Source organism: Hemibagrus wyckioides, linkage group LG18 (genome assembly GCF_019097595.1).
Source record: "Hemibagrus wyckioides isolate EC202008001 linkage group LG18, SWU_Hwy_1.0, whole genome shotgun sequence".
Classification (NCBI taxonomy): Eukaryota; Metazoa; Chordata; class Actinopteri; order Siluriformes; family Bagridae; genus Hemibagrus; species Hemibagrus wyckioides.
In genome coordinates, this window is record NC_080727.1 from 3,998,166 (window position 1) to 4,070,254 (window position 72,089).

The 72,089-nt window shown below is 39.4% G+C and overlaps 2 protein-coding genes across 2 annotated transcripts; both read right to left on the reverse strand.

Moving 5' to 3' along the window:
* Window positions 1–18,509: 18,509 nt before the first annotated feature.
* On the reverse strand, window positions 18,510–27,629 carry gtf3c4 (general transcription factor IIIC, polypeptide 4). Its single transcript, XM_058416052.1, has 5 exons — window positions 27,301–27,629; window positions 24,805–26,556; window positions 23,831–23,961; window positions 22,223–22,311; window positions 18,510–21,159 (listed from the first exon to the last, which is right to left on the reverse strand). The coding sequence occupies exons 1-5, from the start codon at window positions 27,604–27,606 to the stop codon at window positions 21,095–21,097; spliced, it is 2,343 nt and encodes a 780-aa protein (XP_058272035.1). The 5' UTR covers window positions 27,607–27,629; the 3' UTR covers window positions 18,510–21,094.
* Window positions 27,630–58,729: 31,100 nt separating this feature from the next.
* Window positions 58,730–66,051, reverse strand: barhl1b (BarH-like homeobox 1b). The gene is made up of 3 exons (XM_058415883.1): window positions 64,765–66,051; window positions 62,485–62,707; window positions 58,730–60,588 (listed from the first exon to the last, which is right to left on the reverse strand). Exons 1-3 carry the CDS (start codon window positions 65,258–65,260, stop codon window positions 60,270–60,272), a joined length of 1,038 nt encoding a protein of 345 aa, XP_058271866.1. The 5' UTR covers window positions 65,261–66,051; the 3' UTR covers window positions 58,730–60,269.
* Window positions 66,052–72,089: the final 6,038 nt, after the last annotated feature.

The following is a 72,089-nucleotide window of genomic DNA, read 5'->3' on the forward strand; positions in this document are numbered from 1 at the left end:
ACAGCTCTGCAAACTCTACTTGATTTCTTAAGAAATTTAAACAAGCTAGGACACTGCTCTGGGATTTCATTCAAATTCAATATTTATGTGACATCAACTTACTAGCATTAGCCCCACCCCTAACACTTAAACGTCATGTTCAGAATTTTACAATAGTTGCAAATTTGTTCTCACAAAGTATAAGAACAGAATGAGGTTATGATGCTGCTCTTTGGTCTAAGAACTTTGTGAAGTGGAGCAGTGTGGAGTTTTCCTGAGAGCTTTGCCCTTTTGCAGACAGAGATTAGTCGCCACTAAACAGTCAGCAAATTTTAGTCAAAGCTGCAAGCTAAGAGCTGGTTTGTGCTGTTTTTTTGTTTTTTTTCTAACTTTGCAAATACTTTCTGTACTCCACGGAGACCCAACAGCATGCTATAAAGATTTATACCACAGTTCCTCCTCTTTCTAAACACAATGAAATTTATTTATGGGGCATTTGAACCATGGAATGTTATTCGAGGTCGATAATAAATGTATAAAAATGACATCAGAGGAGAAGAGCATCCTATTCTCTGACATTTCTTATCTCAAGGAGCGTGCTAGTGTTAGTGTAGCATCGTAAATGTTGATCAAAATAAGCTGACTTATGCTTTAATGCATCCGAGATGTCATTATATCTGATATGGAACAATAGATGCAGATCTAATGCTCCTAAGTTGACGCTGTGGACCTCTAATGCTGAAACCCAAACCTTCCTCTCCCAGAGCAGACGTTTGTAGAAGTGACACAAAGAAGAACAATAACTGCTTTCCGTACCTGAGCAATTATTGTGATATTATGGGATTCTGTGTGTCAGACTGGATTTGAGAGCCCTTCCTTGGCTTGTAAGGAAATGTTTTCTTCTGCTATGTTACCTAAGCAAATGAGATAAAGTGCTCAGAGGTGCAGAGTCGTCTCTCCCACCTGAGCTTTCTGTCATGTCACTGTTTGTGTTTTGGGCCTCCGTATACCGGATCGTTACTTGGCATGCCAGATGGGAAAATTGCAGATGGCAGTTTACATAAACTTCTCCGGATGAAGGCTCTCGGTGCGAACGTGACAAATCAATTTGAAAGCTGCTTACACTCGTAACTCATGCACCTCATATTCACAGCTGGTGAATAAGCTTGTGTTAGGGTTGAATATTTTCATGCATGTATTCGCTTTTATCAGCGCCTCTTTTTTTCTAACTGGGCCACCAGTTTCTCTGCTAATGAGGGTGTTTTGCTCTGCACGTTTACTGGAGCTTTGGATGGTTGGGTTGTATGGCTTTGTTGGGGATTTTCGAGGGCTAAAATAGGTCTCGTCCTTCTTAAATAAGTGGGTAGATAATAAGTGTCGTCAAGCAGGACTGTCCTATCTTAAGAGCATAGCATAGTATTATAGTCCCAAGAGCTCCAGACTGGCTAATTGGTCATAATGTCTGATCTGAATCTGAGCGCCACCAAGCTTCTTCTCTGCCAGCTAAAGCAATTTGCATGGCAAACACGGCTAGCTAGCAGTAAAGTTCTCTTTATGTTATTGCACCCCATTATCAGAATAAGTATGACTCTTAATTGTAACCCCTTTGCTGGGCTGAAAAGATGGTTGACTTGAAAGACTCTACCCACTTTCTTGTAACAAAAATTTGCCTTTTCAGTTGCATTTTAATGAAAAGGGGCAGAGCTGAAAAGCTGTTCTGGACGATAAACTAGCTTGATCTTGGATAGTGGACTTAACTATGATTATATGTCATGAACCTACATAAAATAGCCCATAATATTAAACACCAGAGAGAAATAAAATCAATATAGTTTGCATTTATATTTACAAATAACCAAATATTGAAGTATTTACCTCTATTATTTCTGGTGCATGATCAGTTGAATGGTTGAAATTAGAGTGTCATGTGATCTTAGAATAAATAAACCTGTTCCCACAAGGCCTTAATATACATATCTATGCAAACAGCATCATGAATAAACAAATTCTGGAAAATCAATATGGTTTCAATGGTAATCAATAAAATTAGCCCAACTGTGAGCATCTCTCAGAGTACCATTACATCATTTATTACAAAAATGACTGGCCTAGAAGAACCTGTCCATCATTGGCCAGGGATTAGTCAGAAAAGTAACCAAGAGGCTGATAATAATAATAATAATAATTATAATAATAATAATAATAATAATAATACGTTCGCCTCACACCTCCAGCATCCTGGTTTCGAGATCCCTCCCACAGTCCAAAGACATGCTTCTAGTCTGATTGGAATCTTTAAATTGCCCATAGTGTGTGATTGCGTGAGTGAATGAGTGTGTGTGTGCCCTGCGATGGGTTGGCACTCCGTCCAGGGTGTATCCTGCCTTGATGCCCGATGACGTACCAGGCACAGGCTCCCGGTGACCCAAGGATAGATCGGATAAGTGGTACAGACAATGAAATGAAATGAAATAATAATGCTCAAGCCAGTGCTATCACCACCATGCTTCACTGTAGGATGGTGCTGAGCATTGCTCAGTTTCCATTTAAACCATTATGTGACTTCTGAGGGGAAGGTTTACCAACAGCACCTTTAATGTATTGTCTGTTATTAGGTATAATATGGACAAAACATGTGACTCACCATTACTCGGATGCTTCGTGTGCTTTGTGATGCACCAGGACATTACGTTTAGTTGCTGCTCTCTGCCTCATTCGCTAATGGTCAGTTGATCGACACTTACTCCTTCTGCAGCCCTTGCAGTCCCGCTGTCAAATCTTCAAACAGCTCAACGCATGGCTAGTATACCCCATTACTTCTGAGTTGCTTTGAAAAAAAAGAAAAAGGGGAATTGAATAAATATAAATGTAATGTACATGATGGAAGTGGAGGAGGAGGAAGGGGCTCAGAGTTGTCCACAGAGACCTGGGAATGTGGGATTGTGGGACATACAGACTGACAGCGGGTGCTGATGAAATAATAATGTGCACTGTACGTGCAGATGGAATTTGCACATGAAAATTGTCTCTCGCTCAGGCTCTCACTGCGTCATGTGCACCACCGATGACAATCCCTGCTGCAGTGTTTATATGCAAATAGCCCGCTCATTTCCACACCCTCCTCTGAGAGCCAGAAGCCTGACAAGCATGGAAGCTTTTTTTTTTGAGTCATTTCCAAATCTATGTAAGCAGTTTAATATTTGTTATTTTCTAACAAGAAGCTGCTGAATACTTTATTCTGCCTGGACAGAAGGTGTGTGATGGTATGATTCCAGAAAAGTTTCCGGAAGTGTGCAGAGGAATTGTATGTGTATGATGTGTGTATAATGTCAGCGATAAGAGCGACTAATTTTATTTCTCTACAACTTAAGTAGGAAGATCCTTGAACAGGATGGATGTGTGTGTTACAGGAAAATAATCACAACAATACCTCTGTTTTTTCTGTTTTTGTAGGAACAGATACTTCTGATGATCTCGCCAGTGGGAGGAAATAAATTTTAAAGACTGCTTCTAAGGTGGGCTTTTTTTTAATGTTCACCTTTTTAGTAAAATAAAATTGAAATATATTTTATGTAAAGAAATCATGTCCTGAAACAGAATTTTTACAGTATTTACAGTGTAATAGTGGTAGTATGATATATAATATAAGCACAATATAAGATATATGATATATAAGCACAACATTTCCCTTCTGTAATAAATCCATAATTTCAAAAAGAGTAAAAAGTAAAGTATTAAACACTTTTATTATGATTTTAGGAAGATTTCACTATGTAATGGCTTTATCTCAGGTTGTCCAGTGCATCTTCATTCAGCACTGTCATGGCTTTTCTATAACAGTATTATAATGACATGAGTGAAGTGTGTAATTTTCTGAATATATAAAGGACCAGAAATGACCCGTGATTGTATGATCACAAGGCTGAGAAGTCTTTTCTAAGCCCGAGAGCTGCAACAATGCTGTGCTGCATAACACTACATATACAGCAGCATGACATATTACATATTAAATCTTAGTTTTACACCAGAATGCACCAGGGACACAACACCTACTAATCAGACACTACATACTCCCTGAAATCTATCCACCTTATTCATTAAGATTGTGTCAAAGATGCTGTTTGGGGGCCAACAGAGCTTTCTAAGCACCTTAAAAAATAATAATGACCTTACTTTAAAGATATTCTTAGAGGCCTGACATCCTGGTGGCGACGGGAGTCATTAAGATTGCTCTGCACAGTATTTACGAGCAGCCCACGCCTGTAAAAGCTCCTCTTAACTACCGACACGATGCCAGCACAGCGAGTTGGACGTGTCTCAAACGTAAGTTGTAAATTCCAGACTGTAATAGGAATTTCACTTTTCTTCTATCCCCTCATCTCTCTCTCTCTCTCTTTCTCTCTCTCTCTCTCTCTCTCTCTCTCTCTCTCTCTTCTTCACCTTTTTTTTTACTCCTCACTGTATTGCTACATATATTCATGAATTAATGTTTGTCATAAAAAAACAAGTAAACATGGTGTGTTTTGACTGAGGTCTGTCTCGTCTCTGCAGCTTTTCAGTCCTCTGGGACCCGCAGACCCTCGTCCCCCATACTTCTTTTCTCTCCCTCTATCATTTGGTCGTCTCACACCCTTTCCCCGCCCGTCATGTCTTTACCTTCCTTCTCTGGTTCTCCCCCTCTCTCCGTGTCAAAGCCAGTTACAGGCAGAAGATCTCTCCTTCGTAAATAATTCACAAGTTGATTAATAGACTCACAAGGGTATAATTAGACAGGGGAGAGACACTGGATAGTGTAACCAGTACAGTGCTTAAGGGAATTAGAGAGTGGGATTATTAAGGAAATAGAGGATAGTGTGAGAGTAAAAAAAAAAAAATGGTGTTGGAGTGAGGATGAGGATGAGTATGGAGGGGGGCATCTTTGTTGGATTTTGTGGTGCGCAGTGTGCAATGCGCTCTCTCCAGGAGGAAAGAGCCAAGGTTTGTTTGATGTGGAAATTGGACAGTTTGAATCCGTCTCTTTTAATTTTTCACAAGTTACAGGGACCCCCTGGGTCTGCCACACTTTCCTTATAGGAAATAAATGAATTTTTCTTTTTCTCCCTTTTTTTTTACTGTGCACTGCCAACCCCTCCCGCCACCCCCCCAACACACACACACCTTCTTTATTTTTCTGATCTGTCCTCCTCAATCCATTTTCCTTTTGCTCTTTTTATGCTCGTGAACCTATAGCCGCATTTTCCGTGCCTTTTTTGCAACGTTTTCATCAGAATCCATTCACGCTGCTTCTAAAAGCTGAATTTGGCTACTTTAGCATTCTGAAAACGACGGGTCTCATCGCGCGAGGCAGCCGTTCAAGCGAAATCTAACAAACGCAGAATACGGCTTCAAATCTAAACAGCTTTCTGTCTTCCTCTGCACACGGCGTGTCTGAAATGAATAAAAAAGAATCAAGAGAGAATCAATAGAGCTGAAATATTCAGCGATGCGTCTGTTGTCTGTTCACCTTCAGCAGAGTGAGAGACTTAACGGAGTTCATGATGTTGCACGTTGTTTCATTTTCAAACCTCCCCATCCTATTTGTCATTGTTTTGTTTTTTTTTCCTTCATTTGAAACCTAAAATGCAGTCTCCAGTATTTTATTCTGTGTGTGTGTGTGTGTGTGTAAAGCAGAAGAAAGGAAATCAGTCTGAACAGGCCGGCGCTGGTCCGTCTGCTGTGTCATCCTGTCAGATCTCATTTATCTTCTTCTTTGCTTTCTATTTCCTCCTGTCTGCCTCCACATGCTCACCTGAAAGAAAAAAAACCTCCAGCATCAGCAGCTCCATTTTATCCACGTTAAGGTTCTATAAATATATTTTTGCACCTAATGTGCAATCTGATCATGATTAATGAATGTTTGTTAATTCCATGTCTGGTTAGGACTTCAACGTCTAGCCCTAAACGATAATAAATTTGATCGCTTGCGATGATGCAGGAGCCTCGAGAGCTTTTCCTATAACATCCTTCCCAGGTAGGTGGCGGTATTGGAGCTCAGCAGTGAATGTTGATTTATTTATCTCTGTTGGCATTAAAGCGCTGCGCACCTGATGAAGGGGGTGTCAGGTGGGCCCTGACAGCCTCAGAGGCAGCCGAGCTTGTGCGATTTGGCTGCTGCACCTGCGGAAACAAGAAACGCCTGCGCCGGCTTTGAAGTTCTGACAGACGAGAGACTCTGAACGTGCCTTAATCTTCCTGTTCCTCTGTCAGAACCGTACGCCGGCGTCTCAGAACGCCTTGCGCTGTTTGCTTTTGCTGCTTAATGACACAAACCATTCACCTCGCCACGTATGACAGCATTTCATCTAGGCCTAATGGGTGCCGGCTGATGTCTCAAACACACACACACACGCCCCACTCCTCTCTGTCTTTCTGAGGAAGAGGAAGACAATGAGACGCTTCAGCACGTGTTGATCGCTTCTTCTGCGTGCTTTTTGATCGCGTTTTTGTGTTAGCGATGCACGCAATCACACAGGGAAAGTGGCGCGTGTGATGCGCTGAAGATCAGATCAGTAGATTGCTACTGTACAAGGCCGTCTCCGTCTGAACTGATTGGCCTGTAGCAGGAAACGAAAAGACATATGTTTGGAGGCTGTGTGTTTTAAGTGCCATAGTCAATCTGGCTCATGCACCCCGAGCAAAACACGTCAGGATTACTGTTTTTTAAACTTTTATTCTGAAGGGAAGAAAGCGGGGAAAAAAACTCTTAGTCTTAGTCAATTGCTGCAGGCTTTCTTAAGCTGAAATATATCAGTCTTTTGTTAAAGTCTGGTTAGTTCCAAAATTGAAATGGGTGAAAGGTCGAGATTACGTACAAATTCCTGTCTAAATGTGCCTGCTTTCCTGTGTATAAGGAATAAAACACAATGTGGTGTGCAGTTATGGGAAAGTAATCAACAACAGAGTGGTTTCTGAAAATTATTTTCCTTTAACAGCACATAGGGGCAGTGGCAGCTCAAGTGGTTAAGGCTCTGGGTTGTTGATTAGAATTTTGGGGTTTAATCCCTAGTATTGCCCATCACTTGGGGATGTGGTAGCTAATCCTTGCTTAGGTTAAGGCGTTGGGCTACTGAGCCGAAGGCTGTAGGTTGATTCCCAGGTCCACCAAGCTGCCACAGCTGGACCCCTGAGCAAGGCCCTTAACCCTCAATTGCTCAGTGGTATAAAATGAGATAAATTGTAAGTCGCTCTGGTTAAGGGGTGCCAAATGCCAGAAATGTAAATGTAAATGCCAAGCTGCTGCTATTGAGCCCCTGAGCAAGGCCCTCAACCCTTCCTGCTCCAGGGGCACTGCATCATGACTGACCCTGCACTCTGACCCCCAGCCTTCAATGATAGAGAAGATGTGACAAAAGAATTTCCTTGTGCTGTAATGTATAGTTGACAATAATATTGTCTTTCTTATTATTTATTATTATTCCCCAAGTGCATTACTCCCTCTTTACCAACACTATTATATTTTAATCTAATAGTTTTCATAGTTTTGACCATTTATAGTTGCACTGAATATTGAGGAAATTCTGCAAAACTGTTGGTCCCTGTTAACACTTACTTTACAGCAGCTACAAGCAGCCACTTGTAGTGTTGTTGAGAAACTGAAAAACACAAAGTTCTCTGTCTGGAAATCATTATTTCTATAAATATTAAATAAAACATCTTACAGAAACCTTCACCTTATCAACCTTATCATTATATGATTTTATTTTTGTTTTGTTTTTTATCTGTTTAATTTCAGCTATAGAACAAATGCATTAAATCTAAACTATTGTCAGATCTGTAGTCAAAAATGAAAAATAGAATCACGACTTGAACATTTAATCTGAGATTTCAGGAATACTCTGATATATATATCAGAATATAAAATAATAGAATTTGGAATGTTTTTAAATGTTTAAGTCATGTTACTTACGTCTCTTACTTTCTGTCATTCCACATCATTAGATGTATCTAGAAATGGATAAAAATGATGACTTTCCAAAATAAAGTAAGATATTTGAAAATATAACATCAGGATGGTAACAGTAACTCCATCTCTCCAGCCTATTGTTGATTATTTTCCTATAACAGCATGCTCCGCCATGTTTCATTCCATAAGACTTCTTTTGGCAGACTTCATAGCTCTCCTAGGTTTGAACAGAACTTGGGGGGAAAAAAGGTCGAAGTACCAAACACCACCTATCTTTGTGCTGTCGACTAGGTCAGTTCAGTGGTTACACAGTGTTACAACAGCACAGAAGTTGTTAACAGTTGTTCCAGTGCAGCGTGGTCCATGTCCTTCCCCATTAAGCCTGCATAATACAGTACAAGTTCAATAATTCACCCAGTGCAGAGCATTACCAGTTATCCCTATGTGCATGTAATTCAGAGTTGGCAGAGACATAAATAATATTCGGCTCATCTTTTTCGGATATACTCACCGCATCCTCTTCTAGAGAAGTGCCTGTAATTGGTGCTTATCATACCATTTTGCAAAGCAAGGACTGAAATGTTTCACGTATGCCGCCGACTCAGCCAGGAGCGCCCATTTCCACGATGGTTCTTGTTCTATTCCCATTTACGCTCCAATGAAATTCCATTGACTGTTTTGACATCTTCTATTTATCGATCCTCCCTCCCGTATTGCAGAGGTTGGAGGCAGGGTAGTTTTGTGTTCGTAGAAGAGCAGGTAGGCAGGAGAGGGCATCGAGGTTAATTATTCGATTACTGGGTGGCTCAGGCAGGAGCTGTTTAAACAGGACCCAGTCAGCAGGGGATTAGGCCTCATTACTTGAGCTAAAGCTATGCTGCCGATCCTTCCACACTGCCCCACGCTGCCTTGGGCTTAGACGTGCCAGGGAATATTCATATGGCCCCTTGAAGAAAAAAAAATAGAGAAATAGTCAACACAAATCTTGGGCTTAACTCCTCTAGATCTGTGGCATCATCACTCTAGCTGTGTAGCGCTACAATTATCCCCCAAATGCCCCGCGCTCCGCTAGATTAACATCACTTCTCTGGTTACAGCGTGAGCCGCTCCTGCTCTGCTCCTCTCCTCCGCTCCTGTTGTCCATCAGGCGTCTCGTGGCCAGCAGGGTGTCTGATGGCAGGGACTGATAACGACACTGCTTTGGCTGATGAGTGGAGATGAGAGGAGAAATGAGGTCGAGACTGTGTGCGTGAACTGACCGTGTTGGTCATTGTGCCTGTGAACCCGGTTTGCATTGACTTCGGGTTGGATTTTTTTGCCCCAGGGCTTGTTTGTTAAGGGGGATCTTTTATCTGATAGTGTTGGGTCTCAGAACTGTTACTGTGGAAAGAGTACAAAACACAATGACTTGAGGAAAGCAACGCTACTGTTGGATTGAGTCGCTTGATTGAGTCGATTGAGGGCTTTCAGTTGCTAGCTAACTAGCTCATCCTCAGTGGTACATGCTTTTAGCTACATAGATATTCAGCAAAGCTACCACCTATAAACTATAGTAACACCTAGATTAGATACTTAAACGAAAATTAGAACAAAGTCATTTTTAGGAATATTTTGTTTATCCTGTTTTGAAGTGTCACTAGGAGCAACATAAGTATGAGTTAATTAATCTACATGCTACTTATTTCTATTTCTATATCTCTATCCTGACATGCTGTACTAGCGTGGGAGTTCAGTCATAAATACGGAAAAATTGACAAAACATTTATTGAAAATATGTTTGTAATCATGATGATGCATAGGTTTCGAGGTTGATGTAGTCCCTTGAGGACACTGTCCATGATCCACTAGCTATCTTGTTTGTCCAGATAACATTTAACTACTGCTCTGAATATCAAGAGCCGGAGTTTCTAGCTATTTAACCAGTTATGTTAACCTATTCCACTAACAATGCCTTGGTTTAATGCTAACCAGGTAGCTTTACAGAGCCAATTTATATATATGAGCTATTAGCAGGCTAAACATTACTGTTTAGCTCACACACACAGAATAATAATCTTTTTGGGTAGCACTAGGCAGCTAGCTTATGCAGTACAAAATATATATGTTTCTGAATCTTCATATAATAAATTGCTGGCACTATTAGCTAATGATTTAACTCATTTAATCATCTTATTACTGAATTTTATGGCACTGTTTCATATTATTTGACAGCTAGTTATTAAGCTAAGTTTTAAATTTTGCCGCATCATTTAATAACCGCATCATATTGCAGCGTATTTAACCGCAAGCTAGCAATGTTTTTATCATTACCTTGTTTTTCCAGGATGTATTTATTTATTTTTTGTAATTATAATGGATGATGAAATGAATTTCTGTGGTGTTAGCGTAGTGTAAGCAATGCATGGCTAGGACTATAACCAAAGATTTTATATATATATATATTCGCATTAATGTGTGAATCCATTTAAACTTATCGTGAAGCAGGTCACATTTACTCGCATTTTTTCCCCAGTGATATTGTGCTATTGACTTTTAAAGTATTTCCTAAATTAAAGATTTTTTTCCACAATATACTCTCCTTAATGTCCCCATCCTATTAGCAAGGACATTAGTTAAACACCACATTCTCACTCAATGCTAGGGTCTAGGGTAGAAAAAAAACAACCCTGTTACTTTCAACCCCATCACCCTCTCATGTGCTACATTAAACAAATAAAAAATGTGAAGAGAACTCTACAATTACAATTACAGTAATGGTATACAGTAAAAGTATAGTAATAGCTACATGCACACTTTATTATTCAAACACAAGCTAAGTGGCACCACTATCACCATTACAAACCATTACACAACATATGAAAATATGTGAATGACCATAAATTCCTGTTATAATGTTATAAATCCAGTCGATATTTGTGTATAAGTAGCTATAGGTACAGCAGACTAGATCCACTAATGTCTTTCCACTGATGGGGCCCTGTCCTGATTAGGAACTCGACCTGGACTCAGTTTACAGTCCCCGAAAAGGTCACATGTATACAACGCAGCCTCTTCAGCCCATATTCAGTTGCAGTGCTTCAAATCGCCCGTGAGACACTCGTATTTCTGGAGAAGTCTCAGTCAGGCAACCAACACCTGAAGTCAATATCCAAAAGACAACATTGCTCTTCAAAGTCAGAGCTGTGAGTCAGGATGGTCGTTTTTTGTCAGACTGTAAATTTTGAGCTGCCTCTGGAAAAGATAACAAACACCGACTGGATTGCTGCAAACGGAATTTAAGAAGCGTGTACCGTCACGGAATTGTGCGCACGCAGACATGAAGACAAGAGCGAGAGACCTCTAGAGAGACTGTTAAACCATTACCAATAAAAATCCTATTAAGCCCAAAAAAGAAAGAAAAAACGGTTGATTTTGGAGACTCCGTGTATCCGACATGTGTGATCTAGCTTAAATCCAGGACAGAAAGCTACCATTATATAATTGAGGAAAAAATCAATGGAGGCAGCTGGACGTGGCTGCTGCGAGCAGGGCCGCGTCCATATGGAAGGTGCACGACTTCGATCGGTGTCTGGGATTGGCTTAGCTTCACTAGCCTAATCACACACTGCGCTGGTCGATGCCAGGCCTTGGCTCTTGGCACTCGCAGCATATGTTAACATTAGTTTTTCCTCCCCCTGTCTAAACAGCACCTGGGATCCGAGCCATTTAAAAGCAAAAGAAACAGGGATTATATTAAAGATTGCCTGAGGATGTTTGGGTGGCCAGTAGAGGAGAGAAGAGTGCCACGAAGGATATTTATTTTTATCGACTCTGTGTTGTAGAAACAGGAAGATTTAGAGAGGCTTGACTACTAAAATTCCCTTAGAGACGTTGCTCTGAGAAGGATGAAAAGAGCTTTCCAAAGCATTCGGCCTGGTGAAGTTTATCAGAATGTTTACCGGAATAATAATTATGTTACGGCTGAAAAAAATCTGTGCTATTAAAATGATCTTAAAACTTGCTGTGGTGTTTTTTGATGTGGCAGTTTCACAAAAATGCCATTAAATAACAAACTTTACCAGATGCCATTAATATACATATTAATCTAGAACTGTAATGGCATTACTTTGTCCCCCAAGGAGAACCCTGAAATGCCTGAAGAGAGTTTCAAGAACCCCTTTGAGAAAAGTGCTCACCTTCTTTCCAGTAAACTGATCTCACATGGCCTTCATTTGCATATATCGGAACGTGATTGGCTCTAATATTTTATGACTACTGATTTGCAAGTCATGTACCAAACCATTGGAGTGTGACATTTTCGCATTGTTTTGATTAGGTTTTCATTTTAAGTAACAATAACAACCTGATATCAGACATACATCGCAAAATATTCTATTAGAGAGCTAAACATAATTAATAAATGATAAATAATAATAAATGAGAAAGCAACTCATTGTATTCTTTAGGCTAATCTGACATATGATCTGATATGACATGATTGGCTCTTATATTTTATGATGCAATAACATTTACCTGTTATGTCTTCAGTACTAATGGTGATTCATATGTAGCCTTATTTATTTATTTATTTATTTATTTATTTATTTATTTATTATAAAAGGTCCAACTCTTGGCCCTTCTTCAGCTTGTCCTTCCAGAAGAACTTTAAATAAAGGTATGTAAGAGGATATTTATTTGTTTACATTATCCTCTGTCCTCGCTGTATTTTGCTGTGCTTATTCTGGTAGAAATACATATGGGTTTTAAATCATTATAACTATTAGCTTAGGAACACGTTGTGTTGGATTTCAGTAACGTCAGGGACTTCCACCTCTGGGTCAGACGATCCTCAGCGTCTTTGCCGTTGACCTGTAACCTTGCAAAAACTGGAGCATATTTACAGATGAGAGAAGGTGAGTCGAGTGCTGCCATATTAATTGCCCTTTGGATTGGCCCAATTATGCCATTAACGGGGCCCGAAGTAGGAGCTAATGGCTGGAGACCTCATTTACATAGCATTAGCTTAATTGAGCAGCAGGCATAGGGTTTTGCGGCCTAGCATGAGCGGAAGGCCCGAGCTAATGTTACTGATGGATCGGTGATGGTCCGACAGCAGCCTTTTACCTGACAGTTATATTAATTAACAGCTATCCTGTTACACAGGCTTTAAAAGCGATGAATAAATAAAACAGGTGATGATGCTGCATGTAGATTTTTTCTAAACAAAAAATCAATGTTATTGAAGATTCACACGCTAATAAGTAATAAGTGTGATTTCAGTGCGTTAGGTTATGTTTTTAATTCAGTTTAGTGTTTTTCAGTAACAAAAAACCCATCGACCGTTGTCTTAGGAAGAGCTTAAAGGTAGGCTCAGTGAAGCGGGTCAGGCAGGAAGCTCTTTTGTTATGTAAAGAGCCGCTATTTGATCCTGGAGCAGAAAAAAGGAAAGAGAAACCCGGTCCGATAAACATGCCTCATCAGATAATTGAAGATGCCTTTGCTCCAATTTCCCTCCTTTGCATAAGTGTCTGATCGGCTTTCAAAAGCAGATCGTGGAGAGGATGGAGGATAGAGGATGGAGGATGAAGGCTGGGTCCGGTCTCCTCTACTGCACTATGCTTTCAATACAGAACAATAAACTGGGTCAGAACGGCTCCTAAAGATTAGAAGGTTTTAAAAGGACTTTTAGAAAGTAGTCACATAACCTATGCATTTTGGTGCACAAAGTTTCATACTGGGGTGCTACCTTTGGCCAAAGGGATAGCGTTTATATATTTATGACGTGATGTACCTAGTAAAAGTAATGCATCTTTAAAACACACTCATTTCTTGGATTTAATTATTCCTTAAGGAACAAACCTGCTCTCTATTAGGGGTCTAAAACAACGAAACTATCAATGTCTGTAGCTATGTATAGTGCTGTGTGTTTGTGTTCAGATTAAAACACAAAGTCAGGGTTTATTCTGGTCTCAGCTAGAGATGTTAACTGGATTGTTTTTTATTTATTTAACTCCCTCTTGTGAAGTTACTTGGCCTATTTAGCCTGTTTGTACTTGCTTTGCGAAATCTTCCAACAAACTTGGTTCTATTTCCCGAAAAATATAAACAAACTTGTACACACAAAAATAAAGGTTCTTAAATGCTTCTTTGTCTGAGTGTGTGCTTCTATAAAGGACCTTGCACATCCATGGAACGTTTCCGTTGCACAAACGGTTCTTTGTCGGTTCTTTAGACTATAAAAAAGTTCTTTATGGCACTTTAAGGAGTTCTTTTAAGAACGATTTACTGAAAGGTTCTTTCAGGAACCAGAAATGGTTCTTCTATGGCAAAGCTGCGAAAACATGTTTTTTGGTTCTTCCTAACACTTTTTTCCCCCAAGAGTGTAGTCTAATTTAAACCACCACAGGCCTGAGTTACTAAGGATGCTGAAAATATACTGCACAGCAGGTGAACCTCATGTTCATGGTAATGAAGGTGGTCCTTGTTTATCTCTCAAGCCTTATATCAGATTTTAACCTTTTAGGAAAAAAAACAAAAGCAGTTTGCCTCGTATTTGTATCTCTAGAACATATTATCAGTTCACTCATATGCATTCATTTTCGGTTACATTCCTGTATTGTTTGTTGAACATAAATGACCTTTTTCAACGTAGTGCACAAATAAGTTATTAGTTACAAAAACATTTCACGTGTCAGTCTCCTGTGACTCCTGTGTTGCTTCTTGTTGTTTAATCCAAACTTTGTACAAATATTTGTCCTGTTTTTTTTTTTTTTTTTACCTCTGCTTTGCTCAGCCTGCTTTCCTTTTGTATTTTCTCAAGTCCACTCTCAAAGGAGTCATTCTTGCGCCTGTTGCTGTAATTGGAGGCGTCGACTAAGAGTTTTGCACTCATTAGTCCCCAACAACTTCTCTCATCTCTTTCCATTCTAATCATATTTCAGCTCGTCCAAGTCGTGCGTCCCCTCACTCCCTCCGGCCTCCTCCTTCTCCCACCTCTCCCTTGCTCTCTGTCAGTCTTTAACTACACTCCACTTTGGCCACTGCTCTACTTGTTACAGCCGCAACACGAGTGCAAACAATCAAAGTGTTTGGGAGCACTGAAATATGCATGGCTCTCCGTGACAGACAGATAAAGCAGGGCAATTAGGCACGTAATCCTAGAGCACGCCGAGGACTCGGCAGGCTCGGCTGTCCTCCTCTTCCTCTCCCTGTCTCCCTCCCCTCCCCTCCGTCCGTATCTCTTTCCCGGCGCTACTCTCTTGCGCTGTATTAGTTAAATGTACTTTGTGTGTCGGCTCCCCATCAAATCAAGTAACACTTCCTCTAATTGGCTTATAAATAATACAGCAGAGGCCGCATTATAATTTCATCAGTGGTAAACATTGCGGGGGCAGTCGGTAAAGAATCTATCCCTCATTAATTTCCTTATTTGGGTAGATGGAACGGAGAAGGAAGTAGAAAAGAAAGGCGGAGATGAGGGTGAGAAAGAAAGAAAGAGAGAGAGAGAGAGGGGGATCAGGTGAATGTAAGAAACATCACCACAGGCAAAGAGGGAGGGAAAGTTAAAAAAGGGCCGCTGGTAGAGGGACACCGCGGGTGCTTTTCTTAATAGATGTCAGATATTTGATTCGATTTTTGTCAGAAACCCTTACGACAAAGTCAAGACAGTAGCCCAATCCCTCCCTCTATCTCTTCTTCCATCTCAGTGACTTCTCACTCATATCTCTTTTCCCCCCATTTTCTCTCCTTGTTTTTTAAACCAACTTTATGAATATTTCATATCAAGACTCATAAATATTCATTCTAATAGCTTTGCATAGTAGTTATTTCCGGTATTATTTTTTTTATATATAAAAACCAAAAAATACTCATTATAAATTCTTCATGCTCTGAAATAATACCATGCGCAAAAAACAAGTGCACACACACACACACACACACACACACACACACACAAACATACCCCAAGTAATTTGCACTGATGCTGTAGAAAATAGAGACAAATAAAATACCATGCCCTATTGAGTTTCTGGTTTAAAGCTGCAGTCAGTAATTTTTTATATATATATATATATATGTAATATTTCCAGCAACCTTTACCAGAAAACCCCTCTGGTCCGCGTGCCCATCACTCTGGCTCTGTAAATGCAGGGAAAAACAAATAATGTGAAAAACCGTGACTAGTTAGGACAAGGAAGCGTCTCTGGTTTCCTGTCAATCTTGTAGCTTCATACATTTTTACTCTTGTACTAGTGTGCAAGTTTTAACCTACACTTGTATGTGTTTTATAGTTTAAGGACAGAGAGTTGAGTTACATTATATGGACAAAAGTTCCCCTTCCACATCCACTTTTTCTGTTAGAATAACTTCCACTCTTCTGAGCAGGATTTCCACTAGATGTTGGAGCGTGGCTGTGGGAATTTTCCCGTTCATCCCGAAGGTGTTCAGTGGGGTTGAGTCAGGGTCAGGGCTCTGTGAAGGACACTCCAGTTCTTCCACTCTGATCTTAACACACCATGTCTTCATGGAGCTCAGGGGCTTTGTCATGCTAGAACAGGTCTGAACTTTTTAGTTCCAGTGAAATAAAATCATTTTTCAGTGTGCAAAGACATTGTATTCAACTGAGCTTTGGTGAAGAATCACATAGGAGTGTGGTGATCAGATGATGTCTGCATGATATTTTGGCCATATAGTGTACCTTTAGGTACTTGGCATGATTGAGGGGCTGAGACTTTTCCTGATTTCTATGAACACTTTGATTTCTAACACAGAATCAGACACAAGCTATTTTACGGATAGTATCTCAGGGAAAAATCTTAAAGTCTACATCATGCAAAAGGCCTCTGGTGGTCCAGCGGCAGTATCCTGTGCTCTTATTGTTGTGGCCTGGGTTCGATTCCTGGGCAGGGAAATTAACTCTCACTGCTGATTCCAACCCCAGATAAAATTTGAGAGTTGTGTCAGAAAGGGCATTTGGCGTAAAACCTGTGCCAAATTTAATATGCGCACAAGATGATCTGCTGTGGTGACCCTGAACACTGAGCAGCCGAAAGAACAACAACAATTATTCTACATCATGTAAAGGACCCTGAACTGCTAGTAAGATCTGTTTTGTAAAAAAAAAAAAAAAAAAAAAAAAAAATCAAAGCTGGGCCCTAAACACTGATGTGTCTGCTTATATTTCGAGTTGTACTATTAGCATGACCTATGTACATAATATATACAACATCCCCACACCCCCACTCCCCTGACACTCCTCTCTGGTTGTGGGTCTGGTGTTGACTAGAGGTTTAATTAATATAGCAGTAAAAGGCCTGTCCGTCCCCTTTGTGCGAGTCCACATTAGTTCCACTTGAGTGGTTTAACACTGTCAAACAAGCAGTGTGCTTATTGACATCTCCTCCCCCTGCTCCCCCACACACACTCACACACATGCAAACCAGCCAGTCATGGGTCACTGGCAGCATCCCAGCAGGACCATGTAGCTGTTAAAGGACCATGTTAACAGCCTGATTTGAGAATCTGTAGCACAAACGAGGCTTACAAGACTGAGGGTCCACTGAATCTACTAAATACTTTAAAGAGTACAGAGAAAATAATGTTCAGGAGCCATATCGTAAAGTTTCAAACTTTTCACCCACCGCACCAATCAGGCGTGTCTGTCTATATATTTATAAAATTTTTATCTACATCTTTCCCCCCTTATACTGGAATTATGAGCATACTGATAAACTGATTTAAAGGTGCCGTCAGTGATTTTTTACAATCTTGGCCTTTCCTTTGACAGCTTTAATAAAGTTCTTGATCAAACTAAAGCAATATACAGCAATTATGTGGTCAACCAATCAGGACAAGGAAGCATCTCTTCCTGTCTGTCAATCATGCTGCCTGTCAAATCAGAAAGCGTGCATTTTGGAGGCGTGGCTCTGGAGGGATCGCTGATATTCAAAGCTAATCACCGAGTGTATCTGTAAGATCTATATTATGATCTTATATGAACTTTGTACCAATGGATTTGATCTTCATTGGCAATTTTGTAGAAACTGAAGGACTGAAAGAGAAATATAATCAGCGACAAGGTGGTCATGTGACGCATCGTAGCACAGCTTAGCACAGTCAGGAAAATGATTGCTTTTCTACAACAGCACACCTTAGTGTTTTTTTCCCTCATAGACCAAGCAATTAAAAATAGTTATTAATTTAAAAATGACTATTTATTATCGTTATACATTAAGTGATACATTACCTGTTATTACTTCCTAAGGTGCTTCGTACAGTCGTTTCCTCACCAAGCTCTCTTTCTACTGATGTCAATAAGCCAATAAATAAATAAATAAATAAATAAATAAAGAACGCTTGTCATGATACTGAGAAACTGCAAAGCATAAAAGCTCTGTCCTGACGATTACGTTTCACCTTAAAAGTTTCATCTAAGAACAAATCTTATCAACTATATCAACAATTATAACATTTTTTGTGTTTACATGTAGCCCTAAAATCCCTCTGTAGCCGGAACTACTTTCAGAGCTGTTGTTAAAGAAAACAAATCTGACCAATCGGCTATTAAACATCATTCGAAATTTACCATGAAATAAAGAGATGCAATTCATTTTACAAAATAACGTTGCCTTTATTTGAGGTATAACATTATATATACACTTTACGGCAGCATAAATGGTTGTTATAAAGATTTACATACAACTTATCAGTTTCATTTATGACATATATTGCCCATTAAGGAAAACAAGCACATACAGTGTACAAGCAGCAGAAAGATCAAGAAATGGCACTGAAGCCTGAACCCCACGGTAGCTTCCTTACTGGTACACTCACTCATTTAGGTCACTAAAGGTTCATAACGAAATGATTACACCGGGTCAACAAAGCAGATTCTCATGAATTGAAATAACTCGTTAATTACATACTTTAACAAAAGTACTGAATCCGACCGAAGTTCATCCACGATCGTGGAGGCTATGAATATTGCATGTTGCAGAAACAAAGCCCGTGTTTGATGTGTTGAGCGAAGAAAGGATGGAGGAGGGGGGCTGAAATTATTGTACAAACGCTTTCTGACATCTCATTATATTAAAGACGTAGGAGGTTCCGCCAAAACACGGCTAACCTCTCCGCCGCGATCGGTCTCCACCTATCGCTACGGCACACGCCCTCGCCGAAAAGGGCAAACAAAACAGCGTCGATAACGAACGAGGAAGTCAAACGGTACACATTGTGACATTTAGTCTCACCAAAAGACAACTTTTAGTGTAATCTCTATCACTCGGATGTGTAGTGTACTGCATGTGCGACTATCACAGAGTGACTGCAAAAGAATATATATATATACACATACACCTCTATACATTTAGCTAGAACTACCAAAACTAATTCATTTCAAAAAACGTTTGAAAACAAGTTTTGCAGGAAGAAACACCTTGTTGAGAGGCTCATTTGTAAAGATGTTGCCTCCTTTTTGTGCGTTTTGACATGCTTTCCTGCTCACCACGAACGTACAGAGTAACTTTTTCCCTTTTTTTGCATTAGCGTAGACTTCCGGTTCAGCTCAGACTAGCTCAGGGTGGAAATCCCAGCACATGAGCCTTTTTGTTTTAAAGAAAATATTCAAACCAACTTATTCCTAGGTCATGTTATGAAAGTATGAGTGACATTTTGAGCTCAGTGACATTTTATCATGATATCGATATTACACTGTCAAAATGATAAAATTCTAACTAAAATTACACTGACCCATTAATTTAGAAACTAATAACTAAACTAAAAAAAAGGACAATTTGTTTAGCTATATATCACATTCTACAAAAAATTGGGGTTTTTTTACATATTTTCTCAGCTGCCCTGAGAGTCAGATTTCAATCACTTTCATAACGTAAAACAAATGTACCATTTCTCACTTGCTGAAAATTGTCTCCCCCACCTCTAATCGCACAAATGCGGCATAGCCTTAGACAGAGCCTTAGACAGAGCTAGAGCAAGTTTCGGGAGTGCTCCTTCAAGATGGTTCGCTGTATCTGTGGACAAATTTACAGCGACGCACAACAGACACAGCTATAACGAGTTCTCCCTTTAGGTTCTCGCTCTTCTTTGATCAAAAAGTGCTTGCATGAATCAACCTCGCGTAATCGAGTGCCCCTTGTCCATCATGTTTATAAAAAAAAAAAAAGGCATGTGTGGGACTGATAAACCACAAGAAAGACAAACAGCAGTGCTTTTTATTACATTACGGAAAATTTTTTCTATCTATTTATCTAAGCGCTTCTTATTTCGAGCCCCAGGGGCAAGTGATACACTCTATTGACCTGAGAGAGACGGGGCAGGACATTGTGGGGGATTAGTAGCCGATATAGGAGACAAGAGTGAACAAGACCGCCAATTTTCATCTTACTGACCCTGAGGTAGAAATGTAGGGACTATATATATATATATATATATATATATATATATATATATATATAGGCGGATCTCGTGTCAAACTGTACTGGCTTCTCTATTTATTTCCCCACGGCCCATAAAAAGAGGGTTAACTATATTTAACAATATGCACTCTAACCCCGCCTCTTCTTAATTAAAATGAGAATCACATCTGTGGCTGGAATCCGCACCTCATTACTCTGGTATCTCATTAGAGGCGGATCCCTCGGGAAGCAGCGAAACGCACTCTTAAAACACTTTTGCCTCTGTCTCTCGCCGCATATCTGTCTCGCGCAGGCTTTAATCTCTCCTCGTGCAGCCCGTGTAAAGTTCTCATGTGAAGACAGAGGACGCTGCCGATGGAGATGTTTCCGAAAGCCAATTAAAAAAAAAAGCGGAATCATACGACGAGGCTGAAAGAAAGTTGCGGTAGAAAGGAATCTTAGCAGCAAAGGCTCAAACAAAGTATTCGGCAGATAGAAATAAAATAAAAGTTGAGGTGGAAGAGGTTTCCCCCGCCATTTTTGTTTGTACACGCGACTGACCTCGGCATCAAGGAATGAAAACAATCTAGATATATAACAAACCAGTGCTTTTAAAAAACAATAATCGGAAAACAAATTCGTTCAGAATGCTCGTATATATTAGCCGTGGATTATCAGAGTTTAAAAACAAACAAAACAATGAAATGAACAGTGCTATACAGTTTCTAAGGTTTTAGGTGTGCAGCTTTAGGACTTGCGATGGGTTCCTTCGTCCAGCGTGTCAAAGCAGAGGCGAGTCGCAGAACGTACACGGCCCCTCTAAGATCTTCTTCACCCAGTCCGGATCTGTGAAGAGGCAAAGAGGAAATGGAAATCCAAGCGCAGGCGACGAACACGATTCAAACACAACCCGACAATCGAGTCGTGGTTTTCCGTGATTGTGTTTCGCCGAGCTCTGTTGAGACGACTTGATTAGCTAATGTCACGCAGCAGGTATGAGAGGTGGGGTTTCATTCGTTAATACATGATTAATGGGAGCTGATGTCAGCATGGCTGCTGTTTGTCTAGTGCTCCGTTTACTGTGCAGGCTAAATGTGCGAGTGGACTGAAAGCAGAATCTATGTATGGTGTATTACATGTCTATTTATTTTGGGAAGTGAGCAAAAAAAATGTATAAAATTTTCTCTACTTCTGTAGCATCGCAATGGATCCTAGAAGCTAATGAGATCACTCGGGATGCATCAATATCATTTATTCCACACTGAATATTACCAAGACATCGGTTTTTTTTTTGGTATTCATCCATACCAATACCCACATGTGTAACCTACTTATTACTCAATGCATGTTCTCTTTCAGAAAAGTGCTTTTGTTCGGCTTTAATTGAAGTTCACGATGTCACTCAATCACTTGGGTAAGAGCTATTATTTTCCCTCACCCAGTATTGTCTGTAAAAATATGTAGTGATGTAATGATCCAATCGATAATTATCCAACAATAAGGAAATGATAAACTGTTCTGGGAAAAAATGTGTAAACAATTTGCCCTGATAATTTTATCACATGTCATGATTCCCAAATTAACTCTAGCTAAGACTCCAAACACATCAATGCAAGGCTACTAAATGGAATTTGTCGTAATCAGTGGTGTTTGCCTTATGGATCAAAATTGCAGATTATATGGCACAAAGTTCAAACAACATGTAGAAAGATAATGTAGGAAATCATCCTTACATAATCTTTTCACATTGCTTTGCTTTGCATGACATCACAGTCTATATAAATAATGTATTGATGCAGCCTGAATTAATATATCCAACTTTTGTCCTGCAGGATATTAAAGGTAGTGTGTATGTGTATGTGCCAAGAGAAGCCGCCGGGCAGAACTCCGACAGATCACCAGGTCTTACCCTCAGGCTGTGGCATTGAAGCGATGCTGTCCTGCAGCAGACATCGGCGGTACGTCACACTCTGACAGACCTGAAACGACCGCACACACCTAAAATAAACAGAAAAAGAAAACACACACATATACAAAGGTTTGAGAAGCCTGGATAGATGTACAGCAATGCATGGAGCACTTGCATACGTTTACCAGCAGGGGCAGACAGACAAATTTGGGCGATATTTGTTATTTAAAAAAGTAAAAATAAACAAAGTAATATGAACATGCAGCAACGTTATAGCATACAATTTTTGCTTTTAGGGTTTATTTCATAATCTGGTTGTAATCAGACAAATATGAGCTAGTGGACAAATACAGCTTCTAGGCTATTAATTTGTCCACCCTTGTAGTATTATCACCTAGCTGATGAGCGGCAATATCCCCTCAACACGCTGGTCCATTCTGGAAGAAACTAATGAACTACATGTTGTTGAAGTCAAGCAGAAACTAGTTGATTTTTTGCTACTGTAAACATGGTCTTCCCTGTGTGATCTCTCCACACTACACAAAGCTTTCTAACAAATGTAAATGGTCAATACATCCACCTCCTGCTCCAAATTCTATGCATCAACACCTCAGAGGCTCTGTGCTAGTGACCAGAAGGTTAAGAGTTCAAATCCCAGGATCCGCTGTTGGGATCTTGAGAAGAACCTTTAACCTTCAGCTGCTGCAGGGGATCTAACTTTACCATAGCTGGACCTGTGAGCTGACCTCAGCTTCCTTCTATATGGGGGAATATGTGGAGAAAGAGTGTTGTTTCAGTGTTTTACACACACACACACACACACACAATAATAAAAAAGTATCTCAAATCTTTAAGCTCATCTTTAACAGAAGAATGTGGAAAAGTCTTTGCACTTTCTCCTAAATATTACAAGCTCTTCAAAACAGGCTTATATCTGCTATAAAATAAATGACAGGAACTAAGGAACTAATCTTTTCATTGACAAAAATAAATAAAAAGTACAATTCTGTAATAAATTAAATAAAAATAAAAAAACAATTGTTAGGAAATTGCTGTGGGATAAAAGGAGTACAACACTGCTGTTAATGGAAAATAAATAAAATTCATGATGGTAATAAATATTTATGCTGAGTTGCATCGCATCACCCAGTCATTGTTTAGTTTCATATAACGTAATATATACTTTACGACACGGTTTCCATAATTAAACTAAACTCGGTTGCTAAAAATTAATAAACAACAAAATAAATAAATAAATAAATAAATAACTAAATAGGCAAAACAAAAAATACATTAATAAATAAATAAATAATAATAATAATACAAATAAATAAAAATAATTCAATTCTTACACAGTGCCCAATAAAAATGTTTGCCATTCCTTAAATCATAAAATAAAATGACTAAATTTCTGTGTGAATTTTTTCCCCTACTAAAAAGTTAAAAACATAATTTTTTAAAACAAAATTTTTACATAACAGTCTTGCTGTGTGCCAAAATTCTTGACATTCCTATGGAAGTTTTTAAATCCCTGCAACAGTTTATGGAAAGTTCAGATCAGGTATAAAATGTGACTGGACTGTGTACAGCTGTGTGACCGTGTCTTACCTGAGCCATATGTGTCCGCTGCTGCACACGGCCTGCTTGCGGTCAGTAAAGGGCAGAACCTCTTTACACATGCTGCAGTACTCCGGAAACGTCTGCTTGTTCATTTTCTTCATTATGTGACCAATCAGAACCTGAAAGTGAGACAAAATGGACTGTAAATCTCCTTTTTCTCTTTGTTCGCTACAGATATGTCAGGATCTAACCTTTCGCGTGCTTCCTCCTCCTGTCATTCTATGCGTTTGACTTTATTACTTTTTGAGCAAACACCAGAAATTCGAATCGTCCTTAAACAAAACCGGCATCATATGATTATAATAGGGTCCAATCAATCTATATTTATTCAATCTATCTGCCCTTTTTGCTTAGAACGTCTCATCAGGCCTGCGAAGATTTATTGTACAAATCTAAAGCTGCAGCAATATTCGAGACGAACCGTTATGTTAATATGTGAAGGGATTAGTCTTGCGATATTCATAAATGATGATGCTAATGACTTAAGTACAAACACTGTGTTGGAGGATACAACTTTCATGAGGGTGTGCTGTACGGCGCAGCGTCAGCTTCTGTATCTATATTTAAAATTTAGATTTCTGACACCCGATTGTGCCGAGGTTATAAAATGCTCATAGTGAAGTAAGTAGAAATCTCTGCAGAATGAGGAACTACTGATGTGCCTTTTTTCAGAACTGAATGTGACAAAAATTATTAATTAATTATATATTAAAAATATATATATTTTGATATGTGAAAAATGTTTTCAAACCAGTGTTTTTTAGAAGAAAAAAAAAACATATAAAACTATACACTATCCTGTAAAATATAGCAAAATATCAGAAATACAACAATGTGTGCTATTGTGCTTTAATAATTTAGCTTATTTCTTATATCAGACACCAATTCTGTAAAATGTTGCATTTAATATTAAGCATCAGTTGGTTTCAGTGTATTTAAGCATACAGGAATATTTCCCTCACCTTAGCGGCTCGATCTTCATTGGTAGGATCGTTGGACAGGAAGTCACAGATCCCTTTAGTGGGGATGCATGTATTCTCGGTGATGAGGGTGTGCATGTAGACCTCTCCTAGCACCCTCTTCATGTGCTCACGTGTCAGGTGCGATTCCACCTCTTCGATCCATGCTGTAATTTCACTCATTCGCTCCTCATCCGACTCTCCTTCAGCTTCTTTCGCTTTGGACTCGTTCATCTCGGAAGCGTCAGCCGCCATGCTCCCTTCCGCTGCTGCGTCTCCCTCTGTGTCGTCCAGTAGAAGTGCTTTGCTGTCCTCATGATTGGGCCTCCAGCGCGCCTCCACTGGCATCTTCTGCAAGGACTGATGGACGACACGCAAGAGGAAGAGCTTGAGTCTCCAGAGGTACATCGAGTTTGATGTGGACGTCTTCTCATCTACCTCGTCTTGGAGGAACTGCGGAATCCGTTTGTCGTGCATCACGCGCCATCGTACCAGATCCAGCAGGTCAGCCTGCTTGTAGAGGCTTTGCACTTGTGACTCAAGAAGCTTTGCCCCTGCTTCGTCTGGCGTCATGAGCGTGATGTACTGCACCACGTTGGTTCGGACATCTGGGTGCAAACCATTGATCAAGCCTTCCGTGGTGGCCAAAGCTAAGTAGGCACCGTTTGGGCTGGTGGCAATTCCATGTATACGGCAGCCGCGAACACCTTCTGGAAGCTCCACCTCCTGTTGCTTGAAGACTATAGCAGAGTCTGTAAAGACCGGCGTCAACTTTTTGACTGTGCCATCCAGCGAGCAGGTGAAGACAGAGCTTCCGTTGTGTGTAGCAGTTAAGGATGTAATTGGTGCCGAGTGAAGGCCAGTAACATGAGAGTTGTGGACGTTTAAACCCGCTTTGGAGATCAGCAACAAGCACCAGAAGACATATGGGCCTCGCGCTGCAACAACCAAGCTACAGTTACACTTCTGCTGCGGGTGGAAGAGCGTGATGCACTTGACGTTGCTCACTGGGATATTATCCTTGTCTTGCCACAGCACCACCGGCTGTCTGAGAGTAAAGTATCCTTTCACCGCCTTTAAATTCACAGGCAATATTTTAACAGGTCCCGCTGTGCTTCCCACGATCAGGCCGCTCATCTTGCGCCCAGCATGCTCATATTCCCACCAGGCTAACACGCTCGGTGACAACACACCCGATTTGATCGTGTTGCAAGAGACAACGGATTCCTTTCCTTGTATTGGCAGTTGGAACTGCCATACCACCAAATCCCCGTTTTCCATCAGCACAGCCAGGAGGACCGTCCCCACATCCTTGCACTCATTGTTGCTCTGGATTTGATGCGTGTTGCACAGGCTGGACCACTCCATACGTACGGGTGTCTGCATCTGATACCTACTCTGAAGCACCTCGAGATCTTCCAGGTCTTCCTGCAGGGGTTCAGACTCGTTGGCATTCGAATAGTTTCTTGACTTCAGCATGTCACCATAAAGCTCGGTGAGGTTCAGGAGCTGAGTCCATTGTAGTCGCTTGTGGCAGCTTTGAATGGTCAAGCGGCAGTCTAGCGTCAGGCAAGCCAGAACGCAGCGGCCGTTCACGTCGCAGCCGAGCGGTGACCAGCTGGTGTACTTCATGCCATGCAGGGCTCCGCCTTGGGGATTCATAATTCTGTCCAGCAGAAAAACCTGCCTTACTGCAGGATCATCAGAATTCTCAAATTTTTGTTTCGCTGATTGCACTGCATCCTCCGGGCCCACCTAATTTTAAAAAATAAAACAAACACTAATTATATTATGCAACAATGACTGACACTCATCAATCACTCATCAGCGTGCAAATATGATGTCTCAGAAATCTCTTGGGATATTTATGACAGTCACTGCCTCAACACTGAAAGTTTTAGATTAATTGTACAACAATGTTCTTTGTTTTTTGACAAGTGACAGAAGTGTGACTAACCTCTTTCTTATAAAGTAAAGTATACTTGTTTATGCGTATGAGGACGTCCTGGAAAAATCGACAATGTTCTTGTCTTACACATTTAGTGTTTCATATTGTGGGCCTATTTGTCTGCACATTTAACCGTAAACTGGAACTGGTTAGATGACAACGAAGTAGACAAAAGATTACTTTCTAAGATGTATGGTCAGTTATAGGACGCTTATAAAACCTTTTCATTAGCTGTGGAACATGGAAATGGTGACTACTCTTCTGCTCTCAAAGGAGGCAAATCCATCAGGAACAATTTGCATGTCAATCTCTGTAACGTGATCTTTCAAATATTGCAAAAAAGATTTATTGCATGATGTACCTTTTTTCCACATCTTAACCTTTACCCTTTAGTTCTGCTTCACGTCCAATGGGTCATGTTTTCCCTGCACAAAACAGCATGCAGTAATAACGTGCAATTCAGTTATTATTGTTGTTATTGCTGCAGCTTGCTCCGTGTGCACGCGCGCGCGTGCGCCTGTGTGTGTGTGTGTGTGTGTGTGTGTACTTGCCTTCAGTTCATACACGGACTCCGGTACTGGGATGTGAGTGCGGTGAAGCACTAATTCCTGGCTACATGTGTTTTGATCACACACCAGCTCCATGAGGGAAACACTGTTGACGGTGGACACGGCCAGTCGGTGATCCGCCGACCACGTCAGAGCCTCCAACCCGCTCACTGGACTCAGGAGTTTAACCACCGGCTCTCGCTTCACTATGGGCCCGAGTCCGGCCCAGAAATCAACATCCGGTCCCTTTTTCTCAGTGGACGCGGCATCGTCCACATCCACAGCGCGATTCGATTCAGAAGCCGCCATTTTCCGTATGAAAATAAACGCTTGCGTCGGCAGGAAGTAGCGGCGTCGGAAAAGGCGGGACTTCTTGAGCGCGTCTCGTTATGGGTTGCCATGTTTTCGACAATCACTCTGCTGCAAATAAAGCGCAAAACGTTAATAAAACAACTTTATTAATAAGAATAAAAGTTAAAAAAATGTTTATACACATATTTAATTAATTATCCAAATTCATTTAAAATCTATCAGAAAAATAAAATTCTGCACAGTTTAGAACATACACTGATCAGCCGTAACTTTGCAACCACTGGCATGTGAAGTGAAAAACGTTGATTTTCTCGTTGCACTTGCGCCTTCAAGAGAGCAGTCACTTCTACAAAGTTGATGTGTTGTAAATAGAAATAATAGGCAGGTGTAAAGGTCTGTGCGAATTTACAAGGGCCAAATTGTGATGGTTTGATAACTGAGCCAGAGCATCTCCAACAGGGCGGGTCTTGTGGGGTGTTTCCAGTGTACAGTGGTCAGTATCTTCTAAAAGGGTTCCAAGGAAGGACCGGTGACTGAGTCATGGACGCCTTTTTGGTTTAAACACATATTGTTTGCTTAAGCATGTTTTTTTTTAAAGTACATTGCAGTTTTTGTAATTATAAAAACATCATTATTTAAGTGAAGCTGAGGTTAAGAGGTTCAATGAAATCTCAGCTTCATGGTTACCATGGTAACCGCAAAGTACCAAATGTAAACCATGGTAAGTGTCATGACTGCAGTGATGTAATATAGTGAATATATAATAGTGTCATAGGCTGATTGGAGTCTCTAAATTGCCCGTAGTGTGTGAATGAGTGTGTGTGTGCCCTGCGATGGGTTGGCACTCTGTCCAGGGTGTATCCTGCCTTGATACCCGATGATGCCTGAGATAGGCACAGGCTCCCCGTGACCTGAGAATAGATCGGATAAGCGGTACAGACAATGAAAAAATAATCATTTTTTCATGTGTCATTTTTTTTGATGAAGTATTTCCATGATGAAGGTTACCATGATGTACTACAAAAAACCCCATTGTGGTATATTGGTTAACAAGAAATGCCATAGCACAACTACTGTAGTGATATATGACCATGCAGTTATATAGTAAAACTATGGAAGTGTCGTGGTTCTGATAGCCGTAGTCATGGTTCTAGTACCATAGAAAAGCCATGATAGTGTCATGGTTACATGAAGTAAAATGAAGGACCTGTCATGATTACCAAGAAGTACCTCAATAAAACCCTGGTAGTGGTTTTATTGGTTGTGGTTTTTAATGGTAGTTTTATGGTGGTGGTCTTGGAAACGTTACTATAAAGTGTTATATAAAAACCGTAGTTGTGTCATGCTCACTATGAAGTACTACAGTAGAACCATGGTAGTGTCATGACATGCTTACTATAAACTATTTGTTTAAAACCATGGTAGTGTCATGGTTACCATGAAGCATGAAACATTAGAAGCATAGTAGAATCATAGTTTTAATGTACATGAAGTACTGTACTAGTTCTGTATGGTTTTTAGACCTTTAGTCTGGTGGTATTCTTAATCCTTAGACTTAGTGAACTAGCATGAGGATGTACTATAGAAAATGTACTGCAGTATAGTAGATGTACTATAGTATACTTTAGTCTCATTTTTGCCATGAAGTACCATAGAAAAACCAGGATAGTTTTCTACCGTGGTAGTATCATGGTTACCTCTGTGTATTAGAGTTAAACTATGGTAGTGTCATGCTTTGAACTACTATAGTAAGGTCACGGTTATCATGAAAGAACCAAATTTTAAACTATGGTAGTATCATGGTTATCATGAAATGTTGTATGAAAACAATGGTAGGGTCATGGATACGATGTTACACTACAGTAAAAACGGGATAGTGTCTTCGTAACGATGACATACCATACTAAACCCATGGTAGTCTCAGCATATGACAATGCACCTGTGCAGAAAGTGAACTCCATGAAGATATGATTTGCCAAGGTTCATATGCAAGAACTCCAGGTCTCCTCACCAAACACATGGGGATGTGATGGTCAGTCATAAATGTCCACAAACATTCGGTCATATAATGTATATTCAAATGATATCACCCAGATTACTGTTAATCTAATTTATACTCACTACACCTGAGGACGGTGTCACCAAATGATTCTGCGATACTGCAGCTGTTTTCTCCTGCTGACATGCTGTCTATTTTTTATAGATATCAGGATGTCATACAGTGTCAGAGCAAGTCTCTTTGAGAAACTGAACACCTCGATACAGTGTGAGGTGTATAATGATTTGCATAGGTTAGCCACAGCAGCTTCATAGTTCTAGTGTCAGACTAATGAGGAAAATCTCCAACACCTACCACCATGTCTCTGCTAATCGACCACATTTAAAAATAATCTGTATATTTTATTCTTGGCTGCATTATTTCTTAGAACAATATTTATAGCGCACAGGTTTAGGGCTAAGCAGGCAGGTAAGTAAAACAGAACTTGTGGGAAGATCAGATTGATGTGAATTTGTCACTTGTGGGATTTAATTGATTGGCCCAGTGACATCATTTATCTCACATCAGAGAGACAGTTTGAGAGATCATTCATTTTTGAAAGCATATGATGCCTATCAGGAGGCTTGGCAGAGGGATTTCAGGGTGTCACACCTGTGACAGTTTGAAAAGCAGCGTGATTTATAAATGATCTGTCCTGCACGTTTTAACCTTTAACTCTTTGTTTGCCAATACAGTTTCTTTTAGATCCTCTTGGACTACACATTTCTGCTTTTGACACACCAACACTAAACGGATTACTATAGTAATAAAAATACAAAATATGGTTTTTATTTACATTCAAATATTTAACTCCAAAGCCCTTACTGAATGTCTATCTATCTTGTAAAATGTGGGCAAACACCTTTTTTTGGATGTTCTGGACTATATTTAAAAGCCACATCATTTACCCAGCTTGTTATCCTATTTGTCTTTAGCCCCGCCTCCTTTTTTGACCATGGGCATTTCATCACTCATTTTTATCTTTGTCTGAAACAGAAACATTTGTGACTATAAAGAGTTTATCATATCCAGTCAAGTCTTTCAAACAGGAACATTTTCTGAAAAATTATACGCTCTCCTAGCACATATGAAAATCTACTGTCCAGTTTTATATAGAACACCCTGGTGACAATAAAGGTTCCACAAGACAAACTCTCTGCAATAGAGACTTATATATACATTTATAGAGATTCTTTCAGACTAAGGTCTTTTAAGGGTGCAGAGTAAACCACCTTCACAATGACAGGACCATGAACCACCCAAAGAATGTATGAACTTTTCTTTCTTCTGGGACCCTTTTCTGAACATGAAATTATGACACAGTGCTCCTGGACAAGATGTAGAGCCATTAATTGTTTTAGGTTTGTATGTGTCAGTATAATCACTGATTGAGATCCTCGACTCCATTATCTTTAACATAAATGTGTTCTACTTCATTCTACGGTGGATCCCTGAGTCACAGTTTTCAAGAACATAATTGATCCTATGGCGCACTACTGTATCAATAGTGGTCGCTGTATACATTTAGCTTCTTCAAGTTATCATGAGTGTGTTGGAGAACTGAAGGGCAAGGATTAGGAAAGAATATAGATGCTGATCATCGATATTGGAAGCTGACTGGCTAGCTCACAGATGTGGAAAAGCAAGGATTGTGTGCTCATCTCAGTCCATAGACGAACCCACTTTCATAAATACTCTCTGAATAGTGCTACAGTCACTGTACTGCTTCACTCAGAAGAATGAGCTGTGTTGTCAAAAGTATTTAGCAATCCAGAGGTTTCTGTAGTAATGAAACAAATTGTTACAAATCTGCGAGACAAATATGTAGTGGTGACACAAATATTTTAATCTTCCCCCTTTCTGTCATTTGTTTCAATAATCAGATAAATAAGTAAATAGAGACCTTGGTGTATTATAATCTTAATGAAGCGTGTATGGTATGAATATTTCAGAGACCTGCTGCAGCGCGTTTGTGGGGTTTGACTCAGGATGATCTCTTCTAGACATGTGCGGGATTGTCGGATTAAAGATTCATCAATCCTTGTCTCTTAGATTCTCTTCCTGCGTTTGAGCAGGCCTAGTCCTACAGGACCGCATGGCTTATCGGATTATGTGTTACAAACCTTAGTCGAAGCGCTCTTTGCTATTCATATCCTATTTGTACCTGGGTAATTGACTGAGGTGTTTTTGGATTTACCCACACTAATTCTAATAGCTTATATGTACACTATTATTTTTAAAAAATAAATAATCTGTATAATAGCGTATGAAATCCATGGTTTGATTATCGTTGGTCTTTGTTTCATTGTTGTTTTTTTCAGCTTGGACAGGATTGACATTGAATGCTACTTATGCAAAGAAGTAGATAATGCTACAATCTAACTTTTAAATCTTTCAGATATATTTGAGATCCCTGCTATCAGTTCTGGTGTTGAAGATTTACTGTTTCATTTCCAGCGCTTCCTCTCAGCACAGCTCTTTGAACACATCCTGCCCGAGTCCTACAGGGACGCAGTGACGGATGGTTCATTGCATGTGCTTTAATCATTCAGCTGGGTGAACCCCCGGGGAGAGGTGCTGCAGCGCATTACCCAAAACACACAATCACTGATATAATTATAATGATGATAATGAAATGTATTTAGAGCATGTCTCTCGCTCTAGCTCTCTCTCCCTCTTCCTCCTTTTTCAACCCCCCCCACCATCTCTATTTGAGGAGGAAGTCGTGGGTGCCGCTGCTGTCTCAGGCAGGAAAGAGAAATTTGTTGTGTTCTGGCCCCCTGTGTCTCCTTGTGGAGTCTGGCCGTGCCCGGCAGGACGGGGCGCCGGAGATTAGCCGTCAGAGCTGACGGCTTTGCATGCTTTGTGTGCCGTCAACTGCGAAGGCTTACCTGACAGGTGTTGCTCTCTCTCAGATCCTTGGTCTCCTCCTGAGCGGAGGCGTCCTCAGGGCTGCTCTGGGCCGCTCTAGGCCGAGGCGTCCTCGTGGCCGTTCTGAGCAGCCAAATCTCTCCTAATTGAGAGCCTGATGATTTCTGATCAGTGTGTAGCACATCACCCACAAGGCAACATTTTCCCAAGTACAGTATTCAGTATGCACAGAGAAACTTTTAAGACCGAAGGGTATATCAGCCAGCGCCGCGCTGGTATTACTGTCAAGATGTTTTTAACAACATGCTAAAAACCTAAAAACTGTCTTACATTCAGTATCACTGCTATTAAAACACCCTTTGAGATCAAAATCAGTGAGTCCCTTCAACCTGGAGTATAATCTAGATAATATGTGCGACATTTAACTGGAAAAAAACTTGGTCTGGTGCCATGCTGGGTATACAATTCTCTGAAGTAGCTGATGCAGATTGCCAGGGCCTGTAGCACATTTCATTTAAGTGTGCACTTGGGTTAATCTACTTTTATTTCTCTACAGAATTGGGCCTCATTAGAAGAAATGGAAACTTAAGTGTGCTAAAAAAAGCAGAGGAGACAAATGAGTAATCGTATGTATGCATGGTGATAATGGATTAATAATTCATAGCTGTGTGATGATTAATTAAAAAAAGGCCCCAGGTCCTGTGGCAGGTATTGCCTGGAACACATACTGACATTCCCCTGCGAGCCACAGAACATCTGAACTTGCTCCCCTCTTTCTTTCTGCTTCAGTTTCCTCGCTCTGTCTTTCCTTCAGGCCAGGTGCAGGGTTGCTTCCATCCCTCCGGTGGGGTGCATTTCAGTACATTTGTGACAGTAAGATTCTTCTTTTTTTCTACTTTTTCTTCAAAACTTTGAGAGCATCCTGGTGTTTTGAAATGCTTATCATGTCCTTGCTGACTTAGGAGAATACATTTTCAGGTCTTAAAGTTCAGAGTAAGCCATTGGTTCCATTGGTGTGTCACTGTTTTTTTAAAACTTTTTCAGCACCTCTGGGGCAGGCAAGGCCTGGATGTCCATAAGTTTGGTACTGACAGCTGGCATTGGGCAGGGCGTGCCCTGTGGCAGTGCTGCAAGAGGGCTGTGAAGGCCAGGGCCCTCATCCCCATCTCTCCCATGCTAATGGAATAGGGCTGGGCTGCCCATATGGCACTTGTGGGAGTAGAGGCCCTCTGAAGCCTGGCACATGGACCACACAGCCATTCTGCTGTTAGGTTTGAGACAGGACAGATCCTCACCAGACTCTGCCCACTGCTGGACAGCCTAATGGATGCGTTTGGTGATTGGACAACATTGGGTGAGGCCTTTGTGTGCTCGCCAATAAAAAGGGCCAAAATATGGGTAGCTGAGAGAGATTTAGAGCTATTGGGTCATGTCCTTGACAAGTTTCATTTACCTGGAACTGCTGGTTCTAAAGCTGGACTTTTTCCACACCTCCAGTATCAACTTCAGCATGGATAAGAAGAAGAAGCAACGTATCCAAATGAGATTTTTTTCAGACTGGGGGAAAGTTTGATTTATTGAGACCCTTGGCATGCTGGGCATCTTGTGGAAGAGTGATGAAATCAACAAGTGAACCTTAAAAATCCTGCAAACTAATCAATATTCTGTGTCCTGAACAGAGTTCGAAATGATGTATAGTCCTTTGTGGTTTGAGTGAATTAGGTAGCAGAGTGGACGTCCTTCAAGGGGAGGTCAGCGAAGAGTTTCCCTGCCAGAATCCATCAGAGGAGGGAATGTGAACTGGAGCCTAGGAAGGGTATGAGCAGCACCAGGCCTTGGCTGACCATATCCTCTCCTCTCTGCTCTTTCGATTCTCTCCTGTGGGGTTTGGAAAGGTGGAGCAGTGTGTGGGTTGAAGCCAGCACAGGTTCACCTTAGGCCTCCCAAATCAAACGCTTAGCTTCTCTTACCCTACTTTATTGAGCCACACACGTTTCACAAATAGAACTTACCACTAAGTACTTGCACAGCTGACAGGTGCAATTTGTAGCAGGGACCTAAAAACCCAGCATTTGCTAATTATGAGACAGTCAGCAGAAAATTCCTGGCTTGACATAATGGTGTCCCGGTTTCTCCTACATGAATATACAGTATTCCTGTGCTAACTAAGGCCAGGCTGTTAAACAGGTCACTCTGTGAGCATCTCCCTTCATTCCTGCCACCTTCTACCTTGGAACTGGAACAAAAGCCACTGGCAGCCTTTCCCCCCGCCTTTTTCTCCTGCCTCTCTGTTTTATTGGTGACAGCTGCCGTGATACAAACTCGCAGAGTGAGAGGAATGATGTGTCAGTGGAAGGTCCTTTAGCCCGCGCCACTAATCTGTCACATGCGGTTTGTTGTTTACCGTTCCTCAGGCTTGCTGACCGGCCCTCGGTGAGCCTCGTGCCGTAATGACGACAGATGCTGACCCGTAGAAGTGTGAATCTTGCCGATTTCCCCCCGCTGCCAACCTGTAAATTACAGCTATCGGGAGTAATTAGACCCGATAAAACCTTTCCAAGCATCATCCCCCACACGCTTACTCTCTCTCCCCCTCTTTCTCTCTCTCTCTCTCTTTTGGCCTGCCAGTGACACGAGAGTGGGGGATTTGAGAGGCACGGGGTTGCTGGCATTGACCGATCCCACAGTTAACCTGTCTGTGACACTTTCTTCTCTTATTACTCAGCTCCTGCTCTTCTCTACAGCTCTCACAGATGTGGCTGCAGAAAGTCAGGCCTGCCTTTTTCTAGTTTTTTTTTGACTGGCATTGTTTTTCTTTCAGATGTTTGCTCAAGTGCATGACATGAGTGTTTCATTACTTGGCTATTCAAGCTGTGCCTCTTTTGAAGGATCTATTTTTGGCATTGAAGCAATCAAAAGGTGTTGGGTGAATGTCACCCTATCCATCTATCTTCCCTCAAAAATACTAGGTAATAATAGGTGCATTCTAGACATATGCTGTTCTTTTTCATTTCTATGTTCACATATTAGTTTCTAGTGTTCTTATAGGATTACACTTTTTAGTGGGACTGTGATGAAATGGCGCAATTCCTCCAAAATGGCCAGTAGGCTCAGCTCCTGCCCTGTCTATGGCCCTGGCACTACTATCAACCCCCACTGCTCTACGCTGCCCTCTACTGCCAGGCTCCCTCCTAACAACAGGGTTCACGGCCCTTTAAGGAACTCACCTGATGCTAAAGGTCACACAGCCGGCTCTTGTCATCCTCTATCTCTGTCCTCTTCCCATCTTCCTTCTCCACCACTCTGCCGTCTCCTCAGCACTTATTTCCTGACCGCCGGAGCCAATCGGCTTCCGCTGTTGCCTCCTCCGCCACCAATGCGGAGTGGCAATCTGTCACTGAGGCACTGGAGGACGCCACCCCGCTGGCCACCTTCCGCACACCAGCGTAATGGCTTCTGGCAGCCCTAGAAAGATAAGTAATGGGACAGAAAAAGGGAGAGAGTGGAAGAAAGAGAGCAAGAGCAGGTTGGCAAAGGGTCAGTTAGTTTAGGAGCCACTCTCACTTAATAACTGGACCCCTTCTCCCGCCCCTTTGCTGCCCACCGGCTTTCCCTCACCCCCTCCATGCCACCCTGTTTTGGCGTGGTCGCTTTGCGCGATACTTCAGTGAATAAATGAGTCGTTTTAATCCGACTGACAAGCTGGCATTGCCCAGCCCTGCCCTCCATCTGTACTGGAGGCCAGCTCAGCGGCAGGCCCTGGGCAGCTCCGCGTGCCAATCCTACACACTCACAGCTTATCCTGGCTTCAGTTTCAGGGACAGAAGGGTTAGACTGCCGTGCGGCTGCTGCCCTCCACGCCAAAGAGCTATTTATATAAGAAAGGGATTAACTGCCGCTATCTTTGATGGGCTGGAACAAAGGCTAAGAAAAAGGGGCTGGTTAATTATTCATTAATTACCAGTGTTCTGGTTGGGCTGAATATTTCTACTGGAGTTATGTTGCAGGGTGGGAACTAAGACGGACGTCTGGTTTTGTTTGAAGAATGCATAAAAGCTTTGGGAGATATCCGTTAGTCCAATATTTATTTGCAGGTCATACTATAAATGATATGACGCGAGAAGGTGTAGATTCTACATGTGTATTTATCAGCATCAGTTTTCTCACCGTACATGCCTGCTCACTTTGATTAAGGCCTCAGGCATCACACATGCACCTCCTGATGAGGAAACTGCTGCGTGTCTTTGAGCAAACACTCTGTCTGCTTAATTATTCCCCTTAATGAACGACTCATTAACGAACCTCCCATTCAGCTACAGTGCGCTTTACACCTCAGCACATCTGCACATTTGTTATTCAATATAAAAACAGCAACTGTATCCACGAGTGCATGGACCCCAGATACCAAACCTTGTAGCACTGTCTTGTATGTTTTCCGGTTCATTCATAGATCTGTAGTTAATGGAATATTCACCCTGATCTCAATTCAACACATCTGTGACGTATGTGTGATCACCATGGACGACAATCTGTTTCTCTATGCTGAGAAACAAGGCAGAAAACCTGTCTGGAGTTGCATTTTTAAGGATTTCTATAGGCAATCCCAATTCTTCCATTTTACTAACAATGAATAAACATTAAAATTCATTTTTTACAGTCTTTGTACCCATGAACAACACATTACAAAGCAGTTTGTGTTAAATATGCTTTCCTAAAGGTTGTGACATATCTGTACAGTTGAAAATGTAGAAAAAACTATGGAAAACTTCTGGAAAAACTATTTCACTGACATATTAATGAAAGATTTCTACAAAAATGTTTTTTTTATATAAACAATATATAACTGTACTGATGCACCAACAACTGTCCTAAATGACTTTTTGTACTGAGAAACGTGTTGAAACTTGTGTTGGTGGTAATATATATATATATATATATATATATATATATATATATTATATTAATATATACACTACAAAAGTGGTACAAAAAGTGAGTCAACTATATAGACAAACAAGTTAAGACAAGGGGTTAACAATAACAAAGTATATTTAGAAATTGTTTTGTATGAGCATTACCTTGATTGAGTGTGTCTTTAGCATGTAAATGTAAAGATCTATATGAAGACAGACAGACAGATAGATAGATAGATAGATAGATAGATAGATAGATAGATAGATAGATAGATAGATAGATAGATAGATTTTGTGGTTTGACTGGGAGTGAAAAAAGCTTCATAGGAGCAGATCAGGGATAGTCTGAGTCTAAGCTCTCTTATCCAGCGTATATCTCAGACTAACATTGGTGCCTGATTTGCTCTGCTTCCATCAGGGGTTAATTCTGCTCTGTCGTCCTTGGAACAGTGTAAGCATGCTGCAACATGGCATGGTGCTCTCGCTCCCATGGATCAGACACACAGCAAGTGAGGGAGAGGAAGAGATACACTGGCAAACAGAGGAATTAAACCCCGTGCTCCGTTTCCTCTCGGCTCTCCATGTGTCTCTGTGTTTGTTGGGCTCTGTTTCTTCCCCTTTGACCGGGCGGCAGCTCTCAAAGCATGGCCGAGGAGAAACCAAGTGAGTGGGCCATTAAGCAATGGGTCTTTTGTCCTATCCTGGAGAGGTGTGGAATCAGGTGAGAGGGATGCTGAGTACCTGAGACTCTAGAGACTCAAGAGTTTTTCTAAACAATTAGGGGGATTTGCTATCGAGATCTACTCATCTATAGAGATTGCATGGTTTGTGTCCTGTGTCCTTTTAGAAGGAGGCGTCCTGGAAAAATCAATACAAAGTTCTTCTGAATGATCACCTTTATCCTGCGGTGAAATATTTCTATCCTGACATGAGAGGTCTCTTCCATTCCCGTCCCCATTCACAGGGCACCGAATGGATTAATGAGGAAGAAGCACTTTGTCCTGGTTAAATTTTTCACTTTCTTTTACACACACTCACAAGTAATTAATGTATTGATATACTATTCATTGAATCTACAACCTGGTTTGGATTGGATCTGGTGACGATCCCAGGAACACGGATCAGGAGGTGGGTATACACACTGGATGGGACACCAGTCCACCCTGGGGCATCAACTAGGGAAAATTTAGAGTCACCAGTCCACCTACCAGCATGAATTTGGGAATGGAGTTGGGAATAAACTGGAGAATCCAGGCAAAATCACACATTGCTCATGACAAATCTTTTAAATACAGTTAATAAATACAACGGCAAGAGTTCTTTGCATACTTTTGATTTGGTTTTAATTTTCTCATAGTATAATTAGGGAAAACACTCTATAGGGTTCTTTATGTAAACCTTAATGGCTACAATCATCAAAATGAAGCTTCCAGTAAGAACCACAAAGGGGTTTTTGAAGTGATGACCAGGAAGAACTATTTTTGGATCCCCAAAGAAACTTTCAGTAAATCCTTTTTAAAAGAACCCATTTTTTACTTACTGAAGAACATTTTTTATAGTCTAAAGAACCTACAAAGAACCTTTTGTGCAATTGAAATGTTCCATACATGTTTAAGGTTCTTCATAGGAGCATACATCCTGACAAAGAACCATTCTTTATAGTGTAGAGAAACAACTCTAGGAGGGTATAATTATGTAAATACTTTACACATCCACAACCACTTGTTTGTCTTGTGGTAGTATAAAGTAAAATCAACTTTTAATGGAGATACACAGAGCGCTTCCATACAGAGCAAGATCATTCCTGTTCGATTGGCCCACAGCTTCCTCTCTTTGCAACTCTTTCATCTGTGATCCCTTTTACAGTGACTGCAGCATTTTACCATCCTTTAGACAAGAGAAGAGAGTGTTTACCTAACTTTATTATACTTTTATCTGAATAAGTGTCATTTTTTTTCTTTTCTTTTAAGAGCAACATCTCCCTCCCAAACGGGCGTCAGTGGCACTTGTGGTGCTAGGGGCCTGGATTAATAAATCTATCTTCTCTCTTTGAAATGAAGTTACCAAAACGTCTCTTTTAACACAGCATCCAATCAAGACCCAGAAAATGAAAAGAACATCATTCGATTATTTAGGTTAGTGCCAGTCCTCGACAGCTGGGTAGCTGTGAAAGCCAAAAAGCAAAATGAATCATTGAGGATTTTTTTTTAATTAAGTAGGTTAATATGTGAAAACGGTGTATAATGTTTTATTCAGCATCAGCACAGGGGAGGAGATGCTTATACAGGGACAGAGTGTGTCGTGAAGGGCTGGAGTGAATCTCCTGCGCTCCAGGGCGCTCTTTACAATAAGGACCCTGGTGATGTGCCCTTCTCTAATGCCATTCTGTATTAAACAAATGCTTTGTAAGTGTGCCATCATTATTATTCATCACAAATAAATACTTAAGCATGGAAAGCTTAGCCGTCTGCCATGTTATGCTATTATTTTGGCGGCTGGCATTTTACATAACGCCTTAACGCTGTTCTTTTTCACTCAGCAGGTCAGATATAGATACAGTAGATGTGTGAAAGAGAGAAAGAGAGAGAGAGAGGACTGACTATAGCATCTGACAGGATCTGTTACTGTCTCTTGTGCCATTATCATATAAAATTCATGTCATTATATGTCATATGTGAAGTCAAATAAACAGTAATGAGCTGTAGTGGCTACTTTAGTTGTTGATTTAAGTTACCTAAATATTTACTCTGGAAAAATTCAGAGATAACATGATCACCCACTTGGATTTATCTTCTTCAATCTGCATTTTCTCTCCCTGATGCGTTAAGCTTAAAGAGAATTGACTTAAGCTTGTACATAGCCAATTCTGAATACACAGAACATTCCTTGCATAAATATTTGAGGAAACGCTCTGCTCATGACCTGGTAGGAAAAATATGTTGATCCCAAATTAAATGTGAGTATTCCCAGGCAAAGTTTGTGCGACTTTTCTGTAAAAGCTGCGCTGCTCTCCTCCAGTGTATTTTTTGGAAGGTGATCCAGCTCGTTCTCCTGCCATCCAGGCCAGAAAGCTATCTCGAAAAGGCCGGGCTGGCGCTGCTGCCCGTTGGCTGGCGCTGGAGATGGAAGTCTGGCCAATGGACCGGGCTGTGGGTGCTGGGTTTGTGCTGATGAATTACAGGCGCGATGCGCAGAGGCAGCCGGCGAGCAGAGCCAGCGAGCGGCCGTCAGGCTTCATCAGCTCCTGCCTCTGTGAAGGGGAAAATCGCAGAGACAGCGCTGACAACTTAATTTAACACCGCACCGGAGTAAGACTGCACTCTGGATAATTGATAACAACACCACTGCGTGTGTGTGCACATAGACACACACACAGAAACTCACCAAATGCACAGGGGACAGAAGAGTAGAACGGGATGTAAGGAAATACTGTATTTATATGTAAACACTCCTGATTATTAACAGACTCATGTACACAGTGTGAAGTACTGAACCTCAGCTTGAAATCAAATATATACATCTGTTATCTGTTGGATATTATAACACTAACTGTTACATCCAACCACACATTTGCAGCTACTGTGACTGTCTCTGTCAACATCCCATCTATAACGAAGAACATCATTAAAACATTCACTAAGTATGTGACAGGTTACATTACAGCTAAGCTGACTGCTCAATTCTGATTGGTCAGTAAATAACGATTAATTTTAATAACAGTTTCGACTGTCCTTCTGGCTGCAATTCAAAACTTTACTGTTAATACATTATCATTTTCAGGGACACACTCTTTTGGATGGACACACTGTTTGGATGGATGAAGAGAAATTAATGGAATTGTTGATATGGTGACCTTTTGGAAGGAGTCTCCAGTGTCAGTGCTCTGTAACAGTAACTGAGGTGAAGCTTTAAGGAAAGTCTTGATTACAGAGAACGTAGTGCTCGGCAGTTTCTCAGAAATATGATAAGCTGCATTTCTCCCACAAGATAGTTTAAATGATAACTGGATGAACTTCTTTTGTGAGTTAAATCTGTCTATGAATTAATAAAAAAAGGACAGTATATTATTTCTTGCTGTTGTATAGAGGAATAATAAGAATTAAAGAGGAGTGAAGCTTTGGGATGTGAAGTTATTGGAGAATAATTAAATTCAGGGAGGTAGGGAGGTCAGGGAGGAACACAACACATCACAGACTATTTTCCTGTGACAATACAGGCCCTATGGGTATTTATGAAACGTTTGAGAAAAAAATAGCTGTAATAATGGTTTGCTTCTCAATAATCCTAATAATCTAAACACACATTTAGACAAACATGTTGAATATCTAAATGACTTAATGTGTCTATGACTATGACTGCATTTAGAGAGATTATAAATCTTTAGATCTTCAACTAGAACATGTTATCGTTGCAGAAAAATACAGAAGCTATAGCTATTCATAAGTAAATAAGTAAGTAAATAAATCATAATCTGACTTTAAGTGAATCTGATCGAATAAACTTGCTCCCTTTTCACAGGTGATATGATGCAGCAGATGATCCCTGAAGTGATCCCCCCTCTGAAATGATATGATCAGAATTGGCATCCACGGGAGTGGTCCTGTTTCTCACCCATCAGACAGTGCTGAGAAATAAATAAGAATCGGATGTGGCGAAGTCCTCCAGAGTGTCAGGCAGCCATAATCCCCTTTTAATTTCCTTTTGGAGCCTGCGCCAGGGTTCTGGATAATGCCCCCTGGCCGGGACGCCGTCATGGCCGTCACGGCAGTACAGAGGCTGGGGTTGTGTGTGTGTGTGTGGGGGGGGGGGGGTGTCTTTACTCAAATCCCGAGGAAGAGTATACAATAACCAGGCTAGGCCTTCACAGCCTTTACACGGCCTGCTTTCTGTTTGCCCAACACTCCAAGGGGATTTTCTGTTACGCACACACACACATACACACACACACACACACAGAAGGTGACACACACTTCCATTGCTACACTCATCCTCACCCACCCAAGGTAAAATTGCTCCATATAAAGCTATTTATATCTTAATTTATACAGGTTGGCTGGTGATGTATGGGTCAGCCAACCTCCGCCTCCCAATCCTCTTCAATCCCACAATGCCCAGAGTAATATCTCCTCTTGAACAGCAATTTATTTTCCTCCTGTAGTGGAGTTATTTAAAAGAAAAGGTCTCATCATTAAAATGTATGCTTTTGCAGCACGGCGAAAGCAAAGGGCAGCCGCCGAATGCAGCTTCACATTATTGAAAGAAAGAGAGAAAGGAGAAGAGAGAGAGAAAAGAAAAAAGATAGAGAGAGAGGAAAAAAATCGGAAATGGAGCACATCTTTGTAACATATTTGCCCATAGGGTGGGTTCAGACTAACAAAATGGAGAAGGTTAAAGTTATCCCGCGAGATGAATGGATTTCTCTTGACATTTACTTGCAGTGAAGGTACAGTAAATCTCCAGCATGGCTTATTACTGTCACACTCAAGTCCATGCGCTCACAGATCACAATCGCAGATGGGGTTTTTTTTTTCCCCTCCTTTCCACCACATTAGCCATATATCGCATATGAGAGCAGAATGATTGCATACGCCAGGGTTTTCCGTCATGTCCTGTCCTCGAAAAGAATGTGTCTCTGGCCACCTAAAGGGTTATTCCTGCGTGAGTCTGCCTTTTTTTGATCCCTTCCACCAGCTGAAGTAATTAAAGGGTTATTAGTAAACAGATACTCATGCTCACTTACTTGTGCCAACTGTTTCATGCCATCTGCTGCCTGTGCGCTTGATTTTGACATTGAGAAAATCAGGGATCGGGAGAAACGGGCATGGTGTCCCTTATGGGATAAAAATCACATACATCTTCCATGTGATCAGGCGTTTTTCACCTGTAATTCTGTGAGTCATGTGTGATTATATGTAAAAGTGGATTTTATCATATTATACACTGGAATGAAATAAACACCTGATACTTTGAGAACATAATTGAGAAAATCGCTTAAGACATCACGTCCTACGTATGAACAATTACATGAGAAAATAAATGAGTGTGTAAAATTGTCAAATTAATGAGTCACGTGTAAAATGAATGAATTTTGTCAGTGGAAAAAATGTATAGGTAAAAGAATCATGTGAAAAATCACAAATGGAAAAGATTTGCATGTGCACATGTACTACTATGTAAACTACATAAAAAAGTCCACTATTTAAAAGAAATCACATTCATTAAAAATTATGAATCGTGTTTAAAAGTCCCCTGTGAGTATAAATGAGCCATGTAAAGATTCACTTTTGGAAAGACCAGATGATAAGCATGAAAATAAATGAATCATCTCAAAATAAATGACTCGTAAAAAAAAAAAAAAAAATCTCATGTGAGAAATAAGTGAATTGTGTAAGAATCACATATGGAAAATAAATGAATCAAATCAAAATCAGAGCTCAACTGAATTGTGTAGAAATCTCAAAATTAGATCCAAATCTAATGTAAAATAAATAAATAATGTAAAATCTAATGTAAGAATCATAGGTCAGAATCAATGAATCATATGGAAGAATCACGTGCAAGAACTGCATGTGGAAAATGAATCATATATAAGAATCGCATGAAAATCGGACTGAACTGAATTGAATTGTGTAAAGATTCGCACGGGAAAATGGAATCAGGTTAAAATCACATGTAATTAAATGAATAATGTGTAAAGATCACATGTGAGAATAAATGAATTGTAAGAATCACATGTGGAAAAAAATGAATCATGTCAGAATCACATGTGAAAAACGAATGAATTGTGTAAAAATTCATATTTAAGATAAAATAGACACTTTAATTACTGTGTACAAAAGAAGCATGTTGTGTGTGTGTGAGTGCAGTTCTCTTTTCTGCATTTTTATCCACACAATAATTCAGCTCAGTCTCTTTTATTACACTTGCGACCAGCATCGTTTTCTATCGGAACCTGTTTCCTTTCTCTTCCCCTCCCTTTCTAGCGTTCTCTCTCTCCATCTCTATCCTCCCCCTCGTTTCACCCCCCCCCCATTCATTTTATTTTCAGTAATATTGAGAGGATTAACCCCTCTGGCCTCTTGGTGGTTACTGTTTCATTTTATTCTTATTAAAATCTTAAGAACCTTCTTTATTATTCCTGTATGATACTCCCTCAATAATCGAGCTCTCTCTCTCTCACATGGTGTGTTGCCGTGTGTTCGTGTGCATGTGTGTGTGCGCATGCAAGCAGGTGTTTGCGTGCATCAGGAAGTGTGTGTTCATCACTGCACATGCTTCTCTTTCTCCTGACTGGAGTTCTTTGTGTGGATTTTAATAGTCTGCATAAATGTCTGAAGTAATAGCGATTATCATGAAGTGAGAATAATTGACCAGGTACGTTTTCAGTCCACAGTATCAGACTGGTGTAGCCTACCTGTTATTTCCTCAGACATGTCAGCTTCCCACCTGCACCGTCTCTCTCTCACTCACTCACTCACTCAGGAAATCTGTACATCTGCCAGCTTACAGCAGACTGCATTGATTTTTCTGACACTTTCAGTCTGTGTACAGGAAGTAGATGAACTTCACAAATGTTGTCACTCCAAAGCTTGATGGATCACGCTGTGATTTCTGCAGCTTCCATAACTTGGAATGGTTTATACAGAAATGTGTGTGAAGCAGTGGGTTTGTCTGAAGAACATGAGGAGCTTCAAAACCTCGTTCTATTTCTTATATGTTCTTCGTCTTCGTTTATTTATTTATTTACTTTTTTGCAATCTTAACCTAAACTCGGTGGTATGAATTTCTAATCTATTGATGTTATTTCTAATAATATCGATATCATGAAAATATTTTTAAATTCCATATATTCGAAATATATAATTCCATATAATTGTAATATTCCATATATTGTAAATGTACAATCACTTTCCAGTTTATTAAAAAAGAAAAAACATGTACACCTCATTTTTATATCTAATGAATTAGCCAATCATGTTGCAGCAGTTGAATGCATAAATTAATGCAGATACAGGCCATGAGCATCCTTTAACATTCAGATCAAACTTCAAAATGGGAAACAAATGTGATTTTGTCGGCTGGTGTCAGGTGGCTGGTTTGAGTATTTCATTAACTATTGATCTCTTGTCATTTTCAGTCACATGGTGCACAAAACAAAAAACATCCTGTGAGCAGACATTTATAACAGAGGTCAGAAGAGAATGGCCTGACTGTTCGGAGATGAAAGGAACTTAAATACGCACTCTTCACATCCGTGGTGAGAAGAAAGGCATCTCAGGATGCACAAAAAGTGGAACCTTGAGGTGGAAAGAACACATCGGTTTCCAGTGAAGATCAAAAATGGACCAGACAATGTCCAGTTTACAGGTGTTCCTAATAAAGTGGACGGTGAATGTGTATTGATTTTATGTGCATATTTCTTAGAGGAGAGGTCCAGAGGAAAAAAAAATACACATCTATGAGGTAAATTTTTTTTTTGTTTTAAATCAAATCTTTGAGACTAATAATGTGGAAAATAAATAATAGAAGTTTATTTCCTTGAAAATCTTATTTATTTATTTATTTATTTATTTATTTGAATCCATGTTCATTAACCTGCATGTCTTTGTGGAAGAAAGTTAGTTTGTGTAGTGATAAATGATCCACAAAAGGTGTTTAAGAGCTTAAAGAAGTCAAAATTCAGATTTTTTGGGTTAGTGTAAAGTTTCAGTAAACATCCATCCATCCATCCATCCATTCATTCATTTTCTGTACCGCTTATCCAGGGTATAGTGAACCTGGAGCCTTTCCCTGAGTCTTGAGGTGCAAGCGGGGGACACACTGGACAGGTGCCAACCCAACCCATCTCAGGACACACACACACACACACACACACAGTGCATGTTTAAATACGATCTTAACACATGCACATTATTCACACACTATGGGCAATTTAGAGATGCCATTCAGCCAGTAACACATGTCTTAGCACTGGGGAGGAAACCGGAGTACCCAGAGGAAACCCCTGAAGCACAGGAATAACAAGCAAACTTCCGTGCACACAGGATGGACACAGGAATCGAACCTCCAACCCATGGAGAGGTGATTTACACAGAAAGGAAATCATTATTTACTCATTATGTAGCCATAAGCTCATCTTCTTTTTTCCTGTATCTGGAACAGAGCAGATGTGATTTAGGATTGAATTTAAACATGCAATGTAATTTGTTTTTGTAATTATTCATACTTATTTACACACTTAAAATATTGCCGGCTGTACAATCGCATTACATGTCTTGCAATCAGTTTTTTTGCACTGTGTCCTAGTATAGAAGCTCCCATTTTATTTGACATCTACACGAGAAATTAATATAGAATCATCAAACGTGCATACAATCATTTCGGAATTTGGTCTAATCCAAAATATTGACTGATCCAGCTCTGACAGAATTAAATAAGCTAGTGGATGGCACATCTAGTCAACACGACGCCTTTCCCTCGTTCTGAGTGCCTGTAAGAGACAGTCAGGCATCTGATCTCCTCTGGCAAACAGAGACATAACCAAATCCCCCCCTCCTGCCACGGCAGCGAGGTCGCAGCGTCAAAATGACTCTTTTTATTACAGTTCATAAACACCGACTCCCCTGGTGGCCTTGGGAAATTTCACATAAACTTTGATCAAACAGACGTTGGCCTCCCTGGTTTAAGCACTTCTCTCTATGTGTGAAAATAGCCCATCTCAATCACCGGCAAGCAGAACAGAGGGAAAAGCGAGCAAATAGCACAGCCATCACTGTATCAAGTCATTATTGCCTGTGCACTGAGGGAATAGATTTCATATCAAAACAATAAGTTCTGCCTTCTTTTTAAAAGAAATAAATACAATCTCTGTATAAAATGGAAGTGTGCCACACTGGTATACTTTGTGGCTAAAGTTAACGAGTTAGACTTCAGAGAAGAGATTAAGTGTGTGGAAAGTGATGAAAAGTGCTCAGCATGGCCTTCGCTTTGCTTATGGGCTCCATACTGAGAGACTGCTGCTTTTCTGCTATATGTACTACAGTATGGTACATATTGTGCTGTATGTAATCGGCAAATACGTTGCAATAACAAATACATGGCGGGCTCAGAAAACCTGTCGGAATCTCACCGTTGGCTCGATTCAGGAAAGAAAAATGAAAACATTGCTGACCAAAATTGATTTTTTTTCCCCCTAGTAATAATATACTTTAACACAATATACTTTTAACTACTTTAACATTATTAACCATAACAACAGCTTTGACAGTAATATTTGAAATGACAGTTTTTAATTAGCTTGTTTCCATAGTAACAACTAATTCACTGACCTTTCTAAAATAAATAAATAAATAAAATCTAAATAAATAAATAAAAATACAACCAACCGAACAAACAGACAAACAAACAAATAAATACATAAATATGCAAATTTTTAAAAATTGGTGATAGTATACTGTACAATAGTGGTATATAATTATCTTTTCTGTTAAATGCCAAAATAATAATAATCTTGCACACTAAGTGTTATAAAAGGGGAAGTATAGAAACATTTATTCATTCGTTCATCTTTGGTAACATCTTAATCCTGCTCAGGATCTCATTTGGCAAAAAAACATTAAAAAAAAAACCCCATAAAATTCATGTGGACTGATAATGTGTTTTTATACTGTATAATAAAGAAAAATATCTAATTATTGATGCTTTTGATTTTCTAAGGAGACATTTATTAACAGGGCAACAGATGATTTTTCTCTTTCTGGGTTTTTTTAAAATATTACTTTAAAAGAGAGACTAGCTATTATAATACTGATGCGTCACTACTGATACTGCACCTGCTGCTTACACTGGCAGCATACACACACTGTGTACATGTGCATGCGCATGCTCCTGGACGTTCTCAGGATGGATGGATGGATGGATGGATGGATGGATATGTTGGTAACCCAAGAAAGAAGAGAGATAAAGTTGTGGTTGGCAGCTGTGGGGAGAGACATTGGAGAGGACCCTACTCTCCTTTCTGTGTCTTTGTTGTCAACAATTACTGAGGACCTAGTGCACATCAAGCGTGTGTGTGTGTGTGTGAAATTGTGTCTTTTCTCAGTGATTTACAGTGAGTTGGCTCTGTTCGAACCATCCTTTCTCTTTATTATCCATCTTCTCTATGGTGGCTTAATGGAGCAATAACAGCCTCTTATCAGGCTCTTCACTCAGCCAAAGTCTCTCTCACTCATCACGCTCTCTCTTATCAGGTCATACAGTCGTTCATCATTAGCTTTGCACATGATACCTTGATGAAATGGGTTTACTTTCGACTTGAAGGTTTGTTTCTTTTCTTTTTTTTTTTCATCACTGTGCTTTTAATTCTTCAGTAGTAATCAATAATTATGTTTAAAAAATGACACAATATATAATGCTGGAATTAAATATCGTAGTAGTGTAATCACAAGCAGTCCTAAATCAGTACGATTAGCGATATATCACTTTTATGAAGCCAAGAAGCTCTTTACAGTAATTTGGAAAGCTAGAGGAACATTGAAAAGGAAAAACTCCATGAGAAATCATGAGGAGCTCAAGTGTTTACGTTGTTGCATGTTGTGGCTGTTGTTTTATCTTGTTTTTGTTATTATTGTGGTTGTTGTGTTATTGTTTCGCTTATGGTTGTTGTTATTGTTGTTGCTTTTGTGGTGTTATTGTTGCAGGTATGACTCTTGGTGTTTTTGTTGTTGTTGTTGCACTTGTCATATCTGTTGTTGTTGTTTTTGTTATTCTTATATCTATTGCTGTTTTCTTGTTTTTATTGAAAGTGGAGCTCCTAATTGGTGAATGCTTTGTGAAAATAAATAAATAAATAAATAAATAAAAAGTGCCTAAGGGCATTTTTATCTTCAAGAATTTTTTTTTTTGTGTGTGTGTGAGATGTTTTAACCTGCATTTCGCAGTGTGATACTGATTTGTTAATGCTATTCACCATTTCTACATTAATGTAAAAGCAGCTTTGGGAATATGCTGGTGTTTGTATTGCCCTTTCTGAGACAGAGTCTCTCACAGGTCTGGAGTCAGAATCTCAGTCTGTGCCTCTTTCATCTTTGCCTTTTTTTCTTCTGGAGGTATGTGAGGGGTTCTTGTTTCATGTCATGTCTTATGCTGGAGTCGGTGGGACTCCAAAGGAACTCTCACCTGTGTGAGCGCAGCTCTGTGAACCCATCAACCTGCCGAGTGCTTTGTGCAGACAGGCGTGAAGCAGACTGCGCCCAAAGCACACGTCACACCCTGTTAGGAGATGCCTAACACGCTAAAGAGGTTAAACTGTTGCACTTGGCAAAGGCAATTTTATTGATAACTGTTTGAAGCCTATTTCTCCCCCCCCCTCCATCTCGAGGCCTTATGTGGTATCAGGCTTCTCTGTCTTTATTCCGCTTGCCACTCTCAACAGACTTCAAATGCAGGAAGGCTCTTCTTCTGCCTGGATGCTGCGAGCGCACATCCTTCTCCTGTCGCTTGCCGCCTCAGCTGGTATAAAAAAAAAATCAGCACTCTGATCTGCCACACAGTCTTCTCTAAATCCTCACATCTCTCGGCTGTATGGAAATATTTATATTAGCACTTATCTCTGATGGAGAAATGTGAATTACTGCATCGCAAGCTAAAGCTTCAAGCTTTTATTTTTGCACTGCTGAAACTGCACATTGCAAGTGAGATTTTATTCACTGCGTCGTGGTTCAGAATGAGAAACACGGGGCGACGTCGCTGTTAGCTACATCTACTTTCTCTTTGTTGACTAGGCCTTGTTTCATGCATCGTTCACTTCTTCCGCTGAATCTCAAACGTCCCCTGGTTAGCCCTGAGTCTTCTCTGAGTCTTCTTCTTCCTTCCAGTCTGTCAACAGCTTGGTCAGATTTAAGGGTCCTCAGAGAAAGGAAGTTGAAGATAAATCCTTGGATGTTGAGTACCCACTTCTTCCACACCTGTAGCTAATTAGGTGCTGCTTAACCCAACTTACTGCCATTATCTATAGTTGTGCTCTCAGCACACAAACGATTAACATCATTATCTAGGATTGTGAGACACGCCACTTGAGAATTTTTTCCCAGACGTCTGTCCTAATCTAAAATCCACCCAAGAATAAGGCAACCTTCCCACAGTATCCGGGCTCTACTAATCAATACGGAAATACAGCAATATCCTGCTGGTCAACACTTCCTGAAAGAGTGGCACAAAATATTTAAAAAACAAACAAACAAACAAACAAACAACACCAAAAAAAATATATATATATATAATTTTTTCTTTTACTTATAGAGAACATTATTATTTGTCACAGCTAATTATTTTTATATTTTAGGAATTAAATTTGTTACATATTAGGATTTTAATAGAAAACAGTTTTCTTTTATATTGTAAGCCTGTATTCCTTCAGTGATATTAATTTAATAAATTTAATGTAAATTTATACACACACTGTAGCCTATATTTAGCAGTATTTTGTGCCTTTTTCAATTTTTCAATTTTTTGTGCCTTTTTCTTTTTCAAAGAAATTGTAACACAACCTTGGATATTGAAAATATAATCTATAAAATACATTTATTTATGTATTTATTTATTTATGTTTTTTGTATTGTATGTATATATATATATTTATTTGTTTCTTTGTTTGTTTCTTTGTTTGTTATTGGTACTGCTGCCAATGGTGGTGTTACAAATAAATATATGAATATTAAATGTCTAAATGAAAATATTTAATTCCATGAAGTTAGCTACTTCACCACCCCTGGAGACGGACATGTTTAATCAATCGTCTGCTTCAGATATTACTTTTACAACTTATACATCTCCCTGTATTTATCCACTCTCACACAACACGCCAACAACACAACAGACACAACCTTTCTTCGGGATGAATAGTCAAAGAACAAATATGACGGTCAATACTGGCTTATAAATGCTGGAATGATGTTTGATAACGTTTGTGATTTTTCCATTTATGTATTTATTGTTATGAACATGTGGTGTGTTGACAGTTCTGTGGGAAGGAACATGGCCAGACTGGAAGGCTTATGGGAACTCAAATAAGCACTCTACAACCGTGGTTCACAGAAAAGCATCTCAGAATGCAGAATACAGTGGAAAACTGAGGTGGAAATGCAACCACAGCACAAAAAAAACTACAGTGCTACAGTGGGCACAGGACCACCGAAGACTGGAAAATGACTAATATATAATATAGTATATAGCTAATATATGACCTGGATTTGTTAGCTCTGGTCATCTATTTGACCAAAACAAAGACAGAATGAAAACATCCGAAATAAACTGATCAAGTAAAACACGTATAGATTACACACACACACACACACACACACACATATATATATATATATATATATATATATATATATATATATATATATATATATATATATATATATATATATATATATATATATATATATATATAAAAAGAGGCTCACGATTAATGGTCAAGTTTAGTAAGGGAATCAGGTGAAGGATCAGCGACGGATTTTTTGCTTGACCTTATAAAAGATTTATCCCCTGAAGCTGTGTACATGCTGTACATGGTTTTCAGTAGTAAAATCTACATGCACTGTATCCGAGCAGCACAAGCATGGAGTCAGAATGCCGAGAGCAGCACGTTACAATGAGTCTCTTTTCCCATGGGCTTTCCTCAGGAATGCCAGCAGCAGCCCGACTAAAGGCGAGAAGAAATAAACCAACTTTACACCAAACATCTTCATCACACCGTCTATTTTAGCACAGCTCATCCCAGGGAAATGGAACGGTAACATTCTTGCTTTTTCTAGGATGTTATAGTGCAGCAAATACATAAATTAGAAATGTAAGGCAAGAAAATGCCACTGAGTATAGCTCAATTCTCGTGTCTGATATCCTTATATATAATCGGACTCCAACCATAGAGAACGGCGGTTGACACTTCAGATTCTGCTGCGAAGTCCCAGGAGTGTGTATGTCTGCTTTTTCCTCCTCCTAATGCAGCGCGTGGCCTGTCACACTGGAGCATGAAAACAAATAATAACCTGGTGTCCATCCCCTCCCTTTGCCCCTTGTGCCTTCACACACCCCATCACACACTCTTGCCTCGCTTCACACAGCCTCGCTTTAAAAATACATGTATAGCTCTCCTCATACTTTATTCATTCTTACTCTCTCCTTTATGTTTATGAGGCTCTGGGGCTCCCAAGGTCCACGCCGCTGGCCCAGGGGGGTTCAGAGAGGCTCCAGAAAGTTCCTGTTTTTCAAATCTAATTCACTATAAATGAGCCCGCAAACATGGTGTGCTGCCGTACATACATACGTCCTGGACACTGGGATCATTACAGCACAGTCTCCTGGATGGAATTTAAGGTTAGACCAGAATATGTGGTGGATTTTTTCCTCCTTATATTTGTCAATATCTTAAATATTAGCAGTGCATTTTTTATCAGGTTAATCAATAATATTTTGGATAATCATATTAGACTGTATCATATGGTACTGTACTTATATTCCATGTCATAGTACAATTAAGTTAGTATAATAGTATAATAAATAGTGTAATAATTATAATAAATAGTGTAATAATAATAATAATAATAATAATAATAATAATAATAATAATAATAATAATAATAATAATAATAATAATTTGTTAAGACACCACCATGTCCCAGCCAGTGGGGGTCAGTGCAGAGTATGGGAGGAACATATTTATCCCTAGTGCTGGCCCTTCTTATGGTCACCAGTACGTCTGTGTGTGTGTGTGTGTGTGTGTGTGCTTTGTGAAGCTTTGACACTGGCTGTATCTGCTCTTCTCTGCAAATGTGAATATTCCCAGGGGAGTGTGCCTTCTACTTATCCATGTTAGCATGCAGTCTGCATTTGTGTGTGTGTGTGTGTGTGTGTGTGTGTGCTAGGGGGTAACCAGGGACTAAGGATAACCACTGAGCCCTCCCACATCCCACACGTATTGATTAGATAATCACCCTGTCACCTATTACACATATCTTTTACATGCTCCCTGCTGAGAGAGACATGGCCAATATTGCTGACTGGAGGAAACCTTCATGCTGATTCCTTTCATGTCCGCCATCAAGCTTTGTGCTTTGTGTCCATACTCCCACTGTGCTCTCAGTCTATCTCTTTCCTCTTTCCTCTCTAAGGACCAAGAGTGGAACGTTTTCATTATTTGCTGAGATTGGGATGTCAATCCCTCTGCCCCTGACTCCTGAAGTTTGGGATGCTTTGGCTTTTATTGTGGATATGATTACCAGGGTTATCTCCCTGGCCTAACACTGAGGTTTTATACACTTCCTTCAGGCATGGATCAAGATTTAAGATCCAGGACAGTGCAATGGGAACTACTTACCATTTCTTTCCATTGCCCTGCTCCTCACTAAATGCATCTATCTCTTTGTGAATCTGGTGATTTTTTTCCTCCTGTGTAGGCTGTTTTGCTCTTCATTTCAAATTAAACTTTTCTTCTTCATGTAAATGTGTTGGAAAGAGGCAGAGGACGACGGATTTGGCATGCTGTTGCCGTCCCAGCAACCTTGTCCCGGGGTCACAGGGGTCATGACACTTCAGCAGGCGTCCCTGAATCTGCTGCCCAGTCTCTGTCCCAGTTTATCTGTGACTGCTTTCAATACACATTTGTTATTTTTTTCCCCCCAAAATTGTCTGGGAATCAATGGATAATAGAAAGCTTTCTTCATATAATAGCTTGTTTAAAACAACTGTGCTTTAAAATAATATCACTATGATCTCAGAATAAGGTTGATGTTTTGTTATTATTATTATTATTATTATTATTATTATTATTATTATTATTATTATTATTAAATGTCATTAACTACATATAATTATTAATGAAAATAATTTTATTTAAAAAATTATGCCTTTTTTCGTTTTACTGTTTTCCTTTTTTCCTTTTATTAAAAGAAAAAAAAATTTAGTTACTAAACCATAAACTTTCTTGTAAATATTTTGACAGAGATAATATTGTCCAACTTTTTTTTTGCACCTTGAACTGTAGATGTTTTTTTTTTTTAATCTACATTTCTATTTGCCTGTATAGAGGAGGCTTTATTAGAGGAAAAAGTCTCAGGAGAGAGAAAACAGACGCCTTCATAACAATGCAAATTGGACTTTGATCGACTCTTTAATTCCATCCGACTGCTGTTTTGTTGGTCTTTTTTTATTTATTCTGAGTCAATGAGCTTTAATGAGAGCCCCTGATCCTGCGCCTCTATGCTCCGTGGTCGTGTTTGGTGTTTTGCCGGGAGCTTAGCGACGCTCTGGCCGCACTTCATTAACCCTGAGCCGGCCACAATCCGCCCTGAGAGCCGCGGGGATTTACTGTCGTCCTTTCACATGCAAACGAACAATCTCAGAGCCTTTTAACAAGAGCGGAGAGCGACTTTTCTCCGCAATCAGCTGCGCACTTCGCAAGAATAACCCCTTTTCATTAATGTTGAGGAGGTATTTGTCTTTCTTGGGACGGAGCACAAATCCGTGTGATTGTGATTATTTCCAATTTTGTTTGAGAAACCGTGATTATTTTATGACAATAATACATTTTTAGGCTACAGATTTACAGCTTCTACAGAAATTCGTGTTAAAATCAACTTTACATTTTTAGCATTTTATAACATCTACTTTGTTGGATTTCTATCTCCATAATTGAATCATGAATCTTCAAGGATTTTAGGTATAATTAAGCTTCCTATGGGTTTGACTTTGGGACCCTCTCTAACAGGGACATACTCACACGATTCACGTGAATTTTACACGTGTTCATGTTTCACAAACAGTGCATGTGTTTTTATTTTCAGATGTGTTTTTTAACACATGACATTACGGTAATGTGCCGTTTGCATGATCAGGTTTTGCTCACATTCATAATTATTTTTCATACGTAACACGTGATTTTTCACGTCATATTTGTCACCTCTTCCTACGTGATCACACACATAACCACATGTAAATAAAGCGTTAATTAAAGTGAAATAAATGTGATTTTTCCTTATATTCTGCCTTAAATTTTCTACACCCAGAATTTTTTAATTTGTTTAGTATTTATATTAGGCTAGAACTTTTATCCAAAAAAGTGTGAAGTTTTATTGTTTTAGGTTATTTAATAATCCTATTTGACTGATATGACTCTCTTCACAAAATGAGGAGTTTATCAGTCTGTTTGCATCAGAGTTCAGCTACTTTTAATTTTACCTTAAAAACAACATGGAAAAAGTTGGAATGAAAAGATATTTTAAGAGTTCTTTGGGTTAAATCACTGCGGGAACCCTTTATAGTATCTTTACTATAGCTTATTGCAAAGGTTTTTAAATATTATTGGATTCTCAAAACAATTAGCAATGTATTAAGGTAATGCTTATTTTAAAAAAATAAACTAAATATCGTAAAATTAGCGACTGACCAATGCTAGTGACTGCTTAGAAATAAATAAATAAATAAATAAATAAATAAATAAATAAATAAATTTACGTATATATGTTATACTGCTTATAAAAATACTTATTTAAAAAAAGCATTTCTCAGTAGCAAGCTAACTGGCCCAAACAGTCGTTAGCAAACCGCTAGGCGATCAGTAGACTAGCCTAATAATGCTAATGCTGATCTATTAGCTACATAATCCCATATACCGTAGGGGTCCCAACTTAAATGCTGCTCATAAACGATTCTTAAACAATTTTGTATCAGGTTCAGATTTGGTAATGACCTCAAACTGACGCTAGGCCACCAGTGCTGACAGACTTTCAGCCACCTTTAAGTCCACCTTGCCAAGGTTGGCCCAAATTTGGCAGGTTTGTTGCCAACATAGCCACACAAAATAAACATTGGGCCAGCCTCAGTTTGAAACCCGGGTAGGAAATTATTTTCCTGGGCATCTTTAGGTCTTCCTTTTTGTAGTCGCCTATATTTGAAAATGTTGGTAATATTAGTTATGTAGCAACAGCTATATTAGCAATGACAAGGTCAACAATGTTTGGAGCAGAGTTGTAGCAACGATTTGACATTTGTACTGAAGCAAAGGAGAAATCTGGCACAAAAGGGGTAGCTAACTAGCTAACGTGCGGTGTTGTTACTTCTGAAGTGATAAACATGCAGCATAATTTAGCACTGTGGGATTCTCTGCTCAAGGCGCTCTGACATGTGCGATACGAGACAAACCCCGTTATCGACTTTCAATTAAAAGCCATTACAGACTTTTGTCTAGTCGTTAATCTCCCATTCAGAGAGTGAACTCCCCCTAAAAACACACTCCTGTCCTGAGCTTCATGGAGCGAGTGATCTTTGGCCCGGTTTAAAGCGAGTCCAGGCCGCCGCTCAGCAGATGTCCCGTCGGCCGGTGACCAGCTGTTGGAGTCGGTTGGCAAAGGAGCAGACAACCGACACACTCTCTGAAGGGAAAAAAAGAAAGGTGGGGGTGGAAACAATCCATTTTCCAAATGGGATCATTTAGGGCACTTAAACAATTACACACTTTGGTGAACATTAATATTTCACGTATCGCATATTGTTTATGGACACGCTGAATGAAAACAGTGAAGCGCGGGGGCGCAAAACAAACCCCTCTAACTGGACACTTGTCACAGTTCTATACAATAGACAACGTGTGTGTGTGTGTGTGTCTGCCTACCGTAAATCCTTCAGCCAAAAGTTACATGAACTTCACCTTTAAATAATCACATGATTCACGTGAATTCACACGTTTTTTTTTAAACAATTCACATGTCGTGTTTAACGCATGTAATGCTTCGTAGGTATGTTATTTTTCACGGGATTCGTATATTTTCACGTGATTTTATTAACCCACAAAGTCTACCTGCAAATTGTATTTATTTTCATATTCATTCATTCATATTCACGTTTAGATCACGTGGTTTCACTTTTCTTGAATGAAGAATAATTCTTCTTCATACGTGATCTCATATTGTTCCTAAGATGGCACGTGTTTAATTGAGTTCTCACGTGCAACGCCAGGTCGTTTCTCACGTGATCACTCACACGTTAATCACCTGGTCACGTGTGGGCAAAACTTACAGGTGAAATGTGATTTATGTACAACTTTGTCGCAATGTCTGTGTGTGTGTGTGTGTCCACTCCATACTGTGAATGCCAGTTTGTAATCTATTTCCCGTTTTTACAGGCGCAATCTGGATCAGCACTTCATACCCCGCTCACACTGTGCTATTCCCGGCGTGTGATTAAAGTGATATTTGTGCTATAATCTATTAATAAGAGATGGTCTAAGCAGAATTAAGTTTCTCCGCTTGAGTTTGGATGTGTAAAGCCCCTGCAGGCGTCTCTGAAAGGTTAAAGTTTCCTCCGGCTGAGACGCTCTTATTAACCTTTTTTTTTTGAGGAGGTTTGACAAATTAAATCCACGATGCTAACCAAACAGTGCAGGCTGTGAGCAAAGTGTCTGACAGTCGTGTTTAAATTTATTCAAACACATTTTTCCACTAATAGATTTTCCCAAGTGCAATTTCGTGATATGACTTGCAGCGAATTTTGTTTTGTTGTTGTGGAAGAAAAAGCATAAATATATGCGACAGTCCTGTTGCTAAACATATATTCATAAAAGATTATAAATTGTTTATTTTTAATGGATTTCCTCCTATTTTCCTTTATAGCATTTATTTCTCCTTCACTCGAATGCTCTAACCTTATGATCCCACCTTTTTTTTTTATTTTTTTTATTTCATTTCATTTGTTAGCTGATTTATTTTAAGTCATGTGTGAATTATTTCATGGCTAGTATAACATACGATGACAGCTGGGACATGTTGAAAATATTTTAGATTTTGAAAGCATTAAGAATATAAGATAAGATCAGCTACCCTGAGAATAGCTGTCAAGTCTATCTGCTTGGGAGATCAGCCAATTAATTAAGAGTAATCATAACCGCAGGATCATCCAATTAATTAAGAAACCATTCAATTAATTAAGATGGATCAATGGTGATTTCAGTGCTAAACCGTAAGATTGTCCGACAGTTTGAATTTATCCTATAGAACAACTCAGGAAATTAAATCAGCAAAGATCTACTGTTGAAAGACTTCCTAAAGCGTTTAAAATCCTAATAAATAATCATTATTATGGGAGCTAATAAAATAATGTACAATTTCATTAAACATGTAAAGGTAAAGGTTTGTTCACTTCCCACGTTCATATAATTTAGTCAAAGATCTTTATTTGCACATTTATAAAAGTAATTCTCCTTATTACCTCAAGCCTCCCCATCCCTGTGCATTCAGCAGCTATATGAGTTTTTTTTTTTTTAACCTCAAAAGTTCATACCACTATAAGCACAAAGGAGGAGGGCTAAAGACAAGAATCACTGCACAAATCAATATTCTCAATATACACCTTCACCAAAGAAAGAATAACAACGGCTCTATACAGAATTAATGCACAATATCTGCTCTAACACATAAGGTTAGGGTTAAAACTGTCAGGAAAAAAAAAATATAAAATTGAATTAAATGAAAAAAATAAAAAATAAAAATACGCAGCCTATTATTTAACGTGACATTCATCAAAACTGGTAAGCAACGTGACATTTTGTGGGGCTTCTACGTGTCACGAATATTCTTTAATCCCAAACAGGTTTTACGCAGGGTTGCCAGATGAATCTATTCCACTCAGTGTATGGTATTTTCCCATTTCTTTGGGCTGGAAACCTGGACGAGATCATTTAGTCCCATTTGGTGAGTACATTGATTTGATTTATAGGATAATGAATTGGGACGAGTTAAAAGAGTGGGATATAAACAGTGATTACAATCTGGCAACCCTAATCTTTAAAAATGGCAGCAATTCAGAGTTACTCCCATTTCAGGGCAAAATATTATTTCTGAAATAGACTTTGTATTCATATAGCTGAAAGGTCTCTGAGCACAAATGATCTTCACACCTGATTTCATCCTTTCCATACACTTCAGTACATTCTGTCTTTATATTAAGCCGCTGGGGGGGGAACAGAAAACGAGTGTTGCTTTTACTCATTTGTATATTCTTTGATTCTGCTATAATCCATGAGAATTATTACATGAAGGCGTTGTCATTTTTATGAACGTGTCCTTGATCATCTTCGCCTGGAAGAGGACTTAAAAAGGAATAAATAAATTAAAAACCTATATGAAAACCTAGATTTGCTGTTGACCCAAATAATCCTATTTACACGAATCTTATAAGTTTAATTTTAATTTTTTACAGCTGAAAGAAAAAAAGAATGAAATGAAAACTGCATTTCGTCTGTAGTGTTTTTTTTTTTATCTCGATAATATCAAGAGCTTTTTTTTATTTTATTTTACACGGGGGCTATTACTATAATTAAAACTATATCTATCACTGCCAATAATAATGATAATAATAATAATAATAATAATAATAATAATAATAATAATAATAATAATAGCCCATCATGTGGTGTGTTCTTTTTTTTGTTGTTATTGCGTCCTTTAGAAACATTTCTGAAACATTTTTTTCTGAACATAAATGATAACAAACAATAATCCTATATAAATATATAAGTTAAATACAAAAAAGGGGCATAAATAATTACATAAATTATGACTAATAGCGGTAACAATATCATCAACTTAGAGTTTGCTTCTTCATTTAAGAAGCATATATATTGGCTTTATGATATAATATATATTCTCGATCCTTTAGTCAACAGTAAAGTTGAAGTCCAGAGCTGCCAGGTGTGTGTGTGTGTGTGTGTGTGTGTATGTTTTAATAAGTATAGACCAAGTTCCAGTCTATGGTCTTAAAAGGAAAGTCCGAGTCGGGAAAGTTCATCGAGGTGGGGTGGGTCTGGGCAGTACCACCCCGGGCAGCGGGGGGAGAGGCGGCGGAGGCTCGTGTCCGCCCTGCAGCCCGTGCAGGAGAATCCGCGGTACGAGCGGTGGCCGCTGAAGACCCGCAGGAGCAGCGGGGGGAGGAGCTCCGGCGCCCCGGCACAGGTAGGACAGCGCGGCAGCTCCGGGGTCCAGACCCGACACAAGACCTTGCGGGTAGAAATACGGCGATGGAAACATTCTCTGTAGGGCCGAGTAATTCCCGGCTTCCGCTAAGAGTTCCAGTCCCACCGCAGTCTGCCTCTTCCACTTTGTCCTTTTTAATGATCATTTTAAAAAGAGAAAAACAGGAGACAAAACAGAGGTTAAGCAAAACATAAACCAATAAGAAGAATATTAAGAAAATAGCCAGTAGGCCTACTTTAAGTAAAACGTTTAACTAAATAAAACTACACCTTAATAAGGTATAAAAGACGTGCCCTTGATGGTACAAACCCGGCGACAAGGAATCTGTATCTTAGTACATTCATTAATATTTGTGTATATGTGTCCTAACAACTATGCTGGTCTATTCTGTTTAGCAAAGCTATTGTGCATTTAAATATAAAATAGATGTTCCTTTACTACGACTTAGATCAAGAACCATAGTTGTCAAAACTGTAGAGACTAGAGAATAACAGTAGAGAATGGGACAAAAGCCACGCCTCCGAGAAAAATGAGTGACATCACTAATAAACGTTTCAGACATACAAGGAACATGCAAACTGTACAACTTTGTAGCGAAGAAAGTTGTTAGGTAATGTAATTTTGGAGATCATTTGTTTACAGTATGACACAGGCAGATGAAGAAATACATGAAGAATACTGACAAATATATTTCTAATTTATATTAGAAATACAAGGAGAAACGTTATTTCTAAGCAACATTCGTTCGATCATTATTTGTGATTCTACAGGTTGATAAATGGGGATTTTTAAATGAAAAACAGCAAAAGTCAAAATCTTATAAATCAAAAAACAATTATAAATAGCTGGGTAAGACAGAAGTCAGTTTTAAAGAACTTTAAACATCACTCTTAACGTATTGGTCTCCTTTACAAACGCAAATATTTTGTTAATAGTTCAGAAGAAAGTGTGTAATTTATATGCAACACAAAATACATGTGCATCCACCCTGTCTATGGTCATATACTAAGCCTAGCTTTAAAGCTCAAACAGTAATTTAATTCTATAAAATAATTATTAATAGGAGAGTTTTTAGTTTTCTTGCCCTTTACATCTGAGTGATCTGTATGAATGTGAACTTGGCAAGCAGAAGTGAACCCCGCCTCTCCATATGCTGCATTGGATGTAAACTGAAAATTATATACATACATATATATATATATATATATATATATATATATATATATATATATATATATATATATATATATATATATATATATATATATAAAAGAAACTAAAATATTAAAATAAACGTTTGGGGTTACAGTGTTGGTGTTGTAGACCTATTTTGCGTCTGTAAGGACAAAAAAGGCACGTTTGCCAGTTAAAAAATTAATAATTAATTATTATAATAGCCTAATTGTCTATTAAGCTGGATTTCTTAATAATTGATGGACGCACCAATTTATAATTCATTCTTCAACGTATGGTGTTTTGCGTTGATTTTATTTATTATGACTATAATTTATCTGGACAGGATCTGAAAAAGGAAAACGAGACACCAAAATTTTCCCGTTTATTAATTTGCGGTATTTGAAATGTATTTTTTTATTATAGAAAAACAGCCCAAACTGGCAGAAATGCCATGAGTAATTTATTTATTTATTTAATTTCCCTTTATTTCGTCTTTTCTTTATCTGTCCTGATAATCAAGTCACATGAGAAGAGTATTTTCATGTCATCCGTATATTTCAGTATATTGCAATATTAGAAATATCATTAATTAGATGTAAATTTCCTTTCTGGAATCAGTCACGTGGAAATCTATCTATCTATCTATCTATCTATCTATCTATCTATCTATCTATCTATCTATCTATCTATCTATCTATCTATCTATCTATCTATTAAGGAGAGAGCGTCTCATGTTAGAATATTTCTTAAGAAATTCCTCGTGCGAACTTTGCAGAATTTTCCGCGGGTGTAGACAGGAAATAGGAACCTCTGTAGTGCGATGTGACCCTGTAACCCAGCAGGTCCTCACCTCCTGTTTTGGTACCAGGTCTTCACCTGCGTGTCGGTGAGGTTGAGAGAGGCCGCGAGCTCCATGCGGTCCTGCACGCTCAGGTACTTCTGGCGCTCAAAGCTGCGCTCGAGCTGCGCGAGCTGGTGATCGGTGAAGGCCGTGCGCGCTTTCCGCGGCTTCTTCAGTCGCACCTGGGGGCTATCTCTGCTGCTGGAAATCTCTCTGTCTCCTTCTTCTTTCACTGAGGAGAGAAAAGTGCATGTGATTGGAGCAAAGAGCAAAAAAGGACATACAATAAATACAAATAATAGAAGAAAACATGTATAACTGCGTTTTGGAAAACGCGTAGCCGGTATTGCTAATTGTGACATTCTCATGACGTTCCAGTCGCTGCGGTGGCGTCAGTAATGGTGCATGTTTTGTGCCTTTGTGTGTTTAATTTTTACCTAGAAGCCTTAAAAATAATTTAAGTCACATAATTAACGCTTCAATAAAGTTACACCAGATGCACTACATGCTGAAGCTACAAAATATGCACATTTCATGGCATCACCTCAGCGACAAGCAAATGGACAGTTTGATACTTTTATCTAAAAGTGTAGCCTCGAAAACGATTAAAAAAATGCTCACAGCATGTCCAATAAAAATATAAATAATGTACGTTTTATAGCAATGTAATAACTGTATAGGTTAGCTAACCAACTTTCACACACCGTTGACAAAGGAAAGGCCTCATAGAAACTTTTAGCCACAAAGTTGGCCATGTTTACAGACTACTGCCCAATACTGCATGCTAGCATACTGGGTAATATGTAATAAAAATACTGCTGTAGTATCAAGAAGGTTTATTTATTTTTTCTGTTTTTCTAATTTCCCTGTGTTGCTGTGAGACACTCCGGATCCATCACGACCCTGAGCAGGATAAAGCCCTTACTGAAGATGAATGAAATTATTAACACATTCTAATTTAACTTTTCTCTTTCTCTTAACCTAAAAGAAATAAGAGACCTTTCTTTCTCTAAGCCCATATAGAGCAAGGGACACGGCACAGAGATCAGCGCGTCTCTGAAGGAGCACAATAATCCGGCTAATTGAGCCACAAGGGGACGGAGAGCTTTCAGCCGAGACTCGGAGAGAAACTTCACACAGATCTATAAAGAGCTCACCGTTACAAATCTGATTAACACTGGGACAAATTACACCAAAAATCAGCTCTGAAATCAAAGCAGCAGCAGCGCGCGCTCACACACACACACACACACACACACACACACACAACACCACGGCTTTGATACATGGTGCATTCATATTGAACCCTCTCATGTCGAAATTCAGTGTCTCTGTAATAACATAGAAAGTGTTTGTGTGTGTGTGTGTGTGTGTGAGGTGTTCATTATGTTGGTGTAACATTATATCACAGGAGTTGTATTAATAACAATAATAATAATAATAATAATAATAATAAACGGCTATGAGACTGATTATGATGAGGAGGAGGAAGAATAGAAAAAGGCAAAATCTAATAATTTTTACATTTTTTTTGTCTGATGTTAAACCTGACAACAATATCGTTATTGTTGTTGCTGTTTTTTGTGTATGTTTTTTTTGTGTGTTTTTATTTTATTTTATCATTATTATTTTTATTTGTGTTTTGATTTTTTCAGTCATGTATCAAGCAATAGCAAGGTGTGTTTTATTACAAGCTCATTATTATTTTCACCTGTCAATACATACAATACTTTATTGATACAAAACGAATGTATTATTATACAAAATCAGTAAAATTATACCGACATTAATGTTCTGTGGTATTAATTTCATATTATCACGCAGTTTTAATTTTTAAAATAATTTTTTCAAATACAGTTATTGTTTTTAAAATCATTTGGGCTAAATTGAAACACTGCTTTAAGAATAAGAATTAATTCTTATTTAAATGTATTATTTGATAAATAATAAATGCATCAGAAATTAAATATTAATAAAGGTGTTCATAAATTTTAACAGATTTGTAACGTCAACGTCAACTTTTTAATGAAAGATGTGGAAAAAATATGGGCCATGTGATAAAAACAGGGAAAAGCATTATTTTGTCTTTAAAAAATTGTCTTATAAATGCAGCTAAGGAATCAGGTTGCCTGAACTTTTTTAGTTAAATTAAACTTAAATTATTAAAAAAAAAAACTCGGAATAAATTAAATAAATTAATCAGCATGTTGGATCTGAGATTATTCGACTCCAGGAATAGTTTCGTTCAAGTTTTCATAGAAGTCTAAATGTCTTAATTTTTTCCTTTACCTTTGTTGTATTCTCCGTCTGAGGACGAGTTGCTGTGGATTTTCTCGATGAACTCGTCCGCCACTTTAGACGCTAACCTGCTCGCCTCGTGCGTCGGTTGCCCGTTGCTAGAATACGGCGCGCACGCGGCGAGCGGCTTGCAGTCGGCCAGGATGTCTCTGATCAGGAAGGAGGAGGTGACGGTGCGCGGCTGGGGAGCGGCGGACACCGGGCCGTGGTGCGTGTGGGACGTCAGCGCGAGCGCGCGGCCTCGCCTCTGCTCGTGCGCCTCGCGCTCTTCGTCTTCCTCGTGCTCCTCGCGCCTCGGTGACGGTGGGCTTGAGCACACGCTCTCCGCATCCGACGCGGCGCTAAACTCCGGCGGAGACCGGCATTCTCCCTCCAAGCCGCCGTTACCCTTGGCGACGACCACCACCGGGCTTCCGGGTCTGTGGGACAGCAGAGAGTCGATGCCAAAGCCGGAGCCGGAGCACGAGCCGTGGGTGGACGCCTCCATCGGGGAAAAAAGAGCGCTTCCTCCCGGGCCAGAGCTTTCAAACTCTCATTTGGGTTCGGCCAAGTTCGACTCACAAAAATACGACAATCACAGCCTATCCAGTAGGAACATCCAACAGAGCTTAGGAGATATTCATCCAATGTCTGAGAAAGTTTCTTCTTTCTTCAGGACGTTTGAAGTTGGAAGAAATCTCCAGTTCCCCTTTTTCTCTTTCTCTCTTCACTGCCTCTCTCTCTCTCTTTAAAACCACGATGATACAAAATAAACAAAACCTATATATGTAGCAATTTGTATTCTGAATCCTGTTAGAACTTTAAAAAATACTCGCCGATGGTGACTTCAAATTGTTTGTAAGATCATTTTGAAATAAATCATTTTGAAGAACCCCTGCGGTAATACACACCACTGCGCTAAGGCTACAGTAAAGTGTAACTGTATAATACAGTGCTGTAGTGTAAAAGCTGAGCGGAAGCTGTTTCAGCACCACGGACAGGAGCACAAACCCCGAGCTGCGATCAAAGAGACAGACACGAGGTGAATATATTGCTGAAAAATTTTCACCAGGACCCTAAAGAGGAAGTTGCTGTGGCGATCCTCGCTGCTCAAACTGATAAAACCGGACGATGCAAAATCGTTGTAGGGTTGAGAGAGAGAGAGAGAGAGAGAGGGAGAGAGAAAAAAAAGGGATGCAGTTGGCGAAATGAGCGCAGGTTAAATAGACTCATCGAACAGGGAAGGAGCACACGCACGACGGTGGAAAAAAAGCCTTTTAAAATAAAGTTGTTGGAAAACTAAGGTGCTTTTAGGAGTTTTTAAGGGCGCCCCATGCACGTGAGTCCCCAGCGGCGCGATTCTATTGGCTGAGGGTCTGTTTTGGGGTGTCGACCGGACACACACACACACACATACACACACACACACCCCACCCTCTCACTCTCACACACCCACGACTCTCACTTTGATGAGAAAGAGACACTGAATTCATTAGGAGACTCGGATCCAACTGTTTACAGGCCATTTTCACACACTGTTTGCTTTCATTACATCATTGATGAGGCCTATAATGGGGTTATTATGAGGAGCGGGGAGGTCTTTCTCTCTTTCTCTCTCTCTTTTTTCTCTCTGCACTCCTCCAAGCCCATATTCAAGACCAAACCTGAGCAACTTCCTCACCCAGTCCAGCCATATTTCCGCTTCTATTCTGCTCTTTTCAGAGATTACAACATTACAGCAACACAACACTGTATTGACCAATAAAACAAAACGAATTAGACTGATGTCGTGCCAAACATGTCGGTTGTTTCTGTTTTTTAATTTCGAAACAGTATAAACGATTCGTCTTTGTGTTTAATGCGTTTACTTTACTCTGAAATTAGCACCTTATGCACATCGTTTTCATACAACAATACAACGATGTATTTAAATAAAATAAAAAAAAGGAAGTAAAAAAAATAAATAAAACAAAGATTTTGTCACACGATTTTTGTATTATATTAGCATTTATCCGCCTTGGCTGCTGGTACAACAAAAATATAGTATTTTAATAATTTCATAATAAAGAAATACACAAATAAAGTATAATTTTAACAAATTAAGCGATTGGGTCGGATAATAAAGTGTTTATTTGATGCAATTAAACTAACAAATAAATATAGGTAGCTAGCTAGCTAGATAAAACAATATAACAATAATAGATAGAATAATATATCTTCTTCTTAGAATTATTATTATTATTATTATTATTATTATTATTATTATTATTATTAGTAGTAGTAGTAGTAGTAGTAGTAGTAGTAGTAGTAGTTGTTGTTTAATATTTTAATATTTAGGCTGTATTTAGACATTTTAGCACGATGTATTAAATATTTATATCTAGGTACACTCTTATATTTTAGTACTTTTTCAAATCAGTATCCAATGCATCATATGCACCCACCCATTATTTAACCCCTTTCTCTATTTCGATTTTTTTAAGTGAACAAAAGACGATTATTTCACCGCCGAGGCGTTTATACTCCTTTAACTCGAGCCCAACTTTAATGTATTCAATGTTAATGAGCAATAATGGGACGACAGCGTGACCTAAAAGTCTCAGCCACGCATAACGCTGCTGGACATGTCCCAAACCGCATACCACACACTACTGCACTAAACAGTACGCTGCTTATGGTCACTATGGCAACCTATGGTGGCGCACTATTTTGACATACTATTTAGTGCCTTAGTGTGCTGTTTCAGAATGAGCTTCTATCGTCCCCCCTTTCACGTCTTTCTCCGAGCCAGTTTAGCCCCTGGTGACTTTTCGACATGTCCCAATAATAACAGTGTGTAGAGCCCCCGGTTCCCCCCCGCGCGCAGGGCAGATTGGAGGCGCTGCTCGGTGGCTCGCGCGCAGCGGCAGGTTGGTGACTTGGCTCTGTGCTCCCAGGGGCTCCGCGCGCGCGGCTACAAGCTGTCACAGTGAGGCGGGGTATGCGCACACACACACACACACACACACACTGAGTTTATTTTAGAACTTGAGATCTTCGTGAAAGACTGCAAGAGATACATTAAAATCTCCAGTGTGAATGAAATCAAATAAGAACTCAGTAAACAGATTAATGTGGACCAATAAATGAAATATAAGAAACAATAAATTATATACAGTGGATATAAAAAAGTCTATACACACCTGTTCAAATGGAAGCTTTGTGTGATGTAGAAAGCAACCATCAACAGAAAAAGAAACAGAATTAGGGTGAAAAAATGAAAAAGAAAGAAAAGTGAAAAGAATTACAATTATCTTGTTGCGTAAGTGTGCACACCCTTTTATAATGAAGCAGTATCTGTATTAGCCAGTCACATTCAAGCGCATACTTAAAAGTACTTATCATACTGGAGAATTTTCTTGACATCTTGGCTTTCAAAGCATACACAGAATCCTATTGTTGACCAGAAGATGGAGAAAATGGGGCACCACAGTGACATCACAAAGAACAGGATGTCCATCCAAAATAGACAAAGTATAATATGAAAACTTTGCAAGGGCGGCTGCAAAGATATCTACAACAACATTAAAGGAGATGCAGGAATATCTGTCAAGTACTGGTCACTGTCTGCATGTGACCACTTAAATCACCCCAAATACATGACACCAGACCATTTATGCTGGTCTGATGAGTTTTGGAGATTATTCTCAATGATGTTTGGCACAAAAACAAGACACCCAAAGAACATCACAACCTCAGTGAAGCATGGTGAAAACTATGGAGCTGGTTCTCTTCGGCTGGGGCTGGGATAACTCCAAATACCAATCTGTTTTGGCACAAAACCTCCAGGCCTCTGGTACACAGCTGAAGCTTTCACCTTCCAGCATGACAACAACCCAAAGCACAGATCCATGTCAACAGGAATGGCTTTAGAAGAAGAAGATCAACATTTTGGAACGTCCCAGTCAGAGCCTAGAACTAAATCCTATGAAAGGAATTGTAGAATGACTTGAAGAGGTTTTTGCACAGAAGATCCGCTGACAATCTGAAAAATCTGGAGCATTTTTGGAAGGAAGATTGGAATAAAATGGGCAAATCAAGGCGTATCAAGTTGGTACTAAATGGCTGTGGAGACATTGGGGTACAAAAAAGTGAGGCCTTATTAAAAATCTGGGAAAATTTTTATAATTCAATAATGACAATATTTCTTGCAAGCAAGTTTGGCCACATTAACTGCTTTGTATGAAAGGTCAGTTTTCCGAGAGTCTTCCACTGAAGCATGTCTTCAGATGTCTCTAGAGTTCAGCAACCAGACAGTGCAGTAACTCAAATAACAACTCTTTATAATTGTGGTGAACTGAAAAGCATTTCAGAATGCACAACAACCTTAACATTTGAGGAGGGTGAGCTACAACGACGACAGACCAAATAGGGTTTAGCTCCTGGAAGGCAAAAAAGCTACTTTTATTAGGACACAAAATAAAAGTTATCAAAACACTTTAAAAAAGAAAACTTAAATGTCAGATCTAGACAGACAGCGTTAAGATTGCAGAAGTATCCCCAACAGGATACTCTTGAAAACTCTCAGAAATAAAACACACCTTTACTTGATGCTGGGTTGGTGCCATCAAGGGGACATGTTTTTGTACTTTTAGCATGTATTTTCCACCTTTAAAAATAACACAAGGTACTTAATTGGACCTTAAGGACCACCAGTATTGAGGTTTACTCTACAAACTAATAAAATGTACACCATATGCACTTTTCCAGATAGAAAATAGAGAAAGATACAAAAGATGTCCTCCTGATAGTACCACCTCAGAGACACAGGAAAGTACTTTATTTAAGAGTGAAGATTTGAGAAAAATTTTCACAAAAAAAAAAAAACTACAGCTTGAAAGTCAAACTGAAATGATTCAGCACTCTTGTGATTCAGTATCAACAAAATGTGTTTATCTTGAACTCCACAACTCTGGGATTTATGAAAGTCTGTTGATTTTGAAATTGCTTCTATAACATAGTTTGAGATGAGCAAACCTGAACTTGTAGGCAATTCTATATGATATGCTTTGACATCCAGATGTGTTTGTTTGAAGAAAGCGATGCATTTAAACCAGGTGTAGATGTCAACTTTGTAAAATTGCATTGGATCCCCAGAGAAACTATGGACTCACTTTGTCTTCTGATAACTGTATTACTTTTAGTTGGTGACCATATAGTTATCCGATCAGGTATAACATTCTGAGCACTGAGAGGTGAAGTGAATAAGACTGATGATCTCCTCATCATGGCACCTGTTAGTGGGTGGGATATATTAGGCAGGAAGTCAACATTTTGTCCTCAAAGTTGATGTGTTAGAAGCAGGAAAAATGGACAAGCGTAAGGATTTGAGCGAGTTTGATGAAGGGACCAAATTGTGATGGCTAGACCACTGGATCAGAGCATCTCCAAAACTGCAGCTCTTGTGGGGTGTTCCCGGTCTGCAGTGGTCAGTATCTATCAAAAGTGGTCCAAGAAAGTTACAATGGTGACCTGGGGACAGGGTCAAGGGTGGCCAAGGCTCACTAATGCATGTGGGGAGCGAAGGCTGGCCCGTGTGGTCCGATCCAACAGATGAGCTACTGTTGCTCAAATTGCTGGAGAAGTTAATGCTGGTTCTGATAGAAAGGTGTTAGAATAAACAGTGCATGATGGGTCAGGGCTGTTTTGGCCGCTAAAGGGGGACCAACACAATATTAGACAGGTGGTCATAATGTTACGCCTGGTTGATCCTAGGGTTATTGTATCTTAGAAAACACTTCATGTGGTTACCTAGTGGAACATTTAAAGGTTTTAGATTTTGTCCTGAGAGTGTATACAGTGAATTCAGTAGTGGATCTGTGAACACCAGAATAAAGTCAAATGATTTGTGTATCCTCATATTATGGAGAACAAAAAAGAGTCAACAGAGTCAAATAACAATAACGGTGTTTATAAAAGGACAATGATGTCATCACTATGATTTCTCCATATTTAACCACTGCAGATGTCAAATGAACAAGTCCTGTAATGAGTTACGAGATTAACCAATCAACATTTTGAGAAGACTTACTGCAAATATTTAATGGATTACATTAACAAATAAAAACTGTTGTTGACTTTTGTTGATGATTAAAGTTGCTAATGACATAAAGCAGTGGAAAAGAAGTTTATAAATTGAGACTGATAAGACAAAACTAATGGCACCCTCTAAAAGAGAGAAGAGTTAGTGTGTGTGTGAGTTTTGACTTTTAAGTAGCTTGGTAATTTAATTAATATGAATTAACAAACACACATGCAGTAAGTACGAAGGAAATCTTAAAAAAGGTTTTAAGAAACTTTCAAAGGTCTGATGGGAATTTTTACTTTGGCTTGTCCGACAAATATAAAGATAACTGAAGTCATTGTGTGGCCCTATGCTGTATTAGCTAATGAATGAAGATGTGTTATATGTTTTTGTCATTTGTAACTAATCCACATGTTTAAAAAAGTCTTTCCAGGAAAAGAAAAACAAATGGGAAACAAATTTGACAACAAATCTTCAAAGATTATGCTTTTACTCATGTGTCATGGCACACCAGGCAAACCAATGCTTTCCATCCTATTTATTTATGCTGCTCCTTGTTTATTAAATACATTTTGTGGATGGGTCTGTCACCATTTAGGGTAAAGTTTGGCATCTCTGCCTTTTTGAAATGCTGTGTAAAACATGCATTTTGGTAAAACTATATATACAAGAGGGGAATAAACAAGATGACTTAACTAAGAAAAGGAAAAAAAAAGAAAGAAACCCAACAACAAACAGTAGTAAGAAAAAATGGGTGCAACCCTGGACCAGTCAGAGATGCAAATGATGCACCTGAAAGCTATCAAGTACGAGACTTGACAGAAAATAATGAGAACCGCTGAATCTTTTATAAGGTTAACACTCACATTTCCCAGTCAGCTGTCACACAAGAAAGAATTTAGCTCGTGCATGGTGGAGAAATAAACCTTCATCGGCTCATTAAAGCTGACAGGGGGCTCGGGATGGGCAGGACTCGGCGGCAGCGTGCCACCCCGTTTTGTGTCAGTAATTTGCAGCGGAGACATACCTACCATGAAAAAGAGGAGAGGGAGAAAGAAATTAGGTTGGCTGCAAGAGTGAGAGAGAAAGAGATGGCAGGTACTGATGGTGCTGGCGGTGCTTGGGGTTAGTCTGTGTGTGTGTAGAGGGGGGTCTGCGGTCGAGAGAAGGCCTTGGGGGAGGGTGGAAAGATCGCTTGCACGCCAGGAGTCTGATTCTCCCCTAATTGGAAGCATTGGGCATTGTCAACGGAGGATTTTCAGTTGCTCGCTGA

Coding starts and splice junctions, on each gene's coding strand:
- gtf3c4 (XM_058416052.1), bottom strand. CDS start 27,606: ATGGCGGCTTCTGAATCGAATCGCGCTGTGGATGTGGACGATGCCGCG. Junction 26,557..27,300: donor AGTCCGTGTATGAACTGAAG/GCAAGTACACAC, acceptor TTTTAAAATTAG/GTGGGCCCGGAGGATGCAGT. Junction 22,312..23,830: donor AGCGGACACATATGGCTCAG/GTAAGACACGGT, acceptor TGTTTATTTTAG/GTGTGTGCGGTCGTTTCAGG.
- barhl1b (XM_058415883.1), bottom strand. CDS start 65,260: ATGGAGGCGTCCACCCACGGCTCGTGCTCCGGCTCCGGCTTTGGCATC. Junction 62,708..64,764: donor AGACGGAGAATACAACAAAG/GTAAAGGAAAAA, acceptor TTCTCTCCTCAG/TGAAAGAAGAAGGAGACAGA. Junction 60,589..62,484: donor ACCTGGTACCAAAACAGGAG/GTGAGGACCTGC, acceptor ATCATTAAAAAG/GACAAAGTGGAAGAGGCAGA.